This window comes from Cuculus canorus, chromosome 2, assembly GCF_017976375.1.
Source record: "Cuculus canorus isolate bCucCan1 chromosome 2, bCucCan1.pri, whole genome shotgun sequence".
Lineage (NCBI taxonomy): Eukaryota > Metazoa > Chordata > Aves > Cuculiformes > Cuculidae > Cuculus > Cuculus canorus.
Window position 1 is genome coordinate 19,404,549 of NC_071402.1, and position 72,089 is coordinate 19,476,637.

The following is a 72,089-nucleotide window of genomic DNA, read 5'->3' on the forward strand; positions in this document are numbered from 1 at the left end:
TCTAATGAAGGTACCATGCCATGTAATAGTTATTATGTCAAATGACACATTAATTCCATAAATCACAGATATTTTTAACTTCCCAGTTCCCAATGTGCATTACAATAAATTCAAAATATTTGTAACCTCAGACAAGAAAGACACAAACCAGTTCCTTAATGGAACAGGACTAAGTTGCTACTGAAGTATAAACAATTCTGTTCTTTAATTTTTTAAGGTTAGTAATTCTCACCATTTTTATACTGCTAGGAGAATCCTGGCACCGTCTCATCCGAACAGCAAGATTTAACTAAAGAAATTCCAAACTTTTTTAAGATACAAGATTAAACAATTAAAATATAAATTAATCTTAATTTTACAGTAAAGGCAAAAGCCTATGCTTTGACTCATGTAGCTGTGCAGTGAACTTTGATATAAGACAGAATCTTTAGTCTCTAGCTGCTGCAGCTATCATTTTCTAGAATGAGGATAAAAACATTTCAGAATATCTTCTGTTTCTCTCTCTTCTGGCTTATGTATCTGTCAACTTTTACAGAAAGAAGCTTTTGTCTTACTCATATCTGTTCAGTGCACCAGGGAATAGCATCAATAATGCTCTCTCAGTAGTAATAATGCTCTTTTAAATTTTCTACCAGCTCTAAAATAAGGAGTACACTTAGCTGAAAACAGGATCTCTTTACTTTAGCAAAGGCATAATATGCCTCCATTAGCAAAGTAATAGTTATTAAAATGACTACCAAAAGATCTATCCTTAAATCCACAGAATTGAAATGGCAGGATATCAAGGTACTAACGAAACAAAGATCTAGACCGAGTTAACAATTTAGACCCTGAAGTAGAATCCAGCTCCAGAAGGAGATGGTGAATCTTCCTGGGTGGGTGCTGGAAAAAACTACTCGTCTAAGAATGGGACAAAACAAGGGAGAACACTCGAGTGTTAATTTCCTTCCAGTAACAGAAAATGTTAGGCATGGGAGTTCTTCCTCCTCAAAGATTTCTTTCTTACCATGTGAAACTGGCTTTTTTCAAGATCAATTTTCCTGTACTTTTCCCTGTCAGTTGCTGCCTAAAGCCAGAGCTGAAAAGAGCTCACTGAATTTGCTTCATGTGCCTTAGAGGGCCTTTGAATCAAGATCCATGGCAACACACAGCATGGAAACCCTCATTTTATGTCGGAGTTGTTTTCATTTACTTTTTAATGTTCTTAATTAATTTTTTCTAATGATATCAAATTCAGCCCACAATTAATCTCATATATTTCATGCCATTTCCCTACTAACCACACAGAAATGTGAAGGCAAGTGCTTTGTCTCTGGCCTCATAGCCCAGACCTTTGTGCTTCAGTCAGTTTCTACAGGGCAGTTTATTTCATCAACTGGCATCAGGGACAGCTTTTGGACCAAGTTTTGACAGTGTATTCAATACTAACACTATAGATTTCAAACAAACAATTAAATTACCTCCAGGCAGAAATACACCACACCCACCAGTTCTGTGATCCCTTAAACTCCTTGGTCCTGGTGAGGGAGAAACAGTATCACAGTATCATAGTATCATAGTATAGTTAGGGTTGGAAGGGACCTTAAAGATCATCTAGTTCCAATCCCCCTGCCATGGGCAGGGACATCCCACTAAATCAGGCTGCCCAAGGCCCCATCCAACCTGGCCTTGAACACCTCCAGGGGTGGGCCATCCACAACTTCCCTGGGCAACCTGTTCCAGTGTCTCACCACTCTCATGGTGAAGAAATTCTTCCTAGTGTTTAGTCTAAATCTGCCCCTCTCCAGTCTATACTCATTCCCCCCTGGTTCTACCCCTACAAGCCTTTACAAATAGCCCCTCTCCAGCTTTCCTGTAGGCCCCTTTCAGATGCTGGAAGGTCACTATAAGATCCCCTCTGAGCCTTCTCTTCTCCAGGCTGAACAAGCCCAACTCCCTCAGCCTGTCCTCATAGTCATCCAGCCCTCCGGTCATCTTTGTAGCCCTCCTCTGGACCTGTTCCAACAGCTCCATATCCTTCTTACGTTGAGGATTCCAGGACTGGAATTCCAGATGAGGTCTCACAAGAGAGGAGTAGAAGGGCAGAATCACTTCCCTCAACCTGCTGGCCACGCATCTTTTGATGCAGCCCAGGATACGGTTGGTTTTCTGGGTTGCGAGCGCATGTTGCCGGCTCATGTTGAGCTTCTCATCAACCAGCACCTCCAAGGCCTTCTCTGCAGGGCTGCCCTTCAAGCACATCATCCCCCATTGTGTACTGAAAACAGGGATTGCCCCGACCCAGGTGCAGGACCTTACACTTGGCCTTGTTGAACCTCATGAGGTTCTCACACACCCACTTCTCCAGTCTGTCCAGGTCCCTCTGGATGACATCCTGTCCTTCTGGTGCGGCAAATATACCACTCAGCTTGGAGTCATCCACAAACTTGCTGAGGGTGCACTCACTCTCTCTGTCAATATCATTGATAAAAATATTAAATAGCACCGGTCCCAGTACGGACCCCTGAGGAACACCATTTCTCACGGATCTCCATCTGGATTTCGAGCCATTGACCACTACTCTCTGAATACGACCATTCAACCAGTTTCTTATCCACCTTACCATCCACCCATCAAATCCATATCTCTCCAGTTTAGAGAGAAGGATGTTGTGGGGGACTGTGTCAAAGGCTTTACAGAAGCCTAGATAGATCACATCCATTGGTTTACCCATGTCCACTGCTGCAGTTACCCCATCATAGAAAGCCACCAAGTTAGTCAGACAGGACTTGCCCCTGGTGAAGCCATGCTGGCTGCCATTAATCACCTCCCCATCCTCCATGTGTTTTAGCATAGCTTCTAGGATGATCTCATCCATGATCTTCCCAGGCACAGAGGTGAGACTGACAGGTCGGTTGTTCTCAGGGTCATCTTTTCTACCCTTTTTAAAAATGGGCACAACGTTACCCTTCTTCCAGTCACCAGGGACTTCTGACTGCCATGACTTTTCAAATATCACGGAGAGTGACTTGGCAACCACATCTGTCAGTTCCCCCAGGACTCTGGGATGCATCTCATCAGGTCCCATGGACTTACATATGTTCAGGTTCCTCTGATCCTCCTCTATTTTGAGAGGGGGTCTACCCCCCTGGTCACCATCTTGCTGTCCCATGACCCAGGAGAGGTCATGAGAGCAGGTATTGGTGAAGACTGAGGCAAAAAACATTGTTGAGTACCTCAGCCTTTTCCTCATCTGTTGATATATGATCACCATTTCCAGTCACCAGTGGGGATACGTTCTCTTTGATCTTCCTCTTTTGATTGATGTACCTGTAAAAGCCCTTCTTTTTGGTGACCCCAAGGATAGCAGAGGTAATGCCAGGTATTTATGTAAATATTACTGACCACTTTTTCAAGAATTGAGGACAAGTTCAAAAACTTGACTTGCTTAAAGAAGCTTTTGTTGGCTTTATGAGCAGGTGCCTATTTGCAACTGATTGCATTCCAGACACCTACAAGAGCTCAGACAACTGCACATGAGATGTTTCACTATGTCATGGTGCCATTTTAAATAGGCATGTAATGCCAATTAGCACAGTCTTTCAGAATACTGTTTTCTATGTTTAAGAGTGTTGGATATCATTACATTCCTTTCCCTTAGTTATTCACATAAGAGAATGCATGTTATTTTACTAACAGCACGAACGGTTTTCCTCCGTTTGATTATTGCAATTACACTGCACTTGTACTTACTGGTATCTGCAGCAATTGCTACTAGAAACTACCTTTTTCATTATTCTCACAGATTATGTGTTTCTTGAACACTGAAAGACAAATGTAGCTGAATTAAAAGAGATCAGTCCAAACTTGATAATTGTGCAGACTGCAATCAACCATCTATAGTGGTTTCATGTGGATTACAGTAAATTCTATCGGGATTTTCCTTTAATATAGCGTAAAAAACTTCTATTCCAAAAAATCTGGAAAATGTACAGTAAAGCTTGAATGTAATAACTTGTATTATTGCATCACTGTACAATAACACTTACTGAAAAATATTCTGGAGTCTGTTTAAAGACATAGTTTTAGAATCACTGTTATACAGGTGTTAGTGGAGCTTATGCATGCTGGTGACCTCAACAAGCTGTAGGCTTAGCTATGTCATGATTTGGTGCAATGTCAGTAGTATAAAGCAACTTAAATATATTGCCACATAGTGTGTAAATTGCTATATTTAAATCCAAAAAATAATGGCTTCCTAAATTACATATCTCTTTCCAGTATCACTGTTTCTGGACGCCACACACTGCAGACAATGTCAGAATTATCATTAAGTCATTTTAGCCAATTTTCTTATTTTTCTTGAGGAATTCATTTGCCTTTTCCTGAAAGAATGTCCTCCATGATCATGAAGCATCAAGCCTCAGTATTCAAGACTTCTGACTATAGTTTACACAATTCTTGGCACTGAAAAGATTGTGCAAATACACATAGGAACAAAATACACATTGAGGAAAAATACACCTTTTTTTTATGGTTATAGGTTTGCTTGAAATACCCTTGACAATGCATGGATTCCAGTATCACTGTTTGCCACTTAGGAGATTGCACATACAAAATGTATTAGTCAAAAATACGTGCTCTTGAACAAGATGGATATTAAGAGCACATGAAATCATGTTTAGATTTAATGTTCAGGAATTGATATTAATTTGCTACGGGAATACATTGACAATTATTTTTATGGAGTGCACTTAAACATCTGTGACCATCCAGAATAAATAGAAGTAGCCACTGTAATTAAAATAATTTAACTGTTGTGTAAGTGAAATTCACACTGAGACATGTGAAAAGCATCAAGCAGAATTTTCCTTCCTAAAATAAAATCGATCTTCTTGACAGATGCCTGTGTTTCATAACAGCATTCATGATATAGCTATGGAAACTAACTGAAGAAGGCATTAAAGAAAGTGTTCAGTGGATATAATAGCTCAGATATTCTATTTTGATAGGTAATTTCCTCTTATATTTGATAATATTCTTGATAAGGAGGAGAGAGCACATAAAGGAAGAAAGCAACATGCCCACATGTCTAAACACAAATTAATTTAATTATCATAAAAAGAGAGTTTAAGTTTTCATTTGGAAAAAGCTTTTTAGCACAGAGGATAGAAGCAGTGGGGTGTATTGCTTAAGGACAACATGAAGTTCTTATAGCTGGATTTTAAGCATAAGACATTTATTTGGAATGCTCTAGGAATAGGTAATTTTCATTTTGCAGATGGAAACTATGATTCCAGGTCATATTGAAGCCCCATTTTTCATTAATTTATATGATGCAAAACACTTACAGTGATTGCAAGCCTCAGCTTTCTTGAACAGCAAGAGAAAAATTAGAGTAATGTATTCTAAGGCAAAGTATGCAGAGCTGTCAATATACAGAGGCACGGTACTTGCTGTAAGTCTTCTAGGTCAAAAAGCCTCCAGATGATGAAATCTAGAGTGTAACTAATCTGCAGAACAGATTAAAGATGTATTACACATAGTGCTTGCAGCATTGCTAAAGCTGTCTGACACTGCACATTTGAAGACCATTCTTTTCAAAAGCTTTTAAACTAAATCAATATTTACCACTTAAGCCTTCCCATCTCACTTAGCTGTGGAAAGTAAGGCACCTAATTTATGACTGTCCTTTAGACTCCCTCTAAAGACAACAGAGTGAAGTAAATGCTTCTGGAATATTACCTTGGTTTAAGATGATTGTTTAAGCTAGGTTGTTACCAGCAATTTCCACTCACTGCCAGGGCAGTCAACAGGAACAGGTAAAACTAGGTACCTCCAACAGCTGCAATCACATGAGCAGAACCCCTCCCAGAGATTGTGATTTATTTGTACTCTTTCATATGAAAACATATATAGAATATTTATAAGATATGTCTGAGACTATCTGAGCTGATGACTACTTTTAAGGCAGATGAGGAATTCTTCCCAGAGTTTAAATTGGAGGAAAGTATCTGGATTTGGATGCTTAAGAAGCCTACTGTGAGTCTCTGAGGTTTCATCAGTATTGTCCTTTGCTAAGAACTGTTCTAAAAGACATTTACCTAACACTGCTCTTTCTTGCCCCTTAAGAGGAACCATATGCATAGTGCTTCCTGATTAACTGTATCCTCACATTCAATTGGGCTAAAGAATTTTTCTTTTCAGGTGATTTCAGTTGTTACACAGAAACTTGTTAAATTAAGTAAGAAAATTTCTTTGAACTGCACTCAAAACTACTGACAGCTGAGACAGATTAAATGCTAAACTGAAGCTGAAATATCCAATCAATCAGAAAGTAGTTTTTTGTAAAGCTGGGAGAAAGCTGGAGAGGTGAGTACGTTCTGTAAGTATGACATTATTTGTGTGCTTTTATAACACCCTTCCACCAATGATCTTGGAGAAACCTCTGGCAAATTTCAGAAAGCTTTTACAATACAGAAGAAGTGATGAAGTAAAAGAAAAATAACTCTTTCCTTTCTTCTTAATGCAGATTTCTTAGAACGTGGTACTTGCTATTTTCTAACCCAGAAACCTCAGAGATATGGATAATGAATTATTTGGTAGAAATCAAATTCAGTTTTAACTGAAACTGAGGAAAAAACTTCAGGAAAGAGCAATCTTCTTGGAATATGTGTCACAGACCACAGCCAGCAAAAATAAAATTAATGTCAATGTCATTGGCGAAAGAACAAAATTTGAATTTCCTAAAAAGAAGTTAATAAAAAAAAAACCAAGATGTCATCAACCCACATCCTGTTTAAGTTTGGATATATATATCTCCAAAATCCAACTATTAGCTAGTCTGCCTGCTTTCCAGGACAACCTGTTCTTTGAATATCTACCTTACTAAACACATTTCTCAGTATCTTGGAATCCTTTGAGTTTATCTATCATGCACCATCCAGCATTCATAAAGAGACCTGGTAAGACAAGAACATTCATCACAATCCAGGCTCTGGGCAAAAAGCACAGAAGCTTCATTTACTTTTCTGGAAATACACAAAAGTTTAGATTTGTCAGGACTGCGCTAATTTCATTTGACATGGTGGTGATACTTCCCTTACATATAATAATTTTCTGGTTAGGAAATTTATTTAGAAGAAAACCATTTAGTTGGTTCTTATCAGAGGAGCACTCAAAAGGCACCAGTTAGCTGGCAACAGACTCAAGCTTACCATTAATTATTGTCCAGTCCTGATTTACTTACTTAGTTATTACTTTTCAGAGGGACAAAGATAAGCTGGGCAGTGCAGCCACCTGAACCTGAATAATGTAATTAGTTTCTAGACTATTGTGCATGAAACAGGAAGCCGTACCATCATTTTCAATTCTCAGGAGAAAATTAAGTGCACCAATTCCCAAATGGGTGGAGGCATTCAATATATAGTATCGGTTCCCTGTTTTCTCAGTGGATATAACGGAAACACATTCTAAGTAAAATGGGTCATTTCATGGAGTCATTCAAATTTTGTATACAGTTAATGGGCAAAAAGAAATAGAAAAAACAGCTAAATTAATCTAAGAGTTCCTTTCAAAGATCCTCTAACGTCAGTCCCTTTCCTCTCCCATTTTAGCACAATACTGCATGCCAACAGGACAATGCATGTCCAGTTTTGACACATTCACACATTCACACGTTTTCCACACATTCATCCAATATACCAAAAGCATCTGTATGATTTTTTTTTCCGTAGAGGACGGTGAAAATGTACTCCATACTATTCTATAGCATTGTTTATCTTGTTTTGCCAAAGCAACCATGTATTCCAATATTTTAATCATCCCAAATGTGTGAATTATCTTAATCAGCTGGAAACCATCTCAATTGCACCACATGCACATCAAAATGTAGTGCCTGTAGACTCACTGGAGGAGGAATAAGAGGAAACATGGGAAATTGAGGAGGAGATGGGATACAAGGAAAGGCTCATGTTTAATCAAGCTGTTGCAGTGTGCTTTTCTGGCCATACTCTGCATTTCTGACTGTCCTAACTTCTTATTGAATTTGGTTCTTGACTGTTTTCTCCATAACCTGGCTCCACTCTGCGATGGCGTTTTCCTGGACAACTCACTGCCAAAGTTCAACCTAGGCCAGCCAGATTCGACAGTCAGGGTCAGGGCTGCAGGGTGAACAAAGGGGGCCCAGGGCCTGGGCAGGGACTCCCGACAGATGTGATCAGGACAGACTGTTCTACAGTTTGAGGACCTGTGGATGTGGATGTGCCACCGGATGCAGAGAGTGGGGGATGAGGAAGGAAGGAAGGGCTCATCGGGGAACCCCTGCCCTCGTGAGCTGGAGAGAAGGAAAAGCACTTACTGCCATTGGTGGTAATGTCTGTGTGAGTACTGTTGGTGTTTATGCAGATGCGAGGAATGGCACTTCTTTCTATGCTGATCTCTCCAGCCAGATGTGTGCACTCTGTGCATGTGTGCATGCACCGGCATGGTACCGGAGAACTTTCCACCACATCTGGCCTCCTTTAACAACTCCTTTTGGTTATGGCTCCACTAATAGAGTTTTTGGCAATTCTATTGCTTATAACTCAAAGTCTCTGGTTCTATTAAGAACACTGGCAGTTCACTGTCAATAGTTATACCACTACAAGTGTAAATATCTTACACTGACGTATATCAAGGTTTCCACGTGTACACAAGAGAAAACTGCACCTTACATAAGTTTCATTCCATTAGGTCACTAATTTCAACCTCATTAATGTGGCTACACCAATGGGAAAACTTCTTGGCTGTGAAGAATCAGTTCCTTAAATTACTGAAAGATTGAATTTGTTTGTCTTTATCATATTAGCTCTGGCCATGTTTCACATTCTCAATGGTATGTAGTTTTGCTGAAGAGAGCTGCAGCAAAGGATGCATGATCTGAATACGTACTTCCATCAGATTATTGTGTAGTAGTCTGGAAACCCATTTGAAATGTTAATTGTCTTGTCTTTTTAATGTGTTGTGCATGTCATGCATTAAATATCTGGCACAGCTTAACTAACAGATGTGTTTTTCAGGTTGCTCATTCTTTCATTTTTTAACCAAGATTAGTTAGAATTATTAATCTTTTTTAATGCATATTTATTTTTAGCAAAAGAAGAAAAAGTATTTCATAAAACTGAATGTACTTGAATTCTATATTTCTCAACAGTTGTGAAAAGGGTCAGCTTCATAGTGCCCATACAAAAGAATATTGTTAGAATTTTCAGTACATTCACACAGAAACTGCAATTTCTATTAGGTCTGCACAAGAAATAATACATACATATGAATCAGGAAGAGATCTATCCAAATACAGCTTTTCCTTCTACTATTTGAAGATTTCTCACAGGTTTCACCATATACATCTCTGCACATTGTACCACATAATAGAATACAGGTTCTGTTTTGTAGGAAGATTATTTATTGAAGCAGATACTCATAATGTTGTACCTTAGTCCACACTGGAAAATTACAGAAGGTGTTTTGTCAGCTTGATATCCGAACACAAGGCTCCTTTCTAAGAGGAGCAGAGGCAATAACAATGCTTCCTGCAGCAACATGGAGAGCACTGGGGAATAGCAGAGAGAAGGCAAGGCTTGTTACTCGTGTGCTACAACCCCGTTTTTCACTCTCAGCTGTCCTCTAGCAGCCGGTTGGTCTCTTCATAGCCATGTGGTCCCGTGCCCTGGCCAGCACTAAAACAAGATACAGTGGCTGAACGCATTGCCAGGGCAGTCCGACCAGCCCTCAAGGGACCGGAATGAAAAAAAATCTGTATCTCCTCGTTTAAGAAAAGGAATTATGTTTACCTATCTTACTGAAATATGTTATGCTGATTTCATTAACGTTTACAGGGTGCTTTGGTATCCTCCAAAAGCAGGTTGAATGGAGCTGTAAAGTATAATCATGATCATCACCGTCATAGTTATTTGCATAAGATGAAGACCGAGAATTAAATGTGTGTAAGTCCTGTTCTTTATGGATAAAATGTTGAACTATATATAGTGTCACCTTCATTTTCCTTTTCTAAAACTGCACATATTAGGCAGCAGGCTGAATTTTTATAGCACATGTGCACAGTGCCACCCACTGTTCTACAGAAATTTCTCTCTGCTCTGCACTGTCTCTCTTATGCTGTATTTGTCTGGTATCTCCATTTCCTCTTCTTTATTTGCTGTACCACAGCTATATGTCACAAAATGGCAATTTATCTCCTGTGAGTGTTCACCCCACTTGAGCTATCTGTCTAGTGCTTGTTCACACACCTAAGCCAGTAATAAATGTTGAGGCCATTGTATCCGTGCACTGATTCATGAACCGCTGTAGACTTTTTGTGGAACAGACTTTTCAAATGGCAGTAGCTGCCTGTGCTCTAAATATATAAAGTCTCTTTAACTATCTCTTTTTTCTTACTGAAATCCCAAATCCTCCCTTCATCTCTGCAGAGGAAGTTGTGGGATGATGAAAAATGTTTCAGGTATGTGGGAAATAATCAGCTCCACTAGGTGTGATCAAAATTTACTGCAGATAACAGGAGCTTCTAACCTTGAATCTGACCCTTTCAGAGGGAGAAATTGCTACACAACTATACATCTATTCTTTTCTTCCAAAACACCTTGTATGCCAAACAATAGCTGTTCAGTGTTCAGCGTGCAGACACCCTACCTTGTTATCTCATTTTCTGTTCGTTTTAATGTATGACACCATAATACATCTCTCTTCCGTGGAGTGGAAGGCTGAATTGCAGTAATCTACAAATTAATTACTAGGTTGAGGTGAACCATTGTTTGGTATCTCTTTCATCTTCTTTGGACAGTATCAGAAAAATCTACCTGTCTTCATGTGCCAAACAAACAGAGATTCATTCATCATCTTGATTCTCTCCTGATCCTTGCTCCTGAGCAAGTTTGGCAAAAATCAACAACAAAAAACATGTTTATAGTAAAACAAAACATTGCCCGATTCCCTCTTAAGTAGTTAGCCAAGGGTTATCTAGACATACACTTTGGTTTTCTCATTATTTGGTTCTCTTGCTATAATTTATGTCTGCACAGAGAAATTACTCAATTACTTAAGGGTAAACCTGCTAAAGTGGAGACAAGGCATGAGTAGAAACAAGGAAGGAAATAAATGATTGAATAACTAATTTCCATTTTCAAACGTGTCCTTAGCGCCTAAGGTTGTGGAAGGCTAGAAAGAAAGCAGTAAGTCTAATAAGACTATATAACATGCTATGATTTTATAGAAACTACTGCTGTATGCTGTAAAGAGAAAGCATATATGTGGAGTCACTTTAAAATATAATCTCAGGTACTCTGTGTACTCTTGTGTGACAATTTTATCCAAAGCCCTTTATAGCTGCTAAAGAGAATTAAAATACTTCTAATGAAACTTGAGAAGTACAAAACCAATGATGACTAAGGCTAAGATAGATACACTTAAACTTTATTAGTCTGAGACTTTTTAGCACTGTCAGCAGCATAGGCATGCCAGTAATAAGAAGGAGGAATTCTGAAGATTTAAATAAAATAATAAAAAATAACTGGGTAAAAGAGTCTCTCTACAGAGTCCTCAGAACAGAGGAATACAGACATAAGAAGACAGGACAACACTTGCCTTAGTTTAAGAGTATGGACAGTGAAATCAGCTAATTTGTCCTTGGAGATATCCACAATTAAGGGAAAAAATCTCAGGGAAACTGCACACATAAGGCTGTCTGAAGTTACCTCAATGTGTATAATTAATCCCATGTATTGTTAATCCCTTAAGCAACGGTAGAGCTGTTTGATCGCTTGTGTATTAAACAAAAACATGTTATTGTCCATACATATTGTTTTAATAACAGTAAACTTGGTTGTGACCACCAACATTTTATTTGGTAAGGAAGGAAAACATCTTTCTTATAGTTGTAATTTCAAATGCATCTAAGTATATGTCTGAAAATGCAGATAAGGGCTTAACTGCATTTTCAGAAATACTCCTCATTAAAAACCCACTGATTTCAAAGATCTCATTAGTAGCATATATTACTTTTGTAGAGATGTTGCCATTCCAGGACATAAATTAAATGGGACAGACAACTGTTGTACTAGTAACAGAGCAGTAGTCTACAAAAGATTACTTAAGAGTCAAAGCAGATAAAAGCATTTGCCACATCAGCATAAAATACCTATTACAGGTGATAGTATGACTACAGTATCATTGCCTCAGCAAGACAGCACCAGGCACCAAGCCTTGACAAGCTAAGGAAGGTCTAACAAGTTGCAAAACTAGGAGACAGAATACATAGGATTGTTCAAATACATAATTATGAGACATCACAAACAATTCTGAGACTACATTTTTTAGGCATTGTAACTGGAGCAGCTAGGCTGAGAAGACAGCCAAATAGAAGCAATACGGTTCCCTGCAAGTTTTAAGGAGATCAGTTTACTGTCATGTGTAACCATGTGCTTAAAACCATCTCAGTAGCAGGTGTAGATAGTAGTAAATGTGATGACAGTTTTTAAAAAGGCTTCTGGGAACTCCAGAGAAGTAAATCTGAAATTGCACCAGGCAAATTCTTATAAAGTATAATAAACAATAGAATTAAAAAATGGATATATGGATAAAAACATTTTGAGGAAGACTCAACATAGGTTTTTAAATAGAAGTCATACCTTGCAAATCAATTGGAGAAAGATCTATTTGGTATAATCTGATAGGATTCCCAGAAAACATTCAACAGTGTATTTCATTGGAGCCAGTTACAGATGATGAACTGTCAGGAAGTAGGAGGGAAGTCCTCACATGAATAAATATCAGCTTTAAAGCTTTAAAAGAAACGTAAGACAAAAGAAAGAATAAGTTACTTTTTTTCTCAGTGGAAAGATGATGATAACAACAGGATCTCCCAGATATCTGTGTGAAAATTTGTACTATTCAGCATGCTCAATAATGACCTGGAAAATGAAACAAACAGTTAAGTGATATGGTTTTCTAATGCCATTAAGTTATTCAGGGATCTAACAATAACAGTCCAGTGCATGGGGCTGAGGAAACAAAAGACGGACGTTATGATAGTAAGTAATAACACGGGATAATCAGTCTAGGTAAAATAAACTAATGCACATAGATAAAGACAATCTCACCTTTATATTTTCATTGTAGGATCACTAATTACCTATCGCTACTCAAGAAAAATACCCTGTGGTTTAGTAGTACTTATGAAAACCTGAACTTGGTAGAAGGATAAAACCACACAAAATGTTAAAAACTGTAAAAACAGAAACAGAAAATAAAAAAGAACATTATAAATCCAAGGTGCATCCATAACATGAATAACTTGTTATTTTGGTCCTTCCCCACACTTCATTTCATAATGGATAGAGCAAAATCAGAGAAGACTGAAAAGGACAATGAAGGGTGGAAAATGAGGTATTCCTGTAGGTGCCATTAATCCAAAATCTAGCTTCTTAAAATTTCCATTCCAAGAGTATTGATTCATAGAGATGTTCAATGTCTACAAACACCTAAGTTTTAACCTGCAACAGCACCCTGACTACAAACAGACCTGCTCTTGGTCTGTCTAGAACTGCCTAAAGGTACTATGCTAAGCATGCCAAGGTATAAAGGTTCCTTATCCCCACTGTGAGCCACAGTGATGCTTTTGAAGACTTTACACACATACCAAATACTATGGTCACTCAGAAAGCAGATGCACCAGCCAGGTCCTGAATTAAATGAGAAGGAAACGATATGGTATACCTTCCATCCATTCTGCCAGTGGAATGCACCTTTGACAGGCCATGAAGGGATATGAACGTTCATCAGTCACCTCTCAGAGGAATGTTTCAGTCCTTCCCAAAGAAGTTACTCTATTCTCCCAAATTAACTAAATATAAGAAAGAATAATGTTCACACAGCTTCAAATACCAACCTGAGGTACCAGCTCAGCGCCACAGCTCCTAAGCTTTCCCATGTGCCTGTCTTTTGGAAGTGGGAGTAAGCCTCTAAATTACCTGGAAATTTCAATACAAAGAGCAAAATGTAACAGCAGATGGCACTGTCATGTCAAAGCTCATACAGTTATCTTATGTTCATCTTCAATCAGATATTATTCACAGATAAAGGAGCAGAAAAGTGAGTGACATGCAAATTTGCACAAAATAATTAAACATTGCTAAATAATCTTCTTCATCTCTGATTAACCATTTGAGTCTTGCAATGTTCTAATATTGCATTTGAAGTATTACATTGCTGATACATTTGCACCCATTTCTTTTGCTTGGTTCAGCCATCACAGCAGTTATACATTCCCAGTAGAAATAACCTGGAGCATATATAATTATTTCTTCTAAAACTGCTCATCATCACATAGATAATAAGACAACAAAACTGCAATTTCCTTTAATTTCACATACAATACTATCTATGAAAACTGTAATGACAAAGGAAAAGCAGCTTTTATTATTTCTTAAAAGACGATTGAAAAGATTTACCAAATGGCTGGAAATAATCAGTCCCTTAATGAATGAGGAGCAGAAGCAGTCTGGACATTGGAAACACCAATAGTTACACCCATAACAGCTCATATGTAGAAGTGTCAGCTATAACCATCTCTAGAAAAGTCCCAAAACGTATGCTCTTTGTTGATATCTATGAGACACTTTTTAGTGCTTCTGCCATTTACATTTGTAATACAAGCTGATATAAGTTTTTTTCAAGCCCCTTATTCACACACAGAGGCCAAATTTCTGAAGCACAAACACTTTACAAGTCACTGGGCCATACGAAGGATAAGTAACTACAGCTCATGATTATGACGCCTAAGTCAAATATCAGAAGAGTAACTGTCTGCTTAACTGCCAGTTCCTTTCTGCCATGCAAAATCTTTAAATTTCCATTGATCCCAAGGTGGGCTTCAAATGCAGACTTTCTGCTTTCTCAAGGTTAGTGACTTAGACCATAACCTTGAAGGCAAAAACTGTCTATCAGAGATGAGAGCTCTCCCTCTACAGAGACCTCACAGTCACAAGGAAGGTTTTCATATAAAAAATGTATTTCCAAATCAAAAGCACAAGGTCCCTGGATGAGAATGGAGGATGCGTTGGTCTATCTTTTATTGGACTGAACTAAAATAGGATTTTGAGTCAAACATTCATAAAGCATGAAACAGAGGCTATTACATTAGCATGGGTTTGTAAATCTGACTGTGATTGTGACTCCCTACTTGTGCCATCACCATGGAGAAGGGCACCACTCCAGTCTGCCCTTCACCCCGAGGCACCATGGAGCAGGGCACCAAACACCACATCCTCCACCATGAGGCACCCTGGAGAAAATCACCACCCCAACAATTCCTCTGCCCTGAGGCACCATGCAAACACCACAGCAGGTGCCATCAGGCTGCTGAGAAGTGCCAGGCAAATTAAGTGAAAAGGCACCACTGTGACTCTACATACTGTGATAGTTTGTAAAATCTTAAAGAGTCCTAGAAAATTTTCGAAGTAGAAAGCCCAAGGCAAGCCCACCTCTTTCTCCTCTCTGAGACGATGCATTGACTGCCACCGGGTATGGTGACGGGGGAGCAGCTGAAGAAGCCTGATACAAACTTTTGCTACACCTTACTCCTGACTTTGTCTCCAGTGAGGCCAGATATGGAGTAAACTACTAACGTAAGATATTCAAGTTCCAGATCTTTTAAACAGCATATCTTTGAATAGTAAATGGATTTGGATTATAAACAAAAGATCATCACATTCTTAGCAAACATAAAAGCCAAGACTTTCATTTTACTTTGTATTATGATAAAAAATGAGATTACTGTCTAACATCACAGTAGTTCTAGCGACAAGACTTTACAGAAAGCAGGAAAATAATATGAGCTTTTAAATAGAATTTTAGAACTTGAAGTAGGGATTCATAATAAATGGATTATTATCTATAAAGCAAGTTAGAGGGAATCTCATCCCAGATGAAAATTTCATATACAAACATTGTCTTTGGCCTGCACTAGTAAATATAAATTAATAAAAATAAAATTCAATATTTTTCACTATTGAAACACCTTAACAGTCTTACTGAAGTATTTAAATCCGGTAAAGTAAAACTATATTTGTGTTCATAACTGAAAAGCCAAGTTTGTGACTTATATTGGCCCTTTGTATAATACCTTACAGATATATTGCAGGGATCATATTGCAAAATATAAGGTCATATCCAACTCCAATCTAGGTTAGGAACCCTGCACAGCAGCACATGTCAGTGACCAGAAGAACAATATAGAGGAGCACAGCTTTGCACTGGGGAAGGTAGGGACTCTCATTTAGATGAAACAGGTGACAATCACCCACCATGAATCCATGATTTAGTGGGATTTAGTGGGGCACTTTGGTGCCCTTTTCAAGTGGTTCAATTAGATTAATTTCCCTAGGCTCTCTCTGGAGCTAGCGTGTTATCCGTATCCTTGTCTACTGTAAGAGATCTAGAGAGATGCTCTTCAAGCCAGCTGTGAGGATGCAAAGTTGTGATGCAGAATTTCTTAGCAATTGCCTCCATTTCTGGGCTGTTCAGCATCCCATATGAATATGCTGGCTGGGGAAAAGCCAGGCAAAACTCTTTTTATTTTTAAGATATGGAATGTACATGCCATTAGTGGTACACATGTTGATACACAAATGATTCACAAAGAGAATATATCCTTGCTGGATCTCCTGGTGAAGGCCAAATCTAAAAACACTGCTGCAATCTGTAGCTCACAGCTGCGGACCCTTGTTCTTAATTTTCTTTTAGTGAAGGTCTACTCTCGTTCTAGCACCTTCAAAATTTGTTTTGTACCAAATCTCCTCTTAGAAGTAGGAAGTAAAAGACTACATAGGAAATCCAGGAAAACAAGGTTTGTAACCTAAGTGCTTAAGTCTGCAAGGCTTGGTCCCTTAAAAGTCACTTCACATGGTTTCAAGAGTTTGATGTTTAGGATATGTTCTAAGCTATTCTGCTGTCATATAAGATTAAATCAGAGTGAAAGAAAATCAATTGCTCGATTTAAATTAAAACTAAATTAAATTCGAGCCCATGCTGGATTAAATTCTTCAAAGGGCCTATAAACTGTTTGAGTGGAACAGCAGAAACAATCATTTGCTATCAGCAAGACCTTTCCTTCAAGTATTAGCAAGCCATATTCCTAGATGCATAAAAGCAATGCCTCAAGCCAAAGAAGCTTATTCTAATTCATTCCAACTTGTTCTGATTTATTCCAACTAAGAATCTGGGCTAGTACCTTTCTACTTGCTCATATTACTTTGTCTCCCAATTATTTTTCAATGCCCTGATTACAGCAGTTAGGTGATGCATTTAACATATTTTTCTCTTGATAACTTTGGAAAACACAGAAATATTCTTTCTCTCTTCCGTGCTCCAAAGCTTGTACTGCTGTGATGCTTTTGTACTCTGAATCATACCACAATGCTAAAACTGTTAAGCAGTGTAACAGATATTGCAACATATGAGAACATTGGGCCTCTTTCTGAATTCACATCCATCAGTGTATTTTATAAACTGCTTCAGTGATATCGAGTCACTGAGGTCTTTAGGAGGAGAAACAGAAGATATATATAGAATAAAATGAGCATTTGCTGATAACTCTTCTGGTATTCGGTATTTAAGAATTCATTAATCATTCACTAGGTGGGGCTGATACTTCACAACCAAGAAAAAAGCTGAAAACAGCCAGAAATGGATTGCTTCAGTAAAAGTAACATTTTCATTGATGGGAAAATTTTGGGGTAACATGAAATTAATAACTAGCCTTAGATGACATTTTTAGAGATTTCACTTTCTATATTTGAAATTTTACTCATTTAATTTTAAAGTATTTGAATTCTTTTAATACAGATATTTTAGGCTTAATTCACTTCTTTACATACAGGTGTCTACTGCTATTTTATATTCCTAAGGGTATCTGAGATATCCGCTTAGGACCAGCCAGTAGAATGCAAAACCTACAAAAGATCCACGCTTCCCCAAGGAAGCAAGAGGAAGCCAAGAAACAGAAGCATATTTGTATATGTGAGGTGGTATGAGACACACACAAGTAAGTAACTTTATGGCAGGAAGCAACTGAGATGAATAAGACGTGTCTGCAGGAAAACAACAAGGGAAAAATAATTTTAGAATGATCCTTCTGCAACCCGTCCAGACCACAAACTCTCATCTCGACAATCTGAAAGCTGACTTGGAAAACAAAAAAGGCTAGAGACAAAATTAGTTATAATTGGGGGGGGGGGGTTTGTTTCTTCCTGAAACAACTGAGGTTATTTTCATGTTAAAGTTATGCATTTTTTTCTTGATGAGAAGTTTTACAGCATTCTTAGATGTAAGTCTTTTTCCCATTGAGTCAGAAGTTGAGAGTTATCAAGGGCAACAGCATGATTCAGTCAAGTGGAAATCAAAACAGAGTGAAAAGGAAAAAAAATATGGAGACAAAGCATAGGAAAGAGAAGAGAACAACACGGCCATGAGTCTTTCAGGCTTTCTACCATTCCATTTACGCAAAACCTCAGTACAGCACAAAAAGAGTTACTGAAGAACTGATTAGGGTATTAAAATAGATTAACCTCTCTTTTGGATTCTATAATAATTCTCTTTCAGATATCAGCATAATTTTAGTCTTTTATAGTTAGTTGTGGTTATTTATGGTTTTATTGACTTTTAAGGTTATTACTTCTATAACATACATTATTGCTAATGGTTCGTATTACAGTAGTGTCTAGAAGAGAATTGAACTGTATTTGCTACCAGGCAAGCAGAGATTATGTTTTCACTTTCAATGCCCTAAATACAAGCCTTATTTCAAGGCACAGAAGAGAAGGACCAAGGGAAGGAGAGTGAACTTCCTCTCTATAGCACTGGCAGGTGTATGTGCTCACACAACCAATTTCTGGGCCCGGTTCAAAGTCTTTTGAAATCGAAAGAAAATCTTTCATAGACTTAAATGGGCACTTAACCAACTTTTACGTATACAATTGCCTGTCAGTGACCACGAAAAGTTTAGAACTGTATTTTAAACTAATTATAAATATGCAAGATCTAGCTAACAAGTTTCAGATCAAGATAAAGCTCTGTGATATAAATACATTTCCTTCCAACTCCACCCCCTAAAGATCCTCTAATGCTCCACATGCTTTAAAACCCTAACAATCAAGATCAAGTGATGAATTAGTCAGTCTTGTAAAATTCTGTGGAACCCAAAATCTGAGCTTTAAGCCATTTATAACTATAATCTGTGAACTGATTATTAGAACTACCCAGGGATACTTTCTGAAGTCTTATATATAACTTTCTGAAATCTCTCTTATCTGCAAATATTACGTTTGTTTGACGCTATACCAAGTTTCCAGCAACCTGAAGAAAGAAAAGAAATCAATCAGCACATCCATCATGACCCCTAGGAAATTCTGTCTCCCAACAATGAAAGTTTTACAAAAAATGGAGACATTAAACAGATTTTTTCCAACAGGATCATACACATAAACATACGCCTACTGACATCTATAAAAACGTCGCCTGCTGGAGTTTTAGTAAGTGAATACCAAAGATATTGACACTGAAGCAACTGTAACTGGAATACTGTATATCAGGGGAATCAATCCTAACATCTATAGTTTTATAGATTCCTACATTTGTTTATATGCCATTATTTCCTCTTGCTACATGCATTCCACCAAATCAAGAAAAAGTTACCAATGCTGTGTAGGAGTCATCTGTGAAATGATTTATTCCTCACAGTAAAGCTCACAAGAAAGGAGGGGGGGTAGCTATCAAACAGAAATTATCATGATCGCTTATTACCGTTCAGATGTAATAACATGTGACAAAATTCTTCATAATCCACTCTTCTCTTACAAAAAGAAAAAAGTCATGAAATATCACTAGTTCCTATGCTTACTGTCAGGTAGGCTACTCACAGTATGTGAAACCAGTGAACTTCTCCAGTAAGTGTTCAAATTTATTATGGCTAGTAAAGGAGGCACTATTTATGCAAATGTAACAGACTGACATTAAACAACAAGAACTGTTTCTGTCATAGAATCATAGAATAGTTAGGGTTGGAAGGGACCTTAAAGATCATCTAGTTCCAATCCCCCTGCCATGGGCAGGGACATCCCACTAAATCAGGCTGCCCAAGGCCCCATCCAACCTGGCCTTGAAGAACCTCCAGGGATGGGCCATCCACAACTTCCCTGGGCAACCTGTTCCAGTGTCTCACCACTCTCATAGTGAAGAAATTCTTCCTAGTGTTTAGTCTAAATCTGCCCCTCTCCAGTCTATACTCATTCCCCCCTCGTTCTACCCCCACAAGCCTTTACAAATAGCCCCTCTCCAGCTTTCCTGTAGCCCCCCTTCAGGTACTTAAATGTTGCTATAAGATCCCCTCTGAGCCTTCTCTTCTCCAGGCTGAACAAGCCCAACTCCTTCAGCCTGTCCTCATAGTCATCCAGCCCTCCGGTCATCTTTGTAGCCCTCCTCTGGACCCGTTCCAACAGCTCCATATCCTTCTTACGTTGAGGATTCCAGGACTGGACACAGTATTCCAGATGAGGTCTCACAAGAGAGGAGTAGAACGGCAGAATCACTTCCCTCAACCTGCTGGCCATGCATCTTTTGATGCAGCCCAGGATACGGTTGGCCTTCTGGGCTGCGAGCGCACATTGCTGGCTCATTTTGAGCTTCTCATCAACCAGCACCTTCAAGGCCTTCTCTGCAGGGCTGCCCTTCAAGCACATCATCCCCCATTGTGTACTGAAAACAGGGATTGCCCCGACCCAGGTGCAGGACCTTACACTTGGCCTTGTTGAACCTCATGAGGTTCTCACACGCCCACTTCTCCAGTCTGTCCAGGTCCCTCTGGATGACATCCCATCCTTCTGGTGCGGCAACTATACCACTCAGCTTGGTGTCATCTGCAAACTTGCTGAGGGTGCACTCAGTCTCGCTGTCATATCCTTGTAAAAGATGTTAAACAGCACCTGTCCCAGTACAGACCCCTGAGGGACACCACTTCTCACAGATCTCCATCCGGACTTTGAGCCATTGACCACTACTCTCTGAATACGACCATCCAACCAGTTTCTTATCCACCTTACCGTCCACCCATCAAGTCCATATCTCTCTAATTTAGAGAGAAGGATGTTGTGGGGGACTATGTCAAAGGCTTTACTGAAGTCTAGATAGATCACATCCATCGGTTTAACCCTGTCCACTGCTGCAGTTACCCCATCATAGAAAGCCACCAAGTTAGTCAGACAGGACTTGCTCCTGGTGAAGCCATGCTGGCTGCCATTAATCACCTCCCTGCCCTACATGTGCTTTAGCATAGCTTCTAGGAGGATCTCTTCCAAGATCTTCCCAGGCACAGAGGTGAGACTGACAGGTTGGTAGTTCTCAGGGTCGTGTTTTTTACCCTTTTTAAAAATGAGCACAATGATACCCTTCTTCCAGTCACCAGGGACTTCTCCTGACTGACATGACTTTTCAAATATCACGGAGAGTGGCTTGGCAACCACATATGCCAATTCCCCCAGGACTCTGGAATGCATCTCATCAGGTCCCATGGACTTACATATGTTCATGTTCCTCAGGTGTTCACAAACCTGATCCTCCTCTACTGTGGGAGGGGGGTCTACCCTCCTGGTCACCATCTTGCTGTCCCATGACCCAGGAGAGGTGATGAGAGCAGGTATTGGTGAAGACTGAGACAGAAAAGTTTTTGAGTAGCTCAGCCTTTTCCTCATCTGTTGATATATGATCACCATTTCCAGTCACCAGTGGGGGTACGTTCTCTTTTATCTTCCTCTTTTGATTGATGTACCTGTAAAAGCCCTTCTTGTTGGTCTTCACTTCCCTTGCCAGGTTCAGCTCCAGCTGTGCCTTGGCCTTCCTGACTTCATCCCTACACAACCGGGCAGCGTCTCTATACACGTCCCAGGTTATCTGTCCCTGCTTGCACTGCCTGTGCAGGTCCTGCTTCTTTTTTAGTTTAACCAGCAGGTCTCTACTCAGCCATGCTGGTCTCTTCCTTTTCCTGCCTGATTTTCTACATACGGAGACTGAGTGCTCTTGCACCCTGTGGAAAGCCTCCTTAAATATTTTCCAGCTCTGTTCTGCTCCCTTATCTCAGAAGACCATGTCTCAGGGGGTCCTACCCAGTAATTCCTTGAAGAGCTAGAGGTCTGCTTTCCTGAAATATAGTGTCCTGACTATACTCCTCACCTGTCCCATATCCCTCTGGACCTTGAACTCCACCGGTGCATGATCACTGCAGCCCAGGCTGCCACCGATCCTAACATCACTGATTAGTTCACTTGTATTAGTGACCATAATGTCCAGTATTGCTTCTCCTTGGCATATACTATGCCAAGAACAGGGGTTTTGCATTACTAACTGAAGTAAACTACTCAATACATAAAAAGTAAACTGCAGGATTGTGAGGTAAAGAAATCCCACTCAAAGCCAGCAGAGAACAGCAGTAGAGCTGAAGCTGCCTGAACATGTTTCTCTTTTGCACTGAAGGAGATAGTCTAAAGTTATTTCCATGACGATGATGTTTTTTTTCTGTTTGAAGACATGCCTGTTCTGATTCTCCTGTGTGTTACAGGATGCTTAGCTATTATGTGTGTTCAGTGCTGTAGATGGAGTTGTTAAGTACACAGATACATGGACTGGATCTTTTTCTTTTGCTGCAGGTATACATTACTACAGTAAACAACATTTGTGAACAACTCATTGTTTGAAAGTTGCCATGCGTATCTGCAATGTTGTTACTTTGCTGATGTTGCACAAATTCTTAACAATGATTAGATTAACCTAAAGTAATTATTTACCATACTAACTTTTGCTCAGATATTGCTGCTGATTTATATGTGTAATACTTTTAATAGGCTGCAATTGATAATCTCACTTTTAAAGAAGATATTCTTCTGGGCTGCTATATTTTTTATCCTTTTATAAGTGGAAAAATAAACATAAATTTGAAGCTTACAAAAAAGAACCATTTTGTTTTCCAGTATGCCACCAGAAGATCGTGATGTGTTGCATAACACAAGGAACATTCACACATTCATGAGCCAATTTCTTTGAGAAGTATGAGCTTTATTGCCAGAGAGATGTTTAAAGTTTAAAAGAGCATTGTCTTCCATCTCTGCTAAGATTTGCTATTGAGAAAATAAGTAATAACAGAAATGCCTCAAAGAGTCTTCACTTTTGAGGATCATCAAAGATTCTTCACTTAAAAGTGAAGGGCGGACCATGCAGTTCATGTAAAAATTGAAAGTTCTGTTTGTTTTCTTTGATACACTTCACTATGGTATTGTAATATATTTAGTAATATTTTTACTATCTGTTATTTATTTAATATACTCAAAAATTAGATGCAGAATATTTGAGATTGGAAGGCATCAACTGCTCCAACCTCCCCTCTCAAGCAGGCCCATCGCCCAGGAACACGTCAAGATAGTTTTTTAACTATCTCTAAAGGGGAGACTTCACAACCTCCCTAGGCAACCTATTCCAGTGCCCAGTCAGCCTCACAGTAAAAAAGTGTTTCCTGATGTTCAGGCAGAACATCCTGTGTTTCAGTTTGTGCCTGTTTCCTCTGGTTCTGTCACTGGGCACCACTGAGATGGCTACTGTTCAATACCTTTATTAATGACATAATGGGATTTAGTGCACTCTCAGCAAGTTTGCAGATAACACCAAGCTGAGTTGTGCAGTTGATATGCTAGAGGGAATGGATGACAGCTGGGGGACCTTGGCAGGCTAGAGAACTGGACCCATGTGAACCTCATGAGGTTCAAGGCCAAGTGCAAGGTCATCCACCTGGATTGAGACAGTCCCCAGTATCAGCAGAGACAGGGGAATAAATGGATTAAGAACAGCCCTGCAGAAAAGGACTCAGGGATATTGGTGATGAAAAATTAGGTAAGAGCTGGAAATGTGCACTTGCAGCCCAGAAGGCAAACCGTATCCTGGGCTACATCAAAAGAAGCGTGGCCATCAGGTTGAAGTGGGTGATTCTCCCCCTCTACTCTTGTGAGACCCCACATGGAGTACTGCAAGTAGCTATGGGGCCCCCAGCACAAGACAGGTGAAAGCCATGAAAACAACCAGAGTGCTGGAACACCTCTCTTATGAAGAAAGACTAAGAGAGTTGCTAGTGTTTTGGCTGCAGGGGATACCTTACTGCAGCCTTATACTACTTAGATGGGGCTTGCAAGGAAGAAAGACAGAACTTTTACCAAGGCTTGTAGTGACAACACAAGGAGTAATAGTTTTAAAGTAATAGAGGAGAGATTTAGTTTAGATATAAGGAATAAATTCTTGACTATAGCGGTTGCCCAGAGAAGTTGTAGATGCCCCATCACTGGAACTGTTCAAGGTAAGGTTGGACAGGGTTTTGAACAACCTGATCTAGTGCAAGATGTCCCTGCCCACAGGAGAAGGGTTAGACTAGAAGATCTTCAATGTTCCTTCCAACCAAAATCATTCTATGATTCTATGGTTCTATGATTCTATGAAAAGAGCCCGGGTCCATCCTGTTTACATCCTTAGAAGAGACAGTGTCCCTGACTATATGATTTTTCCATCTTGAACTCTTCCCTTCCCTGCTATTCAACTGCCTACAACTATCTAAAGAGAAGCGGTACAACAAAGCTCATAAAGTGAAAGACATGCCTAATTCTTCACAAGATATTTCTGAATGTCTCTGAATTCACCTCCATACAGATGTCTCTCCACAAAATGTAGCTTACAGAATTGTTTTTTCTCAATATAAGAAAACAATGAAAAGTCATCAAAAAGTCAATGCTTTGTAAAAAAATGGTAATAGCTATACAAGATCTTTTATGTTCTGAAAGGAAACTTCACTATTACTTCTTTCATATACTTGGTTTTACTAATCAAGTACGATGTTGCACCAGCACATCATGTTATCATATACAGTCTTAAGTGTTCCTTCCTGTGGTGGGTTGACTCAACTGGCAGCTAAGCCCTACTCCAGATGCTCAATCATTCCCCAGTGGTGGGATGGGAAAGAAAACAGGAAGGGAACAAGCAAGAAAAGCTTATAGGTTGAGATAAAGATAATTTCATAAAGGAAAGGAAACAAAAAAAAAACAAGTGATGCAAAGGCAATCACTCAACACCTTTCACAGGCAGATGCCCAGCCAGTCTCCAAGCAATGACTACATTTGAAAGACTTCCCCCTATCCCTCAGTTTTACCACAGAGGACAAGATCATGGAGTATCTCAGTTTGGGTCAGCTGTCTCAGCTGTGTCCCTTCCCAGCCTCTTGCTCACCCCCTAGCCTACTCTTTGAGGGTCAGAGTGGGGAAACAGAGAAGGTCTTGACACTATGTAAGCACTGCCCAGCATTTGCTAAAACATGGTACCAACACCATTTTGGTCACAAATTTGAACCACAGCATCATATGGGCTGCTTTGAAGAAAATTAACTCCATCCCAGCCAGACCCACTGCACCTTCCTTAATATATAAACAAATGGTACATCTTGAGAAAATATGTTGAGATATTCTTGACACTAATTATGCCAAGTTACATGCAGGAACAGAGCAACTCTCCACGGAGAAGAGCGGTGAGCACTGATATTGGTTTGAAGTTCCTGTGGAACCCCGAACATGGTCCAGCCAGGTTCTTGCACTGTTCACTAGAGACCAGCAACCCTGAGTGCACTAAAGCAAATACTTGCAACTCAGTTTAGATACAGCAAAAGAAATAGCTTGAATAATAAGGTGTGAATGGTCATGAAATAGAGCAAAAGTTTGTGTGGTAAATTAGCAGAAATAGTGAAATACAAACAGGAAAATGTATTCATTGGAACAGACCACAGGAAATAATTAATACAAAATGGATTGAAAAGCTGCAAAGTTTGCCTGAATTTCTAGCAGAAAGGAACTGACCTTTTCCAAATTAAAAGATTTCATCTAAAGGATAAGTAATTTAAATTTACTTAAGGAGAAGATCAAACACTTCACCGGTTGGCTGATTGAGCAGTGAGCTTAGCTGATAAATAAAAAAAGTAATCCTGGGTAGGAGCAGTAGCAGAAACAGTACAAGATTGTTGCATGCCTTTATGTCCAAAAGTTTAGTCTCTTTTCATGAGGACTGAAAAGGTTTTTCTGTAGAGAAGTTGATCCTGCCTCTGATAATGTGGATTTAAATCTGAGATTGATTGATTCAAATCTCATCCTATGCTGAATGACTTCACTCTCTTTCTTTTGAACAAGGCATTATTTTGGATACTAAGCCATTAGAGCTTTCCTTCAGAGTAACAAAACATATCCCTATTTAAAGGGAAGTATTCTTCCTCTTAATATTTGTACGTAATCTTCCTTGGCATTGGTGGTTTGTGCCTGTTTAGTGATATGAGAATGGAGTAATAGCTCCTAGAAAATGCACTAGGTAGGCCAACAGCCAGGTCTGATTGCATATCTTTCACTCATCGTTGAGACCTTTGCAGCATTTGGCATAATGCAGCTAAAATTAAAATTTGAAAATTCTTATTAATCCCCTTCACCAATCTATTACAATTAAAGTAGTATCGAGCCTAGCATTACACATTGTTTACTAAATTCAGTTTTATGTATTAAAGCCCATTTCCAAGAAAATTCCAACAGAAAATACCAGCAATTTGCTTTCCTATGTAGTTGGTGATGTAATGTTAGCCCTTAATTGGAAAATAAAACTGCTCATATGTGTAGGTTGCTCTACAGATCTACCTCCCCAGTTACTCTTTTTTTACTTCCTACCACATTGTAAAAGGCAAGAAAATAAATAGGGTCTGAAAGTGGGTAGTGTTCAAAGATACTGAAAACAGTTTTCTTAACATAGCCCTGATTCCATACTCTCCTAAACGGTTTTCACACAATGTGGACCAAACTGTGTATCTTCTTCTGATCTGTCTGTTCTATGCAGCTAGCTCAAAGAAAGTGAGATCTGGCTGGTTTCGGCTGGACCATTTCCACAAGAAAAGCTGAAGATCCCTGGAGGGAATAAAGCTGTTCTAATAAGCTCTTATTTCACTTGCCAAAAGAAACAGCAAAGAGTTGCCTATAGAATTTCTAGGTTACGTCTTTTCTCACCTGTGATTGCAAGAGTGAGGTTACAGCAGCTCTCAGACTATAGAAAAGAAGGGCTGGCTTCAAATAATTCAATTGTAAGGGAAGCACAACTACTCCTGAAAAGCACTGCTTCACGCTAAGATTCAGCAGAGGATCTAGCAAGTACCACTGTCATTTTAAGGAAAGTGACTCTTATCTATGTCAAGGAAATCAAGTTTATTATATGGACTATGTATAGTGTTGAATGCAATGGAGCTCAGGGCTCAATGGCTTGCACCTTGTCCAAAATTTACAACAGACAAATACTGGAACTGCGAACATCCATTAATTTTAACCTTTGAGATGATGTATTACTCCCAAAGTTTGGATGCATATAAAAATCTTAAAGATATATTATCGAAACTGACTTCTTCCATAGAAACTACTGTATGGCAGGTATTAGCAAAATCATGAATGGTGCTGGCAACACCATTCATGATTTTGCTAATAACTCCACACATGAGAAGGACCCCATTATTCAGCAGTAATAGTCCCAGAATAGAGGAAGGTTTAAGCAGTACTGTATAGCATCTTTCATTCTGTGCACAGTTAAATTGTGGAGAACCCTGCATGAATTGTTATTGACACAGAAACAGAAATGAGTTAAAAAATGAATTTACCTCATTATGAAAGACCATTAAACATATTAGCAAAATCTGGCTCATCAAGTCCCTGTGCTGCTGGAAACTACGAGGATGATCCTGGAGAAAGTTTTCCCTAAATATGTCCTACTCATCATACAATTTGCCTGGTCTTTTCCCCCTATTCTACCACATAAGGTCCCGGCCAGCCAATCTGATTGTACATTCCAAATGCAGACTAACGTATGAGATGAAAATACTTAAAAAATTTGGAAATATAATGTGTCAGAAATCATAGTAACTTACAATCAGCTAATTGTGAAGCACTACTCCTGTGAGAAGACAATCAAGGTTACTATAAAAGACAAATTTGGGGACCTGCAGATCTTGGATTTTTCCTGCAAACACAATATTCCAGCTGGAAAAAAAGTGACTATGCAATTGCCAGAAAATTGTAGCTTTCAACATGAGTACAGAAGATCAAGAAAATATATTATAAAAGAGGTTTTTGTAACAGCTGGCTTTCTGCTGAAGCAAATTTTTCAACTCCCACAACAGACATACGGGGTTGCAACTCATATTTCAGCATTCCAAAAAAAATTTTTTTGTACTGTCTCCTGAAATAATGAAATCTGGTTTTTTTCAGTCAGTGGTATCGTACCAGGGAAATATCAGCTGGAGCATTAGTAAAGACAGTAGTTCAGACAGATGTCACTACCATTCAGATGTTATAGATATTCCTGACACGACAAAGCTGTACTGTACAACCCCTTTGGTCTGAACCATTTCTCCGAACCACACATATGTAGTTCGATCCAACATTACAAACCCCGTAAGCCAAAACACTTCAGAAATCTCCATGGTTCACTTCAGCAGCAGCACTTCTTTGGCAGAGGGAGTAAAACCAAATGACTCTCTCTGTACTATTAGGTTTTGCCACTACTCCAGTGGCATAAGAATACGGTTGCCTAACCAGTTTTGGCAAGGGAATGATAAAATTGCAAAAGCCATTACTTTGGTTCCTCATGTACAAATGAGCAGGAACGACAAATAGCCAATCTTGAAGAGTTCCCCAGAAAATGAAAAATGCGCCAGCAGTCCCTGTTTCTTCTGTCTCTAGTGGCAGAAAAAAAATCCTCTACTTTTGAGCCTTTCTACTCATAACACATTTTTCTCATTACCTTGAAATGTTCCAGATTTATTTTACTGGTACATTTGAAAACAATTTTCTGAATAGTTTTCCAGAAGTTCCTGTATTTTATAAAAATCTAAATTTACAACTAGTAGAGAGGCAGAACTCAGAAGTAAGATTCTATATCATGCCCAGATCTCCTGTCTCATTGCACTATTACGAATTGACATTATGGAAGTTATGGACGTTATGGAAGTTTGCTGGTGACATTGCTTTCCTGCAGTGAGAAATGAGTGTAGAGAATGCATATTAAGTGGACAAAATTAACAGAGATGTTAACCTTAACATCTAGCTTTCCTCCAGCACCTTGAAGAAAACACTCTGTGAAGTTCAAACACTTGATAATCAGACAAAAAATAACTTTGAAGTAACGTAAATATACCTTTACACAGTCATTATTCCATAAAGGACACAAGTAAGCAGAAAACTGAACATGGCCTCTCAATCTTATACTTGTGCTGAAAATTATACATCACAGTATTTTCAGAACAAATTATATACAGTTTTAATGATGCTATGAATTAGATATTCACTTTGACTAGACAAAACCAAAACTTTTAGTCAAGTTGTTAGAAACAACCATGGATCTGGACTAACAGAGAAAGTACCTGTCCTTTGAATCGTGGTGATAGGAGGAAAGTGTTTCCAGATCTCCTTTCCAACACAGAAAATTTGCCTTAAAAAGTCTTTTTGACTAAGAGAAAGAATGACTACTCAAAAAAGGAGTCTAAAAAGAGGTTGAGTTTGATGACTGAACAATTATAGGTCTGTTACACTCGTTAAGGCATTTTGCTGTTCTAAGGTACTTATTTCTTATTGATGGCTTTAATGAATTGGTCTTACTCATGGTCTTAATGAAATTTTTAATTATTACTTTTAATTAAGTGCTATCTTAACTGCTATCCATCAGAGAGACTGCACTCCTGAATGTCAATCCTGGATTAAAAATGGGATGTACTCAAAAGATAGCTGCATAATAGCAGTTGCTGGTAGTTTTGATGGAAAATAGTTCTCTTTGTGATTATTTACTTCTTATTTTTTCAATTTGATGTTTTTAAAAAACAACAAATAGAATGTCTATGCAAAAAAAAAGTAATTATTTTTCTTTATGACACACTTAAAATACAGAATGATAGAGATGGAAGTGGTCTCAGGAGGTCATGTAACACTTCCAGCCTGCCTCGGGAAAGGGAGCACCACATCTCCTCTATTCCTGACAGATCCTTGTCCATCAGTTCTTTGATGATAAGAGACAGAGACCAACATCCCAGATGACCTCTTCCACTGCTTCATCAAAGCCTTCCTAATGGCTATCCAAAATGTCCCTCCTGTCATTCAACCCCATTACTTCTACACCCCTCCAAAGGGGTGAAGAGAGCAAAGCACACTCTTCATCTTTGCGAGCAGCCTTCTACATGTCTGAAGGCTGTTACAGTGCCCATTCCCCTCCACCATAGCTATGCCATCCTGCCTTTTCTTCTTGAGCCATGACTTCCAAATCCCACCCCAGCTGTCTCTCCGATCGGTGAACACTTTTGCCAAGCATTACCGTGAGCAGATTTCTATGCCAGCAAGCACTGAGCAGAGAGATTGCTGCAGGTATTCAGTACTGCAATATGGTAAATGTTCAGCTAATGTTCATGTAGCATAGAGATTATTACCGGTATCCAAAAGATGAATCATTATGAGACCTCTGTAAAATAAATATGAGAAGGGTACATAACAGGAGGTAGTTGTGCGCAACAAGTGATGGGGGATCAAAAGACATAAGTACAACAAACAATGCTGGTGCATGACACATGAAGTCATGTTCTGCACGTTACAGAGCTCCCCTCCTGCCAGGTTCCTCAGTTGCCCACCCTGCGAGGAGCTAGAGGTGTCACAAAACACAAATCTGCAAAAGCAAGTATTTTAAATTTGTTGGAAATAACTGTTTCATAGGAGAAGAGAAAAAGTTGTAAGGAGGGGGAACCCAACTCTCACACTGTTTTACTGAAGAGCTACAAAGTCAGCACGGGAAGATGCCAAAGATAATCTAGAGTATTTTAGAAGATGGGCTGACTGCATCTAAGTTAAAATAAGACTCTTTCACGTACATCGAGTGGCCTTTACAAACACCGTTTTTCTTGAGTGACTTCAGACTCGTGGTCGTGGGAGTAGCATAAGCGGCTACACATTATCTATTTAGGAACAGGTGGGGGGGGTACGTACATTAACGGGGGGGCGGAGGGGGGGCGGCTTCAAGATCGTCCTGTGAACTCTGTTGGGAGAAGTTTGCGGGTCTGGTTTCTCTGGTTTCTCCCCGGAGGCAGCGCCCGCCCCGCTCCATCGAGGTGCGATCGCGGGGGCGGCGCAGCCCCTCCTGCCCGCCCCGAGGGCTCCGGGAGCCGCTGCGGCCCCGCTGGGCGCGGAGCGGGCGGTGCCGGGCGCTCCCCGGGGCTGGAGGCGGCTCCAGGTGCGGGCAGGGCCGGGGGTGCGGCCCCCGCCCGGCCCCCTCTGGCGGAGGCGTCGCTCGGGCGGTAGCCGAAGCCAAGTGACACGATTGTGGTCTGTCCCGGCCGCCCCCCCCCCTCCGGCGGGGCAGTCTTCTCTGCGGCTTTGTTGTGTTTTCGATCGGGAGCGTGTGGGCTGCTGCTGGCAGCTACAGGATGAAGTCGCCTCCCTGCTGCATGTCTCTTTCTTCCCAAGCGTCCCTGGAGGAACCAGAGAGCAGCACGTCCCTGGGCTCCCTGGACTCCAGTGTTTTCTCGAGTGAGGAAGAGCAGGGACCCCTGCTCCAGAAGGGCATTCCCTCCTTGGACCGCTTTACTATCAATGTAGGAGGCAGCCGCTTCGTGATGTCCCAGCAAACTTTGTCGTGCTACCCTGACACCCGTCTCGGCAAACTGGCCGTGGTGGTCTCTGCTGCCCGGGATGTGGCCTCTGGCCTCCTTGAGCTTTGTGATGATGCCGACCTCGTGGAGAATGAATATTTCTTCGATCGGAGCTCACAGGCATTTCACTATATCCTGAATTACTACCAGACCGGGAGGCTGCACGTGATGGAGCAGCTTTGTGCGCTCTCCTTCCTTCAAGAGATCCAGTACTGGGGACTGGATGAGCTCAGCATCGATTCCTGCTGCAGAGATCGGTGAGTTGTTTGAAGGCATGGTGTGCAAGATTATGGGCTGGCTGAGATGGGCAGTGGCTTGCGTGCAGGAACGCTCAGGTGAGAGATCCAGCAGTGGAGTAGGTGAGGTAGCAGAGCACTGGGAGAAGTGTGCTCAAGGTTGGCTGAGTTCAGCCCTGAATCCTGCTCGAGGTGTGGATGGGTGTAAGGAAATGGGAAATGTGGTGGGTCAGGTTATTACTGATCTTTGCTGAAGATCAGGTTGGCAGTGGGGGTAAGACAGTGAGACCTTAACAGGAGCAGGGTCTGGGTTGTCTTGTACCAGCTGTGGACTGGCCCTGGAAGCTCAAAATGTTTACAAGGAACAATGCCGGAGATGAAACAGGTTGTGAAAGGAGACTTACTTGTCTTTTCAGTCATCCAGTTTGGGATTATCCTAGTTAGAGCGATTGGGTGTAGAGTCAGGCATGCTGCTGGGAGAGTTTGGAGCCTCCCCACCCCACGCTTTCTATTTTGGAGGATTTCCAGATCCAAGCTGAAGAGGCAGAAGGGGGGTGGTCGCCTGTCAAGCTAAGTGTAGGTGGCATGGCTCCAGGAGGAGCCGGTGGAAAGCATGGCACATGGATGTAGCAGCTTACAGGGAGGGGGCAGCAGCAGGAACATGGCTCACTGGAGACAAATAGTAACTGGCAGCTTAGGAATGAGGTGGGTTTTGGCTGAACCACCCCAGGGCATTTCTGTTAATATTATTTGCAGTTAATTCGATTATTTTTCCACCATTTTAGTGTTACTGGTTTGTTAGTTGCTATTGAAGAAATGAATTCTCAAAAGAGCATAACTGCTATTTATCTAAAGGGATAATGTTGCAATTATTAGAAAGAAACAATACAAGCAACCCCATGCCAAACCCGTACCTAAGTTATCCTACCCTAATATGGTCTAGTTGTACAGATGAGATAGTTGGATACTAGTTTGCATCCCTGTCTTCCTTCTCTGATAGGCATAACTGAAAACTCCTACTTTTTCGGTGGTACAGAAAGCTACGGACCTCTTCGGCACATGCAGGAGTAACCGTACTTCAGAGGCAAAATTGTGTAGTGCCTTTGTATAAAGCTTGAGATTTGCAGCAGTCAAGAAATGCAGACAGGAAAGAAAAGGGTTTTTTGTGTACTTTAGGAATATTTTTGTTCCTTGAAATTGTTCTATAAATACATTCTTGCTGTAACAAAACACTCAGCTATGCATTTACAATCTGTAAGTTTTACTCAGCACAGATTCTTATGCACTTTGTGTAAGAACCATATGTTTAAAGAAAGATAAATTTTCATCTTGGTGCATATTGGTCAGAACTTGATCCATTAACTGCCTGGCTTCTATTACGCCTACCCTTTTAGTATTGCAGGTACACACCAATGTAATAAAAATATAATATGATTAGTAAAATTGAAGACACTATAGAAACAGAGGATCTCGTTGTGCCAGGATTGGTTACAAGAATGCATTCTAGTCATACAGCAGATCCTATTGTAGTCAGTATGATCCATATAAATAATATGCTATCAGAATAAAATGACTCCGCATGTACAAACTGTCAGTGATGTGAAATGGGGGAATAGAAGTATCAGATCAGTGGAAACATTCTACAGGTCTCAATTAATAAAATCTTGAACCATATGCTTAACATCAGGGGTTTCTGAGCTCACATAAGGTATGTTTTAACATGTATTTGTATGTGTGGTAGAGTATAAGGAAAACATATGCATGTTGGTATTAAAAATCTCTTTGTTGGGGGTTCCTGGGCAGGTACTTCAGGAGGAAGGAGCTGAGTGAAGCCTTAGACATCAAGAAAGATGCAGAAGAACTGGATGCCCAAGATGAAGAAGAGGACTTTTCTGGTAGCCTCTGTCCCAATGTCAGACAGAAACTTTGGGAAGTTTTGGAAAAGCCTGGCTCCTCTGCAGCAGCCAGGACTTTTGGCACTTTGTCTATGGCTTTTGTTGTGGTGTCCATTGCCAACATGGCTTTGATTTCAGTAGAGCTAAGCTGGCTGGCACCACCACTACTGGATGCCCTAGAGTACCTGTGCATTGCGTGGTTCACTGTGGAGTTCGTTCTGAGGTTCCTGTGTGCTCGGGATCGGTGTCGCTTCCTAAGGAATGTGGCAAACATCATAGACCTCCTTGCTATTTTGCCTTTCTACATTACCCTGCTGGTGGAGAGTCTGTGTGGCGGGGAGAGCTCCCAAGAACTGGAAAATGTGGGACGCATTGTCCAAGTACTTAGACTGCTCAGAGCCCTGCGGATGTTGAAGCTGGGAAGACATTCAACAGGTACTTTCAGCCATGGCAGTGGTACTTCTCAGTGTTGCTGCCTGCAACACTTGTCCCTGGGCACAGTCCATTTTGTGTGCATTTCTGCCTAACATTTTACCCAATCTGTTAGCAGTAATGGCTTGTGAAAATCTTACTTTTGGACATTGATAATCGAGTGGCAAGGACCTTCTCTGACAAATTTTAGCTCCTCATAAAGCCAGTGTGCGTAGAGCATTTACAAAAATAGGCCGCTGAATTGCATGCTGTAAATCATGAACCAGTCATTTACTGTGTCATAAATTTTCAAACGTATATTTGAGTTGATTTTATTAGGGGTGAAGCAGGGGAAGAAGCAGATTATTGACCCATGCCTTTTGAATTATCAAAGGCTCGCTAATAACAGCTTACAATTACCTGTCACAACTTTTTTGTTAAAAACTATATGCAAAGAAATATATCATGATTTTCTCTACATCACAGATCCTGAGAACAACCATGGTAGAGAATGTTTCAAGAAAACTGTTGAAACTGAATCTTACCAGATGGTGAGCTGAGGGTCTCTCTGGCCCTATTGAACACTGTAGTATCTGTGTGATATGGGGAGCACAGCTGGGTGCTGCTTATTGAGTTGGACCTAGGTGCAGCACGGAACAACAGTGTCAGGCTCAGTCAGCATTCACCCATTGGTGTGGGGCTCTTCATGTCCAAGCACTCTTGACAAATCAGCAGATGATGAACAGCAAGCAGGGGTAGAGTGGAAGGTGAAATGCATTTCTAAGAACATTTTTCTTCACTCTTTCTGAGTGCTGAAAGGAAGGCACGAAAGGTAACGTTTTCCAGTGGGAATTTATGAGAGGAAGCTAGAAATGATTGGAAGGTGTTCTGTTTCCCTTTGCATTTCCCTCATTTTTATTGCCACTTCATGACATGTGCATGCCTGGTTATATGAAAGAATAAAAGCTGTACTCCCGCAACACCCTCACTATGCCATGATGTTGCCCAGTGCCTGGCATTTTGAAAATTAATTATTTTCCCTCTTAAATCAGTGCTGACTATGGCGTTGAATTTGGCGGGAAAAATGTTCAGCCAACACTCAGAGCTTTGAAAAATTGCATCATAAAAGTAAATTATTGTCTCTGTCATGCAATATTAGCCTGTTCTGAAGACAATGATAATCATTCTTACATGGCACTCAACTTACCCTTCCAGGATTTTCTGCCATAAAGCAGGAAAGGATTTATGCCTCTCCATTTCCACCTCTTTGTGAACTGGCCCCAATTCAGCTGGCATTACAGTATGCTTACAGCAGTAGAATGTACCTCTCTATTTTCATTCCCACTGAAGGGTGGCGAACCTGCCTACTAATGGCACGGTACTTTAATGCTCCTGAGTATAGCCACAGTGGCTTGGGACGTATCTTAATCTTGCTCGCCTACCCTAGATTATGCCTGTACTGATGCATAACTGTCCCTTAGAAAGCAGTCGAAAGGAAGCTTGTAACAATTCAGTCAATGAGTTTGTTTTGCTTCATTACAGTTTTTGCAGGGCTTGGTGGGATTTTTTTTTGCAAGAAAGGCTGCTACCCACTTTTGATGGTAGCTGTAATGTGAATGCCTTCCTCTCTAATTGTATTTTGAAAATAAGAAATAGACTAGAACTCATCAAGGCACTTTTGTGCTGAATAACAAAATAGTGATTCAAAAGCATGTTGATTCTAGTTATAAAGCTTCCAGTTTATTGTGTTTTACTGTTACAGAATGAATGCACAGAACTCAGGTCTGTGGTTCTTTCTATCACAGATGTTTGTTTCATGTTTGTAAAATAACTGTTAACTTCAGCTATATTAACTTTCAGGGATGGTCTAAACTTTTGTGTCTATTTATTCTCAAATTCATTTAAATACTACCACAGTTTATATCACAATATTTAGTGTCATTAATGTTGAGATTAGCAATTCCGTGTTAGGTAAAAGTTAACTAATTATATAAAAATCTAGTCTCCTCATTGGAAGTGAACTGTCATCTTCCTACTGGAACCAAGGCGCCAGTCTCAACATACAAGAAATGACATACATTATCTGTTTAAATAATCCAGAGCAGCATTGCCCTCACTGTGCTTGCTTCTTTGGTACTTCAGAGTTGCTGCCCATTTAGACCCAAGGCTAATCTGTATGATTTAAATGTAGAAAGTCACTGTTTTGATCTTCTGTCAAAGGAGATGTTGCTGCTGTGATGAAACGTAGCCTTAATAAATAAAAATAGAAATGTACACTAACAGATCTGAAGCTTTGTTTCAGACCACTGGAGGTACGTAGCAGAAGAAAGTTTTATTCATGGGGTTCCAAACACATCCTTAACTCCTAATATAAAATGAACCCCATAAATACCCCATAGATGCCATCTTTCTTGCATATACCTAGACAGTCCTGATAAATTTCAGTGTTCAGAGGTGGCTCTTCACAACTATTATGCTTTCTTGCCTTGGATCTAGTAGCTTAGAGCTACCTGCCAGTGAAGCTTCTTTCGGACTCCTGGACTCTCAGACCACACAAAGCTATATGCACTTCTCACCTGTTTTGTGTGGCAAGAAAAGATGTGAGATCAGAAGAAAAGAGATGAGAAAATTTGTGGCTGCAGGCTTTTTTCATCAAGTAGGGGTGAATACAATCTCAGGAGAACGTCTGGTGCTGGGCAGACCTGTAGCAAAGCTGGGATCAGCACAGCAGCCTGGCTCTGCTGTCAGGTGCAGACATGGGTTAGGAAAAAACATACCCATTCTTATCTTCAATTTAAAGAAATGGCAACTACCTTTTTTCATGGGGAAGGGACAGAAAAAGAAATGAAAGAATCATTTCTGCCCCTTTGAAAGCTGAAGTTGGCTAATAAGAGGGATGTGATGCTTGGAAACATCTGGAGTAGACTGGCATGAGTGTGTCATTATGTGAAGTGCTATACATCAAAGATCCACTGACAAATCAGTAGTACCTCTATCCAGAATATATGTAGTTAAAGGGTGAGACTACTCTTCTGAGAGATCAAAATTATGGATTTGAGCGGCTTCAGTAATAGGTGAGAAATGGACTTGCATTTCTTACATTCTCAGATGCTCCTCAGCTGTTGGCTTCCTTTTGGGGCTCTGTTTTGTGTGAACACTTCCCTTACAGGAAGCACTTACAGATTGACTCCTTGAGGAGATGTAGGATATGAGCATCTTTCTTGTGATGGAAAAGGGCGCGTGTTTGAGAGTAGGGTATAGCGTATGTCAGGATGGGATGTGTCTGAAGACATGAAAAAGTAAAACTTCAGTTCAGTGCCAAAAATTTAGAATGATTTAAACGTAGTGTGTAAACTGAAACTCCAGAACATCACCTTGTATTTTGAAGTCCCTTTCAGTAATAGAAAGTTGGAATTCGACCTGCGTGGCAGAAATGCCTGCCCTTCCTCCTGCTGGCCCCAGGGCTGGGACTGCTTGCCTGCCCCGTGCCACCTCTTACAGCACCGCAGCACCAGTAAACAAGCTGTTACAGCTCCTAACAAGGAGGTGTCATGGGAAGTTGTAAGACTTGCTGAAGTGTCTGTGCTAGAGCAGCCCTACTTTGTTTGTGTGCTAGGGCTCAGAAACATTTAAAAAACTTCCCATAAATATAGCAGAATATATTATTCTTTTGAATACATCAGCTGATTCCCACTTAGACTGAGCTGTGAACTCCAGTAAGTTGCCTAATTCATAGAATCATCTAAAAATGTCTTCTTACTTCATCTGACAGCATGAAGAGTGAAGAAGCTTTGTTTCACTGATAATTCATTCAAACAATTATGTATCCTCACTGAATTAATGTGAATATTTTTTGTTTCATTTCAAGGTCCAGACACTTTGTTGTAGTTTCTGGGGGTTTTGTTTGGGTTTGTTGTTTTGGGTTTGTTTTTGTTTTGCTTTGACTTTAAAGGATTCTTTTGTTATTTCTTTCCTTTATGATAACCAAGATAAGTCTTTAGTACCCGTTTCATTTTGATAATTAAAGAAGCTCTGTTCTGAGCTCTGTTCTTCCAGATACTGAATAATTTCTGTTACAGCCTTCTGCACCTTCTGCAGTGTTTCAGTACATTAGTTTTAGATGAGGGTAATAGAACTAAGAATGCTAAAAAAAATCAGATTTCCTAACAGACAGGATAATTAACCGTGGACAAAATATTTCACTGATGGTGTCATCAATGTGATACAAAGAGTTAGCAGTCACTATCCTGTTCCTCCTTATTTTGATCTGGTTTATGCAAGAGTTGCGCTGGGTTTTAGCTGTAGTATTCTCAGGATTCATCATAAGGGGCAGACACTGGCTTTTACAGTACTCATTTATACTTTCAAAAGAAGTGCGACAGAGGTAATTTTAAATTGGAGTACCTTCTTCTTAGGTCACCTGAAAGGACTTATTCTTCTACCTTGTTCAGTAGAATGTTTTATAGGGCAATTGATGATAGCAACTTCCGTGGAAGTTCAGAGTTTGATCTGAATATTTGCAATTGTCTCACACAGATTTTACACTGCTTATCTTAGTTCATTTTCAAAATGTGGAGGCAGTCATGTTAACAGAGAAAAGATTACACTGATGTATCATATTCCCCTTGTGTTGCAGATTTAAACTATACCATTGCAATAAACATTCTAACCAACAGATCATTACAGTAATACAAAACCCGGATATGGGCAAGTCCTTAACTGGAGTTGGTAGAAGAAAACATTGAAAAAGAAACACTCCATACAAACTTTAATTTGTACTTTCAGTGTTTACTGTACATAAACTAAAACTTTAAACCCCATTAGATCTGAAGGGAAAAAGAAAGAGCCAAAAGCGACAAGAAATTTTAACATATTGTGGTTTGAGACAGGAAAGAAAAGGAAATTGAACTACTTGTTACTCTAATGAGCAGATGAAGTCTGCAAGCAGAGGCAGAGCTCCAATAAGCTATTTTGCAAACACCGGTTTAGTTAGAAGTGTACCCCATGAAGGGTAATTCATAAGCATTTTGGTTTTCTCATTTATTAAAGAAAACATAGCACATCTGTAAAGAACAGTATTAAAAAACAATCCACAATCCAAAATCACTTGTGATTCAAAAGATAATTTTCCTGTGTCTCTCAGCTGAGTTGGTACTCTGTTATCTTCCTTCTTTGTTTATGCGTGCAACATTTATCTATTGCACTATTATTGGATGTACTTTACTGCTAGCTTTGTCAGACATTCCAGCCTTCAGGCAGCAGCTTTAAAAGCGGTGTGGGGGGTTATGGAGAGCGGTCAACTGAACATGTGCTTCCTGGGCAGCTCACAGGCAATAGAACTGATGCAGTACATCAGTGAATTAACAGAATTCCATGTTTGTATTGGAAAGTTTTGCTATCTCCAGATTTGGCACAAATGCAGCTGTTGCTGGAATACTGTATTTATTTTGATGTCTACAAATATAGATAGGTTTTAGGGGGAAAGAGTGGTAGAAGAGAGGCTGTGAGAACTACTGAAAACAATCCTTAGCAAAGAAAAAGTTACTGAGTAACTGAATTGGGCTCTGAGAACCCACCTGAGAACACAAATTTGGTAACTGAGGCTTACTTGGTCCAAGAGAAAAAGAGAATAATGGCTGGAAAATATGAACTTAATACATTCACACTGAAAGCAGGGAGCAGATGTTTTTATTGTATTCTTACATGGTTATTTAGATAACTTATTAAAAACTCTGCTGGATCTTCTGTTATAGCTGATTACTAAATCAGTATTGGTTAGTTGTAAATTATATGTGTAAGTAATTCAAAAAATAATGAGAATTTTAATGCTCTATATTAAGGAAATGGAAATGATAGAATCCCTAGGCTGGAAAAGACCTTTGAGATCATCAAGTCTACCCGTACCTATCTACTACTAAATCATATCCTTAAGCAACTCATTTACCTGTCTTTTAAATACCTCCAGGGATGGTGACTCTATCACCTCTCTGGGCTGCCTGTTAAAATGCCTGATAACCCTTTCATGAAGAAGTTTTTCCTAATGTCAATCTGAACCTGCCTTGGTGCAGCTTGAGGTTCAGTGGTTAAGTCTAGCATTTTAATCTATTTCTTTAAATCACATTTTATCAGTAGTGTTGAAAGCAGCATCTCTTTTTCTTAAGGCAAGTTTACTAGCAGTCAAAAAAAACCATAACTTTCAAATAAAAGATATTTTGCAAAGTTATGATGGCAGCTATGTGAATTAGCGTACTGACAGCATTTCTTGTCTTTCAGGCTTGCGGTCTCTTGGGATGACTATCGCACAGTGCTACGAGGAGGTTGGCCTTCTGCTGCTTTTCCTCTCTGTAGGAATCTCTATATTTTCTACTGTGGAGTACTTTGTTGAGCAAGGCGTGCCAGGCACAACTTTTACAAGCGTACCTGGTGCTTGGTGGTGGGCAACAACTTCCATGACAACTGTTGGTTATGGTGACATTAGACCAGACACTACCATTGGTAAGGTAGTGGCCTTTATGTGTATACTATCAGGAATACTGGTTTTGGCTTTGCCAATTGCTATAATAAATGACCGTTTTTCTGCCTGTTACTTTACACTGAAGATAAAAGAAGCTGCTCTTCGTCAGCGTGAAGCATTAAAGAAACTCATGAAGAACTCATCCAGCGACTCAAATATCAATGTTAATTTGCGAGACATATATGCACGCAGTGTCATGGACATGTTACGGTTAAAAAGTAGAGAGAGAGCAAGCACAAGGAGCAGTGGAGCAGATGATTTTTGGTTTTGACTTTTAAGTTACTTAGTCTTGTATAGCAAATAGACTACTTGAAAAATGTAGTATTAATCATCTCTTTTTTAATTAGTATATTTGTTTTCCCAGATGGAGTTTTACTTACTTGGACAGAGATAACCACTGTATGCGAAAGGCAGAATTCGTAATATGGAGTCTCTCAAGGGGTTCTCAAACTTACTTTTGGAACTGGGTGGTAGTGGATGAGAGCATAAATAATGAGGTCCATCAAAGTAAAACAGTGATGCAAACATTTGTATATGAATCTTATGGTCTTGCTAATGTATAATAATAAAGTTTTAGTCAAAATTGCCATGATGTTTTGAATTTTAAGGAACCATAATATTTGTGTTTGCACTGCAAGAAAATAGTTAAAGACATTAAGAAAATGTGAAAAGGGAAGTCAAAGGGCGTGAAATGTTAAATAAATTTATGATGACATTCCCATAACAATCTTAATTTGACCCCCTTCCTTATTACTATCTTTTACTTCATTTGGATGAAAAAGAGGCTCCTAGAGCCAGTGGGGAGAATTTCCTCATCTGAAGAGAAGCAAAGGGCTACCAGCTGCATGATGGGTATCAGGAGACAGGTGAAAGTATTAAGCAGATGCAAGATCTGCAGTAAAGTATAAAATAGTCATGAAATGGGTGCCAGAATTCAGAGTGCGCTCTAAATATTGTTCTATAAGTTGCAGGAGCTAATACAACCTTTGCATAATAGAAGTAATTTACAAACTTAGTTTGAACCATGCCTTCTCCTTGTGTTTTGATTCCCATAGCTTATTTGTGTACCTAAGCAGTATTTGCACTCAAGTAAATTCACCAGTGGGTATCAGAAGAAACAAAAGTGGTAAAAGATAACAAGGCACTCATTTCTCTATCTCCCATTAAAACCCACAGGTATTCCAAGTGGGTTTGATTTTTTTAAAAAGTTAATAATTTTTACTGACCCTTTTTTAGAAAAATCCATCGTCAAAATCTTTTGTTCCAAAGGAAAAATGAGCACTTGTTAGACAGGATGCTTAGTCTAACACATTAATACAAGCAGAAAACTAAAATAATCTAAGTTTCCAGCTACACGTCTGCATTGGTCCAATGTCATTTTTGGCAAACAAAGGGGGTTTTTAATGTAATTTCACTGTCCTAGTCTATGACATTCCCACTGTATGCATATAACTCAATTAGTAGCTTAAATTAAAAAATATCTGTTTTCATGTTTCTTTTGCACAATTTAAGTGCAAACATCATACACAATGGACATTAATTCAACACTGACTGAAAAGAAACATCTGTTAACTCTGGATTATTAAATTTTACAAGGTATTTATGTATAGAGAAAGCTTAAACTGCCTTTGAGGATATGTGAATGGGTGAAATAGCTTGCTTTTAATAAACATTGAATAATAGTTGTTTTGAAACAGCCCTGTGTTTTCCTGTCATTCCCTATACATGATGGTCTAAATATAATACAGCAATCAAAAATTTAAAAGGCCCCAATCTCATTGCAAACTGAGTAGCATTTCAGCATGAAATGACTTCTGATTTGTGAGCATTTGGTTTTGGGACCAAGGCAGCACATACAACTGTCAACAGCATCAGAAGTAAGCCAAGGGAAAACACTGGAGACCAAAAATGTGTCTTGCTTTACCAGAAATTGCCTAGGTATGACAATTCGAAGTTCAGTCTCAGGGTCTGTGTTACATAGATATCACTGTGTAATCACAGTGTTTCCCTCTGCCCAAATACTCTATGAACACATCTCAAAATTCCTGGTGATGTCCAGGAGACAAAATTAATTCTTCAAGGGAAGGTTTGATGCAACCCACTCTAGGTTATTATTTCATAGCTCCTCGGAGCAGGAAGTCTCTCAGGCTGCACAAATTGTACAGGCTGTTTCTCATTCAAAAGTCATTCTAATTATAGAGAATAAGGAAGAAGCTTTCATTGTGGAAAGGCTGTTTTGTAATGTCTTTTGTGCTTTTTTGTGCAGTGTCTGATCTCTGTCTGAGAAAGGAAATGCAGTTAGATAGCTGATTGATTCTCTTTAGGGAAAGGCTGCTTTTATTGTATCCTGTGCTTTTTATGAAGGACTCAAAACAATGAGAGAAATGTTCTAGAATATATCAGTTGATTCACTTCTTTCACCAGCTCTGGAGATAAAGTTTCCTATGAATGCCCATGGGGAAACATGGCTGAGACTTTATCCAGTAGCTGCTTTGGCTTCTATTTTCAGACCTCTTGATTTCAAATTCAAAGTTTCCCATGGGGTATTTGTCAATCATATTGTTTATGCAGCAAGGTGATCTATCACATTATGTGCTGAGAGTAGCAATGCAGATGAAGGCCAGTTCTGCTTTCAGCTAGTACAGACAGAAGAACCAGAATATTAATACTGAACAACAAACAGTTCAGGGCATTACAACACTAAAACATGAAGCTACACCATGTACTTACTATCACAAGTTTGGAAAATAGCTCAGTCATCACTAAGCACCAATTTAAGGATGTTATTGTGCTATCTTTAGAATATCACACTGAAGACAAGAAACATGTTGTCCTCACATCTGTTCTGCCTTTTCCATTCCACAGCGTGCTTAGCAGAAAGAATCATGTGTCATCAATAACATCAGCTAAAAATGCAGCGTTTTAGCTTAAACACCCAGTATTTAGAAAAAATGGCATAGAAGGGTGTATCTGCAGCACTTAGAGCAATGTATTAACCTTGATTCACTAGTATAGGAAGCAATAATAGTGAAAATGCAGTGGCAGAAACTACAGTGCAGACTGACAGTCTGAAAAATCTTGTATATTTGTAGATGCTTACAGGCAGCTTTTAGTTGGGGATAGTGTGGCCCAGCCCCATCAGAACTTTTTAAACATCACTAAAATTGTTCTTTGTCACTCTTAACTTTGACAAAAGCCAACAGCCTCCCAGGATGCATCAAGTAGAATACTACCAGCAGGTCACGGAAGGTGGTCCTGCTCCTCTGCTTAGCATTGGTGAGACACGTGGATGATTTCTCCCATGCTGGGCTCCCCAGTGCAAGAAAGACCGGGATACTGCTGGAGATAGTTCAGCAAATTATTGGAGTGAAGGTTGCAGAGATCAGCACATTGGCAAATCTCTGTATCCAGAAGAGGTCAGTCTGCTCTTAGCTGCTGAGGGATGTATCACCTCTGGGGTAAGTTATAGAAAGGTATTTAGAAATTTGTATTTGGTAATATTTTACAAGTGTACATATTGTGATTTACCTGTTGTATAACTGATATTGATCCTGAATGCATAGTTCACTGTTCACTGTTTGTATAGTGTTAGCCACTTCAGTACTCAGTCTTGATTTTATATCAACAGTGTAAGTCGAACAGTTTCTTCCCCAAGAGAGGAGTTTTTCTGGCCACCTCTGAGCTTGTGGGTTTGCTGTGTAATAAATCTGGTTGAGCACAAAAAGGAAAGGTGGAAGTTTGAGATCTTTTACAAGATAATGTCCATTTGTTTTTGTTTTCTGGTATAACAAAGTATTCTCATCTTGTTAAAATTATCTTCAGTCTTATCTTCTCAACCTCCATTGAGGTATACAGGCATACACACAGCTCTTCCAGAACGTATTCTGTTGAGATGCCCACCATCTAAACTGAACAGCTGTTGCTGACAACTCCAGTACTCACTTGTCTGTGTTCTTATCATATAGCCTCACTGCAGAAAGAGTAGAGCAGTGCAGGCTATAGTCATACCTCTGATTACAGACAAGGAATCTCCAGGGCTCTGGGCTCTTGAAAACATCATGCACTAAAGAGAAGGGCTGGAGTCAATAATCTCGCTAGGACTGAGATGCATTTTTCAATTATACTGTCTTGTCAATTAGGTTTTTGAAAGTTTTAATAAGTCCTGTAATTATTACAGCTTTGCCTTTTATTTAAACACAAATACTAGAAAACATATACATCTTCAGATGAAAGCAAAGCTGACATGTACTCACAATTTAAGAGTTTGATGAGGCATTTCAATGTAATGTAATGTAAATAGAGAGCTTGACCTGATGAGCTGGGAGTAATTGGAGTCATTCCTTAAAAAAATGGATTTTCATGAAAGACCAGGCTGAAGAATTCAGTTATAATTTATTTGTTGTTGGAATTTTTTATACATATGAAATAGAATATTTTCTGACAAAATCTTGACCCTGATGTATAGGACTAGTTCTTCTTCCAGAGGATAGCACTGTCAGCAGGGTGGACAGCACAGCCCATTTTGTGTGTGCCTCTCACAGACATGCGTAAAAAGCATGAGCATATATACCCCTTTTCACAGAAAAACAGGAGGGAAATTTGGTGCAGGTGCATATTGCAGACTGCCTGTTACAGGATTTCAGTGTGCAACACAATGAAATCTAGACTAACAACAAAGTCTATTTAAAGCTATTTGGGGTACTGTTATCTATTTTACTTATTCTAAGTTTCTGCTCTGTAGACATCAGTGACCCCTCTAGCTAGATGAGGGATAGGAATGGATCTCACCTAATATCACAACAGTGAGCCCAACACCAGCCCATATAAACGTCAGTTGCTCCCACTGTATCTCAGGCCCTCAGAAGTTGCCTGTGAGATGGATTTGTAACATCCCTAAGAGTGAGGAACCCACAACAGTCTGAAATTAGGTTGGGCCTTTTAAAAAGTCCACAGTTGTGTTCATCTAATTGAAATAAAGTACAAATATCTATTATGATGTGAAAAAAACATGCCTTTGTAACAGCTTCTGAAAATAAAATCATCTTTCTTATCAAGCAAAGCAAGACTCCTACAGAAGTAAGATTTTCTCTAATTATATCTAATTTTGTACAGCTTTTAATAAAACTAAAAGTGCTTTTAAGTCATGTAGTATTACTTCACAGTCCTGTAAGCTGATACACATTTTTTCTCTGTGCAGAGATAAATGCTGGGAAATGGCTGAAGTGCACATGACCTTTCACTACCTAATACATGAACCAGTTTCTTAGGAGAACTTGGAAGAGAATTCATAATGGACTTTTGCAATTGCCATAAAAAAAACCCGAACAGTGAATTCACTGGTCGTAAACACATTTTTTCAACACAATTGCAAAAGGCCCTGTATTACAGATTTCTGAATTGTACCTCTCAACCTGAGGTATGAAATATTATATGCAATTCAACCATATTGAATTATAGAAAAATATTCCAAGATGAACATGTCTACTTAAGAACTGCTGTCCAGTGATGCAACATTCATAAACTCTTGACTTTTTTGTCCTAAACTAGAAACATTGTTATGGCTTTTAGAACATATCAGAAACTGCCAGTTATAGACACCATGGGATGCCTCCATAGCTTTTGCACTGTGTGTTACATGCTACATTGATAAAAGCTATTACTACTGAAGCTCTAACCAGACAGATTAAGTAATTATTAATGCCAAGTATATAAGAATAAAAATAATGAAGGTAGAAGATGAAAATTAATTTTAATTTAAATTAATTTTAATTTAAATTAATTTTAATTTAAAATAAGTTGACATTCTTCAGCTGAGATCGACCAGTGACGTTTTGTGACTGACATAAGCAACAAAGAACACATAGCTCAGTGTTATTTTCAGCTCATTAATTGACATACATCATAGGTCCACACCACAAGTTAGGTCACATACTAATAATTCATACCTCATTCTGCCCATTCAGCCCTGTAAATCAGACACATCTCTGCCCTGAACCACACATAAACATGTGGCTTCATATTTGCATTGTTCTTTGTTAGATCAAGGCATACAACCCACTTTTTGTAAGAAGTGAACTTAAAAGGAATAAGACATGATTTAATCTATTTGCAGTTCCTGCTATTTGTTATTTCTGCTGACAGTCCTCATGTAACCCTCCCATCTTCTCCTCCTGGCAGGAATTACTGAATAACAGATGGAAGAATTGCCAATCACAGCCTTTCAGTGTGAAAATGTAGACAAACCTACCCACAAACCTGTATTCTGTTTTCCTCTACTGGAAAACCAAGTCACAAGAAACAAGTGTGATGTTTCTGTCACAGCATTGATTAGGAACCAACTGAACCACAATTTTTCCAAAGTACTGGAAGGTATCTGCTTACAGTTGGTTAAGACTGACCTGTCATCTATTTATATCATGAGGAAACCAGATTTCCGTAACAAATAAAGGAATACATTCTGAGAAAGTATCTGTCTTCCAAGTTTAGAGAGTTATTATAATTGGTCCTGCAAACGCCCAGGGGGCAAGATCCCACTGTACAAGTGTTGTACTAAATGAAAACACATCCCTTTCCTAAAGACCCTTCCATCTATATGTGTAGGACAAACCAAATCCTATATTCAATTTGATATTGTAAAGGAACAAAGCTTGTCCAAAAATCTTTCATGTGGATTCGTTGTAGGAACATTGCAACTTGCTCCCCATGGCAAATCTACTGATGTAGTGGAATTACACCGGAAAGAATGTGGCCCATTTTCAAGCCAAAACTGTTTATAAGGGGCTTTGTTGTGTGAAAACTGGGTATGTGGTAGGGCCACAAAAAGGACCAAAACAAGCATCCAAATAATGGCCTCTGTTATGCAGACTGCCTCCTTCCATATGGAGATTAATCCAGTTTGCTTGTGCCAAGCATTGCAATGGAAATACTGGCAGTCTGAGCTAACAAAATGTCACTGGCCATCATTATAATACCAAGGCTGCATTATGCTGCAAATGCTCCCTTTAGCTGTCCAGCAGGAGACCCATTAGAACAGATGTAAAAAAAAACAAAAAAAAAGAAAATGAAAAGGGAAAGGGAAAGGGAAAGCTTTTACCCTCACCTATCACCAGGATTTCAGACTGGTACAGAGCTGGTGTGTTTCACTATCAATTATTTAATGTTCTTACAGTTCAACACTAGAGTAAGCAAAATATTCAGTGCAAAAATGATGGGTGTTATTTATGCAGTACCTTTCTGTATCATGACTGTCACTTTCTGATGGCAGTTCAGTACTTCAGTGATCATAGCTTACATTCCCTATCACATACATCATAAAAAACTGCAGACCTATCTCCAACTGGTGGATCCAGACAGTTTTGTTTATTCATGGTATGCTTCTGTTCACATTATCTTTTCAGTTTCTTAAGATCGAGTGTGCTATTCTCACCTGAACTTTTTCATAAGCCTCAGACCAGAGCTACATTTGCCAGAGAGACATGGTCCTTTAGATGATTGAGGCTAGAATGACGTGGTCTGTGGTGCAGGCCGTAGTAATTCTGGTAATGACAGGAAAACACAGTACAGGTGCAATAACAGGACATAAAGTTGCACAAGTGCCTGTTTCAGAAGCAGAAGATGCTATATGGGATGCAGTAAGCCACAGCTTTTCCAATGGCAGCCCACAACCCAAGTCCACTCAGTGAGGCGAAACCAAATGGTCATTAAATTAGCCCAGTTAAATGCAGACCCTCAGGGTACACAGGCGAAGGAGCTGCTCTGCACAACCTCGGCTCCATTTCCACTTTACCTGTACCTCATATTTTTCCTTGCTAGCCCCCAAAACTGTGGGAGAGGCCCCAGCAGGCCACCTGCACCCACGAGAATGTAATCAATGCCACTGAACTTGCACAGGGAAAAAATATTCTAGAATTTGAATGTGTTGAGTGATAAAGCATTATTTGCACATGCTGTTCTAGCCAGTGCAATATACGTTTTTTCCAGACAGTTTCATTTCCTCACCTCACTTTCCTGTTCAATTAGCAAGGTAAAATATAATCTGTTAATTAAAGAGAAGTTTTATCAAAGGCAATTAGGAATCTAAGTAAAGCAGGGGAGGTGAAAATACATGCCAGTTTGCTAACTGTAAAATAATGCAAAGAAAAAAAATCTTAAAAGATTGATTTACAGTTTAAACTTTGGCAAAGAAATGCAGAAGAGTCTTAAATGTGTAGAAGAGATAGAGCAAGTCCAGACTATGAGATCCAGCTTCAAATACTAAATATTTCCAACCACCTAGCATATGGCGACTCCCATGCAAATTACTAACTGTTTTGAAATACATCTCATCCTGTAATCTGGGCAAGGATTCTAGTTTACCAGATTAAATTTGTAAACCCAAACACCTGAAATTTTTGATAGATCTGGACAAGATCTGTCCCTGAGTGAGAGAAAAAGCACTGTGGCTGGATGTATACTGTCATTTTGGAAACTGAATAGTTATTAATCTTTCACACTTTAAAAAAAAATTGTTTTTCATTTTTGGAATAAAAAGATCTGAAGCATTTGTTTTAAATTCAAAACAGCTGAACACTCACACACTTGCAGAAACAGGTTAATGCTCTGCCAGGTTCACCTCCCCCATTCTCACCCCAGAGTACACAGAACAGGCTCTTTTCCAGGGAATGGTTCCTGAAAAATCATGGAGACATTCTAGAAGGAATATTTTAAGTTTCTTGCCACACGCTCAGCACAAATTTCACATTAGGGCAAAGGCTACATGTTATATTTGCTTCAGATGTTACCATCTACAGCACAGTCCCAGCATCACGATAAGGTGATGATAATAAAAAAAACCCCGAATAATAGTATTAGTGAACCAATGGTTGTTTCTGACCTGAGCATAACACAATGCAAATCAGACAAAAAGAACAGGGAAACCATAAGGCTGGCAAATATTTTTCTCCATTGGTTGCACTCCTCATCTACAGCGACCAAGCTAGGGACAAAGGTAGCATGTGAAGTGTCTCCCATGCTTATTCAAGCTATGTAAAAATTGACGGGCATATTCTTGTCCTTCAAAGGAGAAGTCTAGCAACAGTCAACACCCATGTGCAAAGTGGTTTTGGAGTAGCACTTGACTTCTGCAAGTGGCCTAAATCAATGAGTTGCACTTCCTAGCAGGAAGGTTTATATCCTTCCTACTAGCTCCAGGGAGATTTCAGAGCTGTCACACCCAAGACAGTGAGTCATTGTTGGGTTGCTGGGGAGGGCATCATCACTGGTGGACCTCGGTTCCTGACTCAACAAAGTGTGTTGATCCTTACTTTATGGGGATTCTGGAGCCACACCAAACACTGGCTCAGGAAGAGGTGCTGTAGACCTGTAACTTGTACATGGCTCTCTCACAGGGCATCTCAGGGCTGCTCAGGGGGCCCAGCAGTGGAGAGGCAACTCTCCAGTTCCCACCCGCGCAACTGCAGGGCAGGAGTAGCCATGTCACTGACCATCTAATTCAGCTAGCTTTTTGTTCCCTCCCCTTTCCTTCCCTCCCCTCCCCTCCCCTCGCCTCCCCTCACCTTCCCTTTCCCCTTTGCCCTTTTCTCCCCTTACTCCTGCCTCCTTTTCCCCTTTCCCTTTTCCCTTTCCCCTTTTCCCTTTTCCCTTTCCCCTTTCCCCTTTCCCCTTCCCTCTTCCCCCTCGCTCCCTTTCCCCTTCCTCCTTTCCCCTTCCCCTTTCCCCCTTTCTGTAGCTTGGAATCACTTTCTCTCCTCTAGAGAGAAAGACAATACTGGAGACTTTCTCAAGGTCTATTCCTTTTTTTGTTAGGCTGTGTGCTCAGAAAACTATAGAGGATTTTGTAAACAAGCAATTAAAGGCTGCTTGTAAACCAATTCTGCTGCCAGAAGGATTCAGTCTCAATTGCAGTATTCATATGATGCTATCACTACAGCAACCAAGCCTGTAAGCAATACTAGTGGTCATCGTTAACACATCAGTACTTGGTATAGAGATTAGAAACAAAACCCTTGTCAGACTCTTTATTTCCTGCCATTGCAGGCTCAGTAATGGAAACACTGCTTCAAAAACTTTGCTGTGAAGTATAAGTACACTAGTCTTTGTCTGACATAAGTTCTGAGACGAAAGTTGAGCTAAAATGCTCCACCAGGTCAGCAGGGCTGCTTCTCATTTACGTTTCATTGTTATGATTTGACATGTTACTCATGCATTATCAATGCATATCTGCCAGCAAGGTGTCAACACATTTGTTAATGCATGTGGGTCCTGGTCCTTCTGAAGGAAGATGAAACTATCATTTAATTCAGGTACTTACAAAGTGGTATCAATCTTTTGCGTTCCTCATGAAAGGTATCCAGGGAATTTTGTAAACCCCATGTTTTATAATGCCATACAGAAATATTTAACTCATCTGCACCCTGAAGGCTAGATAAATACAAAGAGGTGACGTTTATAGAGCAACATAAGTAAATCCAAAATAATATGCCCAGCCTGTGCACAGTAACTTAGAACAAAGAGTTATTTTGGTGCTCTCTCCTGCAGGACACCAATATGCCTGAGTCAACTACATAGTACTGATGAAAAAGGTGCAAAAAGTTGAGGGTTTAATCTGCCTGCTTAAAACTCACAGCTGAACTTCCAGTGTGGATGAGCTATATTACAACCAGAAGTGAGAGTCATCTAACCTAACCTCAGACAAGCATAGTGTAGAAAATCTTACCCTTAAACATGTCAGTTTAATGATGCTTTGCAGTCATTTCATATAAAAAAGGTTGTCTAAAATAGAATCATCTATTATTCCCCACTGGCTGAAGAGACCTTTGGAGTGACTAGCTCTGGTTTAGAAACATCTTAGAAATCAAAATCATGGAGAGATGAATCATTCCTCTTGAGCCCTCTTAGGTGCCAGCAAGTTTATTGTCTAAGCATTCAACACAGAAATATCAGGAAAGTTCTTCCCTCTGGATCCAGATAGCCCTGCTTTGAATCAATCCAGTTGGGCTACAGCTGGAGAGCTATTCATGACTTCATGATTTATGGAAGAGGAAATAGTAATCAAGATTATTTTCTCCTTCTTTTGCTCAGTTTTGCCTAAACTTTGGTGAAATGAATCTGTCTATAATTATTTTTTATGTATTACAGGACATCTTTTTTAACTCCAGTTCCATGTAGCTCATGTCCTCCAAATGGAGCTATTCATGGGATAAAACACTTTAAAAATGTGAAAGGCTTAAAGAATGAAAACAATTCAACAATGCAAACTGTGAAACCACCATGTCACCTCTGGGCTGTTTAAGGACTAATGTTTAAATATGTATGATCTTGTTTTTTCAGTCTTGCTTGTCTTCTATGACTGTATCACACATCAGTTAAGCTGAAAGAGTTTGTGAAACTTGATATTTTCGTAAGTTTTAGCTCTATTTCATCCATCTATTCAGAAAGTGAGTGATACATTTGCCATGTTTTATCTTCCTCTCATAGTAGGGGAACAATACCATGTGCTTCAAGTGATTGGCTACAAAACCTGAATCATAATTACTGAATCACTGAAGTTAACATTTCACAAATAGCCTTGAGTCTGAAACTTATTTATGCAAAGCTATTCTGCAACTTCTTGTGAATAACAAATAGTTAAGAAAGAAAAAATCAGGTTTTTAATTGCAAATCAAATGCAGGGCTGCTTTAAAACTGAACCTTAATTCTACTAACCAGTTTGAGAAACCACATGAATATACGGTGGGCTCCCTTCCAGCAGTGAAAAAGATATTCTTACATTTATCTTATTTTTTTAATGTTTTACATGTTAAGCATGTTAATTTAAACACCTGTAAAAGACAGATCATACATACCTGATGTTCATTTTACTTGTACGAATATTTAATGTAGCAGGTTTAAACAGCATCTGTTACAGCTATATCTTAGTAAAGGCCATCACCTCAATAACAAAGAGAGAGATTAATTTTAAATTATCCTTCATGTTTTGAGTTTTTGTTCCACAAACATTATTGCTCTTTCTGATCTGAACCGTAAGTAAATGTGACATTCACACAATGACTTTAAAGTTGTCATTCTTAAATGGACAAAGGATATAGATAGGAAAAGGAAGGATATATAGAAATACATGAAATAGTTAATTTGTATTTTTTAGACACTGCTAACATAACTCCATTCCAGATGGCAGTGAGAATGCAAATCTGTTCTGTTCTGTGAGGATACGGGTGTTATAATAGGCTTTAATGGATCAGATTTATTTTTTAGTGTTTTTTTTTCACAGAACACTTTAACCATTTCAGTCAACTGCTCTTCAGTTTTCTATGTTCAGTATGAAGCATTCATATAAGATATTGTGTGTCATTACTCTCAGAAAATGCCATACCATGGAGAATTTTCTCTACAAATGATTGCCACGGGCATTTCCTCTTAGAAATCAATAAGTTGATTAGTCTGCTCCATGGGGGGGGTCTTCTCTAAAGCAAGTCAAATTAGGAACCTCTCAATTACCATAGCCTTTTCCCTCATTTGACTCCTTTACTGGTGCTCTGCCTAAAAAGGGTTTTATTGCTAGATCAGCACTCCAGGGTCTTCACACTTATCAAAACAAGAAAGCTTGTGGGTTATTTCTTCTTCACTCTGGGATGCTTCTCAGTCTCCCTGGCTGGTAGGATCTTTGAAGGTGTACCAAAGTCCTAGGAAAATTGTGAGACTAGTAGCTTCAGCTAGATGAGTGTCCTTCATTGGTTTTCAGTCAGTTCTTCCATGTTTCAATGCAGAACAAAACTAAATTGAAGTTTTAAGTTCAAGAGGGATACTGATTTTGACTCACAGGTTCCAGCATTCTCCTCTGGATATCTGTCCAGAACTTCACAGTCCCTTACTGATCCCTCAGCACCCGGCATTGTGCTGCTTTCTGAGGCCCCAACAGTCAGCAGTTTCTTCCCAAACCTTCCTATGAATGTCACATCCTAATCAATGTCACTCTTTTAGGAAAGCCCCTTTCAACACAGAATATGGTTTTGTTTGCCTTAGGAGCTTAATGAAACATCATGCAGTGGAATACATTTGATACAGTCTCTGGACTACCTACTTCACTGTAAGAGCCAAGAATCTCACAAATACCGTACGCATGTGTTGAAAGAGACAAAGAATAAATGGAAATTGTCTCTGCTCCTTCTAGCTACCTCCACCTCACCACTCAAAAACAGTTTTGGAAGTTTAAAAATCTTGTCTACATTCTCTTTCCTGCTTTTCTTTGTTTTATTGAGGATCTGTATTTGTGTTGTAAACCAGTTGTCCAAAATGTGCTTTAAAACTGCCTTTGAAAGGGACTTCTCTGATACAGTAAAGGAGAATTGCAGTCTCCATCAGTGTTTGTTCTGCTTTTGAATGGCACATTAGTGACATAAATCCTTACTCCACTGTAAGGTAACCTGAAGAGTCTTCAAGAAAACTAGTTGGCTATTTCATATCAGCCTACTGGTGTTTGACATTGAAGACTAAATACATTGAATTAACAGCGTATCTATTCAAGTTAAAAAAGCAAAAATAAAAATAGTTTGCTGTAAGATAATATCTTACTCTGATACATGGTGAATAATGATACTAAGAGATTAATAAATGGGTCTGTAAGCACTGGAACTTACAGTCACGTTTTGTGTAAAAACAGAAAATCTGGAAGTAGAAGTCCAAGTTCCTATGCTCTGGACCTGCTCAGTAATCACTAAGAGCTATAGCTTCCCAATAATTGTGATATAATGATATTTGAGTTTATTTTGGAATTTGCATTTTCTTAATATTTTTTTCAGATTTGCGATATTGCTTAAGCATGTCTGGATTTTTTGTTCACAAATTCAGCTGCTCATAGTGACCAGAATACCAAAAGATTAAAGGATAATGTTCTTACCGTTCTGAAGCTTGGACAAGGAGATGAACTGTCCAAATAGTGGTTCTCTTCTTAAATAAATTGAAAGAAGGAAAGCACAACCCTCAACTCCTCCCTTAGGACTGTATAACTGTATAATTTTCATTATAAAACTTCAAGTGACTTTAATAAGTCTGCTGTTATTAAAAAAAAAGAATCCACTGAAAGTGGGTAGCTGATACTGAAAATGTACCTATCCTAGATAATTTATGCCATACTAAATCTTTTGACTGACTTAAAGTAAATTAAACCAAGTAATGTTCAGGACATGTCTATGACATCACTGTTGTTTACACACTATTCTCATATGCATATATCTGTACCTAGAATTCTGGCCCTGAGTGAGACATTGATTTGAGTGCTACTTATTCACTTAAAAAGCCAAATTCAGGTAGTAAATCTGACTATCTACAGCTGATGAAATAATTGACACTGATTTCTAAATAGAACTATACAAAGCAGGTGGAAAGAAAAGTAGAGATTTGTCTCAAGTACTTGTTGAATTTTCTGAAATACTACTTCAAGGAGACCTGAAATATGTATTTAATATATAGAAAAATGCTATATGTGGCTAGTTTGGATGTAGTATAATATATGCTTCAAAACAAGATCAACATGTTTTTGATAAAGGGAATTGTATGGCAATGTATTGTAAGTAACCAACTAATTATTCTGCTTATCTGCAACTTGTCATTTTGTTACACTTCAGAAAACACATTTGCACTTTAGTATCTGTTCATCCATTTCATTGCTAGGATGCTCAGATGCCTTCTAAAATACCAGTCATTGTTTACAGAAATAAAAATGTTGTTTTCTTATGGCTGCCAAGTGGCTAATTAACTACACAATATACCCCAATTTTTTTTCAAGAGTTTGTTTGTTTATTTTTAGTGTAATTACTTCTTAAATACTAATTTGAAAAGAACAGATTCTCACTGTGAAGAGTCTTCTCAGAATACCTTCAAAAGCCTAAATGTAGTGTCCTTCCTCTGTGTTTATAACTGCAGAAATGTACCTAGGGGATGAATGTGCTTATATTGTGATCAAATAGGATCCTGGAAAATGGTAATTATGAAGAGGGAAATAATTCTTTCAGAACTAAATGTATCTGTAAAAAGAAACCAGAGATGTCATAGAAGACAGATTAGAAGACCTGCTGCTACATGAAGGGAGCTATTTGCCCCTCTAAGGACACCAACCAGCACTACATTGAGTAATACACCAGGGAATAGCAATCAGTACAGGTGCAACATCAGTTTTTGCTCAACAGGGTGTTAGAGATGGCATTGATTAACTCATACCACATAGCCACTACGAGAAGGTAGATTTCACTTACCCCCATAGAGCATAATGTTATTTTAAACATGCATGCAAAGTGAGTTGGACTTTCTTGGCAATGGTTTCAATTTGTTTTTAAAGTTGTATAAAATGGAGAAGAGGATTTATCTAATTAATGGAGCATGATTCTCAGCAAGATATTCTGAAAAATGAGAACAGTTTTATGGAGAAAGAAAAATCCTCTTTTACTTGCCTACTTTGCTGAGATCCTACCTTCTTTCTATAACTGAGGATGCATCTCTTATTCTCACCTCAAATCACAAAGAGGCAAGTGCAATCATTGGCAAACAGTGAAGATTAGAGAACAAGAATACACAGAGGCTAAAGAAAAATCTTGCTATTCTGCTTTTTGCAAACAGATAATGAGAAAAGGGAAAGCAGTGGGAAACAGCACTGAATTGCTAGCAGTTATTCAGCAGCAGTGAGGAGATAGATAGTCTCATAAATTAGAAATTATTAAATATTAATCAGAAAATGTGATTTAAAACATAATATATTAAGCTGTCCACCTCCTCTATGTAATATTGCACGTACTTAATACATGAAGGGCTCTAAAAGACTATGAACTAATTGTTGGACTTCAGGAGTCTCTATGGACTAAGTTATTCAGGTTTGGCAGCCTTATATTTCTGTCTGGGCAAAAGAAGTGTTTGCAGGGCTTATTGCCCTGGGAGTCAGTGAGCTGGCACTGCAGATGTAGAGAGGTGCCCTGTTATGGGATGGGACACTGGCATATGTATTATTGCAATTTGCTTTCCTCTGACTTCAGTGGCCTTTGGCTGTGCTATAGCAAGTAATTTTCACTCCAATACCAAAACCTATGATTTTGATCTGCAACACAATAAATAAGCTTAATTCAAACTGGGGTTTCTGAGTATTACTGTAATGCAAATAAATATTTCTCCAAACACTTACAAAAATCTCGTAAATAAAAGATATTAAGGTTGTATATTTAAGCACACAAAAGTTAAAAACAGGTATATTTATAGTTTCTTATGTACTTTTATTTCTATCACATTGTATTCCCACCTGATATAATGAATGAGTTCTTCAGGAGAAAAGTAACTATGTAAATATGCTAAATTTTATTATATATCTCACGCCTGTTCAAACAAAAAAAAAAATCCAGAAAAAAAGAAAAGGATAGAGTTTATATTTAAAAGTAATATTATTTCCCTTTCACAAATCAGCAGTTTGACTCTTGGCCCTTAATCACCCTGAAACAGCACTGGTTTTGGTGTCATCTGGAGGCTTTACTGCTTTTCGACAACTCCACCGGGAAAGATCTGTTATAATGGAAAAAGAGGCAAACCAGTTAGATCCAGAGCCAAGTATGACCCAGTTTTGATGCTGCTACATAATGAGAACTGGCGTGGACTAGGCTGAACTGCTGGCAGTACTTTAGCATGAGGCAGAGGTACTGACCTTATTACTCTCTACAACTACCTGAAAGGAGGTTGTGGAGAGGAGGGAGCTGGCCTCTTCTCCCAAGTGACAGGGGACAGGACTAGAGGGAATGGCCTGAAGCTCCGTCAGGGGAGGTTCAGGTTGGATATCAGAAAAAAATTCTTCACAGTAAGAGTCATTGGGTACTGGAACAGGCTGCCCAGGGAGGTGGTCGAGTCGCCTTCCCTGGAGGTGTTTAAGGAACGGGTGGATGAAGTGCTTAGGGACATGGTTTAGGGAGTGTTAGGAATGGTTGGACTCGATGATCCAATGGGTCCTTTCCAACCTTGTGATTCTGTGATTCTGTGATTCTGACCTGTGGCTGGTCATGCACACATCGCTGGGGGACAACGGGGACAGGGTCATCCTGAGAACAGAGTGGATGTTCATACCAGCCCTGATCTCTTCCTCCTCAGGGCCCAGTACAGCTGCATCATCACCTGCCTGTAGAAAGAAGCTATCAGGAACAGCAGAAGTTCCTGCCTGTGAAACACAGGAAAGTGTATTGTCTGTAAGAAGCTGTTGTTCTCTCCCGCTTTCCTTCATGTCCCGTTACTGTGATTCCAGACATAGGTTTGGAGAGCCAAGGAGCAATGAAGCCTAAGAGCAGGAGACCAAATACCTGTGAGATTGCATTGTGTCCAGCATAAGGTAGAGAGGTCTGCTGAGCTTAGGATCCAGCTCTTCCCGCTCTCTGGTAGTCCTAGGGTGTGTCTGTTTGGTTATTTTGCTGATCTGCTAAATCTTTCCAAGGAATCCTGAGAGAGAAGAGACTGAGTGGCATATCCCAACAAAAACTGAATTAAATCTTCAGGGACCAGGAAAAAACACTTTCTGGAGTCTATGAGTTCCTGCTGCTGGGTATCAACAGTGTGAATCTTCTCCAAATCAACAACTATCTTCTCCAAACAGAGCTATGAGGAAATCCTTTACAGATGGCAGCAGCTGGTATTTACAGGGAGAGTGAGTGCTGACTGCCTTCTGACTAAACTGTCCTTACAGTCATGGACTGTTACCATTTCTTGCACAAGCAAGAAGGAAATTTATTGAAGTCTGTGGGAACAAAATTTCATACAATTCCACAAATAAGAATACAAAAATGTTTATGACTGTTGCTCCTCATTCTTCAGAGACTTAGCACTGTCCAGAGCAGTTCAGGACTGAGTTGCACTGGGTGGTATACCCTGGGTAGATCCACCACATCCTCAGAACTGTCTCTACAGGTCCCTGCACTGGGGGCCTTCATAGAGTTGTGGCTAAATGCCAGTTGTTGCCACACAGTGGCCACTCAGAAGAGAACAGAAAGCCATTTCACACCAGACTCAGTGCAAAGTCTTCCCACAGTCACCTAGGCCACCAAAAAGTAAGGCCAACAAGAAGTCCCACCCTATGTACCCAGCCCTTGCTTAACTGATGATTGACGGAGCCTGAAAACAATGGGACTAAGAAGTGGGTGAGAGACCACTTGCAGAAGTGGATCTGTAAGCATGTTGTCACCAACAAAAGGGTCAGGCCATTCTGAAACATCCAGACTGCACTGAACTGTACGATTGCTGTGCACTGATACACCAACTCCTTCAACACCTGACATGGGAGAAACGCAGCGTGGGTTGCATCAGGTCATGATCCATGTTGTCCTTGTGTTGTTCACCCACACAGCAACACAAGTCCAGAAAGAGGAAAGAGTATCAGCATAGCAATGAACAAATGAAGGCATCAAGGCTCATAAAACATGAGGTGTTCTTTATCCAGATAAAGAATATTTCTATTTGGTGTTTTCAATTCAATTTCTATGTTCATTCTAGATTGATCAAATCTATATCAATGTTCTTACATATTGACTGCGGATACTATTGTGACCTGATTGAAAATTATGCAGCCAGACTGAGTAGTTCTTTTGGAGAAATAGAGGGTAAATCGGTCCAGCCATGCACAGGATGAGGCCAAACTGCTTCATATAAATCTCATTACTCATCTAGATGATCTGTCACTGACAGATACCATGTCAGCTTGTTCTAGTGGGCTGAATCAAGAGAAGTTTCAACAAGTTAGTCAAAGGGAAACCCATTAAAGCCACTAAATATGTAGATAATTCCTTGGACTGCAAAGCAGAAGTTGGAGAATAATGGAGTGAAAATGTAACATACAATTACCTTTTTATGTAACATATTCTTCTCAAGTCATCCACTTGGGTTTTTTTCAGAGACAAGGTCTTAGTTCTATCCTAGAATGGTCACTAATATTCTCACAGCGTAGGAGGTTGTTATGTAAAACTTGGTCTTCTGACAACAGTGATCTTGTCATTTAGCTAGCAGTGACAGAGCAGAAACCCTTAGAAGGGTACACTGTCTCTATAAATCACAGGTCTCAAGAAGTGTGAGTGCTGTAGCTATGCTGCCTATCACCCAAGTGGCTCTCAACTCATTTCAGTGGAAGGCAGTTTCTGGCTGGAGCTATAGTTGTGCAGGTGGTCCTTCTTTATTAAAACCTTTTGGTGGGATTTCTTTTAGAATCAGTAGAGCAACCCTTATGACATACAGCTCACTGGTAAAACACCCTACTCCTTTGATGAACTGAGAAGGCTAGACATTTACCACGGTGTAGCTGGTGAAGAGACATGTCGGCCCATGCACTCAACTCCATAGGTTATGAGGACACTGCCATGCCTGGCCTTTTGATTTAACTATTTCAAGGGGGCATAGTGAGGAGCAGTGGCTCCCTGTGCAGCTTTTTCAGGGCTTCCAGCTCTCCTAGACCATATGTAAGAGCTCATCACCATTTCACAGAATCGAAACAGTCAGTATAGTTCTTCAAGGGACTTCAGTGGGCACTTTTAATTAAGAATGCAGATATGGTCTTGTGGAATATCTCTACTCAATTCAGAAATATTCAGAAAAAATCACTCCTTTAAGTGCTTAATGGGTCTAATCTTCATCCTGCTAAAACAAGTTGCTGTAGGTTTCTTCCTTCAAATACATTCTCTTTAACATTCTGTTAAATAATTGAAATTCTGCATTAGGAAGAGTTCATTTAAACATAGTATTACAGCTAACAGCTTTGAAAATTCCCAAATTAGAAGGACTGACTCAAAGAAAATGCTTTTGTAAACATCAGTGGCTTTCATTACACGTGAATTATTAGAAGCTGCTAAATATTGCCACAATGTCATTTGACCCTATAATCCAAAGCAACAGCTTGCCGAAGAAATATCTCGTTCTGAAAGCCAAAGGTGTTCTACTATTATGAGGAGCATAACCTAACCAGAAACTGTTTTTTTTCTTAATGTCAATACAGGTTTCTGATGTTGACTGTTTTTAACAGACCTGCAGAAATTACAACTTTAAATTAAGCACAATTGATAGGAGTGTTAATGAGAGCTACAAGGAAATGAAGAAAAGTTATTTCAGCATGTACCATACAAAGAAAAAATATTAAAATACAATACACTTTTCTGGCTATAAAATACATCAAGTTTAATAGCATTTCACAGAGAAACTGCTTACAATTACTCAGCCAAATGAGTGAGCTAGCCGTGTCTCAGAAGTAACTAACTTATGTACAAAAGCTTTCATCAGTGCTGAATTTGTTGATAACCTCCTTTTGTCCAATATATATTCAACTTGATATCTCCAGAGTGATAAAAATCTTATATCCATGTATATTCTCAGCTCTATGGGTTCTGATGCTCAGATCTCATTATAGAAGATTAAATTTCAAAGATTAAATTCTCCTGTATGCATTCAAGACTATTTCCGTCAACGTGTTGCCATTGGGGGGGTAACGGTAATTGCCTTTGGCTTAGTTGCTTACTTGGAGGAGGTCTGAATTTTTGGAAAGGATGTATGTCAGCAAACTGGTTCAGTCTTTTGTTACATTAGCTTGCCAGTTCTGAGGTACAAAGGAAAGATCACTAAAAGGTAGAAGTTTTCTCATTAATGTGTTTTTCTCACGGAGCATGGGTCTCTGAAATCACACTACAAAACCACAGTTAAATTAAAACTTTTCTCTACCCTGAATGAGACTTCAAAACATTAGCAAAATATTCTCTCAGGTTTTATTCATACTTTGTAGACTTTAAAGGAAAAGCTTCTTCCCGACATAAAAATCTGTTGGTTTTTTAGCTCCTTTTCTCTCAACAGTCTTACCCAGGTAAGTATTGGTCATGGATCACATACAAGAAGTAAGATTGCCACCCAAGCTAGAGCACAGAAAGTCATGAAATTCCCTGACACAATTGTGTGGGTGGGGTGGGGTTGGAGGAGAACTGAGCACTTCTTCATTGAGCTTGATGAGAATTAGAAACCAAAAATAGGAGTGTCTCAAAATTAGGGAATCTGGCCTATGAGGGGGAAGATCGTGGAAACAGTGATGTTTACAGTGAAGTGGGACAAGGGATATACAGGGGGAGTGTAAAGAAGATCAAAGCATTGGAAATAATGAGCCACTCCACTGGAAAGAACAAAAGAAGTATGGGATGTCACAATTGGAGAGAGGAAAATAGATAATTAAATAAGGAAAAGGGAAAAAAAATAAAGAGAAAGGAAGATGAAATAGAATGAAAGATAATACAATGATGTCTCACATCTGTAAGAACGACAGTGTTGACTAGAGAAAAATGGGATGGCACACTTGGAAAAACAGCTCAGAAAAATGAACATTTAGACAAAGCCTAGTCTTTTTCCAGGGGGAAATTCTTTTTACTGATTTCTCTTTGCCATCTGTCAAGCAGCTACCACACAGTCACTTCAAAGAAGTCCATCTGGGAAGACTAACGTCAATGATTTACTAATGGGAGGAGCTCATTTAAGTCAAGATACTAAACTATCACCTGGAAACTGGGATGAGATGAAGGGAGAAACTGCTCAGGAACTTTAGGATTAGAACCGGATAAAACCACCAAGGAAACTCAGCACTACTGTGTGGCTGCTGGTTCTGTCATGAGGTTTCTGATGCTGGGTCTAACTATGAGATCTCAGATCTGGATTTAAGAGCAGATAGTTATTTGATTTTTAAAATGTTTTTGATTTTAAAAAGCATGTAGGCACTTCCAGTACCTTTCACTTCACTTAGCAGACCTTGTTATTTCTCCTCCATAGGCAATCAGAGCAACAAGTCTGAAATACCAAGAGGCAAGAGCATTTTAGCAAATAGAAAAAAGCCAAGCAGTGCAGAAACAATAGTCCTGACAGTTTTAGTGCCATAGGTACAAACAGTAATAAAGTTTTAGGAACACAGTAGTTGCATACAGGCTTATTTTCAGAAATTACTTTGAATTATAGTTACCTTAATGAATGCACTAAACCAAAGGCATGGCATTATATAAGAAATGCCAGATGGGAACCATAATGAAATTTGTAGATGAAATCATTTGAGAGAGAAAACAATAATCCCAAAGGTAAATGCACTGAAATAATGACTTCTGTTCATGGAAAAGAGGTATGAACTCTCATAATCTAAATTACAAGAAGGGGTTTTATGACTTTTTATGTGAACTTACCACTGATATGTACCTTAATTGTTCTGGGTTTCTGTTTTGGTTTGGGTTTTGGTTTTCTGTTCTGTATAGAACAGAAAATAGGTTCTATTGAGTTCTTACAGTATGCATTTCTTTGTAGCATCTTGCTATATATTCTGTGGGGTTTTTTCTCTCAGGTTAAAATAATTAGGTATAAAAGAAAATAAAATAGATTCAGTGAATATTAAGCAAATGTTCAAAATTATTTTGAAAAGGATATTTTTCATTTACTGACAATTGTAATTTTATACTTCTATTATATCGACAATTTAAATTAAGTGAGTCAGAGGAAAAGTAACCAATCATGAGCTGATTGTCACTAATTAAAGATCAAGAACAATTTTTAAAAATCCATAAATAGATCAAAAGGACTTAAGGAAATCATAATTGGGAGTTGAACTGTACGCACGAGAATATGATATGCTGTATTTTCTATTATGATTTGTGTGCATCTGTTTACGGTAATATGTCAGAGACAAACACTTTAAATGGGTACAATGTTAAGCTTCATCAATGCATGCAACCCATTGTCTCATAAATCATACCTTACTATGCATTTTTTTGCTATGCAAAGAAGAGAAAAGACACAGAAAAAAATGGCAGCTCTGGAGCCTTTAGCCTAGCAGTCCCTCTACCTTAAGCAGTGCTATTTTACAAATTTTTGCATGATTAGGACTTCAGATCAGAATCTGACTTAACAGGGATGATTTTCAGTTCCGTTTTTAACTGCAGCCTCTAATTCACCTCACTGAGAGGAGAGCAGGTTTTACTCATAGGACAGTTCCAATGCATAAAAAGCAAGGCAAATTATGAAGCAAGAAGGAGTCAGCTGCAGCCACCAGACAAGTTCCAGTTTCAGTGTCCTAAAATGTCTCGGAATGTTTCCAGCACACTGAATACACTCGAGCCTTCCAGCACTAGTTAGTGTTACCCAAGCACAAAAGCACAGACTAGAGAACTGCAAATAAATGCAGGTTTGAAAGTCTCAGGAGCTCTAATCAGAACAATAATATTGCTGTCCATGAAAACTGTGTTCAAACAGACCAGGTTCGGTCACAGATCCTGTTTGCTTCATCCAGGTAAACACCCTCTGTGGAGGTGGCTGGTCCCAGCCTGAATACCCCATGCACTACATGAGAGTAGCCTGCAAGCTTGGCCAGGGGAACAGGCAGGAGCAGGACATAGATCATACCAAAGAAAGTCCTTTCCAGCAGGGCTTCTCCTTTCTGAAGAGCAAACACCACCTCTGCACAGGGTCCTCCTGCTCTATGGTCCCTTCCACACCTTAATTACCAATGCCAGGTGCAAGGAGCTAGTGGATCCTGGGGATCCTGTAATCATGGGCTGCAGATCTGGTGAGAAGGCAGCTGGCTATTTGGTGGGGCATCAGAGAATAGGAGATCTGAGACGTCTGACAGTATCCGCAGGAAGGGAAGGTAGGAGTGCAAATCACAATCTTCCACTTAGAATGGGACACAAGGAGGATATCATGAAAAGCACTGAGGGCATTAAAGCAGCACACCAAGCAGCGTGTGCTATGGCAGGTCTCCCTCCTTGAAGGAGAGACCTGAATCATAGATTTCTTGGAAGAACACCAGAGGAATGAAGAGGCAAAACCACCACCTCCTCTATCCAGGAATTACCTTGGTCAGTGTCAGCTGATACATTGCCCATATTCCAAAATCTTTTTGAATTGCAATTCAGTGACTGCATCAGAAGAGCAGAGAAAACGCTATCAAGTGAGAAAGCTTAGTTTACAAAGCCCCAGCAGCCCAGCTGCCCTGCCAGTGACTCTGGTCCCCTCTCTATGCTCTGAGTGAACCTCTGAAACTCTTTCATTTTCAAGGCAGGGGAATCAAACACAGTCACTGCATTTCCTTCTGTTTCACTTGCTCGTCAATCTGTTATACTCCAAGTCTTGTTATGGGCAGAAGGGAATACATCACATAGCTCACTGGCTGGTACGGCTTGATATTCACTGTCAGCCACGTGCTAACACGTATACCCATGCGCTACGCACGCTCCGGTCTCTCTAGCTGCTGCACCATGGAGATGAGGATGGATGCCTCTGGCCCATGGTCTGACTCCGGTGTGTAGCGCTCAGATGCCAAACGCACACATGCATGGATAACAGAGGGCTCACATCCAGAAAAGAAGTTAGAAATGGAGCTTAATGAGGTGACAGGACAGACCACACTAACTGGGCACAGGCCATAATCACCCAAATGTACTGAACAGTTCACGAGCAATGAGCCCCTTTTATTCCCTTATCCCTCTATTTTACCATGTTTGTTCTTCTCCAAACCATTTAAATCCCTCCCTTTCCCCACTTTTGGTTTCTCCCTTAAACATCCCACAGTAAGTCTCACACAACCTCTGTATGGTCCCCCAGCATCCCATAATGAGCCCCAGTCTGTCCTGTGCCCTAGAGAGCTGCCCTCAGGGACTCGCGCTGCTGGGTCTTACGCAGCTCATGGTGTCGATGCTTTCCTGGGACAGCCCTATGGGGCCAGGGCAGGGGCTTGTAACTCTGGCTGGGACATTGGGGCTCCCCCACTGCCCTCTCCCTCTGCATTTCCCTGTGTGCATGGGGATGAGCCTTTAGCACACACCTTAACGAACACCAGCGTCATCAGTGGGAAAGATTTTGACAGCTACTGAATAAAAACAGGTCGGTGCCTTGAGGTCATTTATTATTCTGTTCTTGCACAGTGGAAAGCAAAAGAGTGAAGGGGAAGGAGAAGGGGAAGAGGGAGGGGGAGAGGGAGACTGACAGCACTTTCTCTACTATAGAAAATAATGGTTAAAAGTAGAAAAAGGAGGACGGAGTGGAAAGACCTGTCATTAGTCCAGATGCTTCTCCACAATCTGAAATCCCTTGGCAGTACTCATGAGACAGCCAAGCACAGCTAACTGCTGGCACTGCACCAGTGCCCCTGGGTGAATTTGTCTCATATGGCACCAGGCCTATCAACAGAAGAAAGACTCCAATTCAACCACTGATGATGAACATCTGCAAGGCTGTTCATAAAAACCTTAGCCCTGCTCTCCTGTGCCCAGTTCCCAGTCAAAGTGTCACCCCAGCCCATGCTCCTTTAAATGGCAGGGAGCATGGACCCAAGGACCACCTTGATGAGATGGAAAAATGGAGCTACACCCAACCATAGCTCCATTAATATGTCCCCCTTCAACTCTTTTCCAGGAGATATCAGAAGGGACTGCCCAGGGATTGTGTCTCAATGCTAAAAGAGCACAGAGTGGGCCTCTGAATCACAGAAAAGGGACAAAGAAACTTAGCAGCAAGGCTAGACCTGCTCTCAGGAACAGAAGGAGGTGCGATTTGGCTGCAGACTAGCTTCTGAGCCTCTAGGCTTGTTGCTCTACAGCCTTCCTGGTTGTGAAAGGTCACCCAATGGAAGTCATGCTGCCAGCTGTACTAAAAAGATGCTTCAAATATATGTTGGACAGGGAACAAATGGAAAGAATAGCAGCCAGATGATTCAATGCTGGCTGAACATCTTTTCTCAGCTGCCAATAGCAGAGGGTCTGAGTCAATGGGCTGCAACAGCCTGTCTTGTAAATAATCCCCCATCTTTTTTCTCTGCTGCAGAACTCAAAGCAAAAAAAAAAAAAAAAAAAAGAAAAAAATACATATGAGAGTCAATAGTCCTATAGTACTCTGCCCCTTGTAACAAACAGGACATTCTTACTGCCTTCAGTATTGTTTCTGATGGTATGTTTTTATGTTGCAGCAGTGTACCAGGGTGTCAGTGTCTGCTTTAGTTATTCTGAAGAGCAATTTCAGGTATCATGTGATGGATTGCATTTAGAAGCTTTTTAATTGAATCATTCACATCTCAGTGTTCCCTCCTGAAAAAAAAGAAAAATCGGGTTGCTTTTGAAATTAAGGTCTGACTAGTAAGGTTCCTCTAGCAATTCAGAGACTGCAAGATACAGCCTAGTCTTTTGAATAACTCAAAACACAGATTTCTTCTTCTTCATAGAACTGGGTCTGAAATTTTGTATCTAAGTAATGGAGCTGCACTGACCCTAGGGTGCTGTTAAGCACAGATAGCTATAAGGTCCCCTCAGAGCCTTCTCTTCTCCAGGCTGAACAAGCCCAACTCTCTCAGCCTGTCCTTGAATGGGATGTGCTCCAGCCCTTTGATCATCTTTGTAGCCCTCCTCTGGAACTGTTCTAACAGCTCCATATCCTTGTTATGTTGGGCATTCCAGAACTGGACACAGTATTCCAGATGAGGCCTCACAAGAGAGGAATAGAGGGGCAGAATCACCTCCCTCGACCTGCTGGCCACGCTTCTTTTGATGCAGCCCAGGATACAGTTGTCTTTCTGGGCTGCGAGCGCACATTGCTGGCTCGTGTCGAGCTTCTCATCAACCAGCACCCCCAACTCCTTCTCTGCAGGGCTGTTCTCAATCACATCATCCCCCATCCTGTACTGAAACCACGGATTGTGCCAACCCAGGCGTAGACCTTGCACTTGGCCTTGTTGAACCCCATGAGATTCACAGAGGCCCACTTCCCCAGCTTGTCCAGGTCCCTCCTGATGACATCCTGTCCTTCTGGTGTGACAAATGCACCACTCCTCTTGACTACATCTGCAGATTTGGTGAGGGTGAACTTGATCTCACCGTCTGTATCATCAATAAAAACATATCTCTACAAGACTGACAGATATGACAGGATGAGTCACATAAGACTCAACAATTTTTGGAATAAATGCTGTAGAACACCAGAGAAGATACTTTGGGGCACCATAACAGTAGGAAATTCACATTTAGATAATCAAATCACAAGTTATTACTGTCAATATAATATAAAGAGTATATTTGTACAGCCACATGTTAGGTGTTTAGGTCAAGGTGGTCTGAATAGTGGTTTGGGTTTTACTGAATACTCTTGTTCATAGTACTTAAATTGTGAACTTTGAGCTTAATTCTAGCAAATCCATGACCGCTCTTCCTCTTGAGTTAGCCCTCAGAGACACGTTTGCTTTACAATTGTGTTTTACAGTACAATGTTTTGGCTCTCTGAGATTGCAGCCCAGACTAACTTTCGCTGAAAAGAGAAGCATTGTTGTTCTCAGAATTAATTTTTAGATATTTCCACACTGAGGAGCCAGATAAACACATAATTCTTCTAGAAGGTCAATGCTATGAGGAATAACAACTGATTTTGCCTGCCTCAGATTTCAGAGATGTTGCCTTGGGATAGTGCAGTGTTTAAAACTTGCTAAAACCTTCTGAAGCCCCCCTCCTTTAAGGCACTGCAAGTCAGAACAAAAAAATTGCTGTCCTAAAGAAGCAATAGGTCAATTCACTTCCATGCATATCTTCCATTTCAAGAATACTTGGGTGTTGTATTTCAACAATTGAAACGCTTCCCAGAAACTCAGTTTTTACAATAATTATGACATTGTGGATGTTATGTTAATTTTCTTCTTCCTCAGAAGACTGTAATTACCTTTGGTTTTTATTTAAAGATATATTATCAACCATATCCCAGGACATATTTCTGATTTACTTTTTATCAATTAAATTTTCTCTTTACAATTTATCCAAAAATGTATGCGAGCATTTCATAATTGTTTTTAATCTCATTTTAAACTCTGCCAGTTCAAATTGTCTCCAAACACTTAATTAAATTTCATCCTCTGGAGACAGTTATTCCATCTAGATTTTGTAATAGTTTATCATGTAGTTTTTAATAGATTTGATAACAATTATTAAGATGCATGGGGCTGTTCAATTTCCATGAGAAATATGACTCACATACTTTTATCTTCCATAGTTCTCAAAATAAGTTGTTTCTAGCTGTCACAAAAATAGGTTAAAAAAATAGGTTAACTAGGTTTAACATACAAGGTGGTAGAGTACATTTATGTGGTGAGTACTAAAACCAGACTTAATCTCAATTTCTATTCAAAATTGACCAAGAACCTTGCCTAGAAGAGGCAAGCAGCAACAAACTGCATTTTTCTGACAGTCTGTGCTTACATAAGTTTCACGCAGCTCTTCTTAGGAGTGGGAAGATCAGGACTGCCTGGAAGTGAGCATCCATTACCCCTTTTCTTTTTTCAAAGGGGAGATCCTCACTTCTTGTCCACTCACTGGGCTAAGTGTGTCCTCTGTTTTGTTACCAACAATCTTTTGTGGTATTTGTTTTGAGGTATCTGCTCCTCTCTGTGCCAAATTTGAATGGCAAAAAAAAAGCATTTCCATCCAGTTTTCATACTGAAACTTTATAAAATAGAATTAACAGGTTTTATTGCACAGTTGCTCATAAGTAGATTTGACAAACGTTATTAAACTTACTAATTTGCAACACAGACTTCTCATTCAATTGCACAGCAAGAAAACTGTGATAAAATATTAGTTTGCTGTCCACATGGAATTTTCAAGAGTAAGCCTGAGTCACTTCTGTAATCTGAGCTGATTTTAGACAGCTAAAATCATGACAACATCCATGTGCAATGACATTCATAAGACTGTCAGTAAGCACAAACATTATTAATTGAGAATATGACAACTTGGGATCATTATTGGTAAAGTGTTAAAAGAAGTTCTAATCATTTACTAAGCCTCCCACAGTGAACAGCTCATTCTCAGGAGTTAGTGCTAAGTCCGTTTAAATCAATAGGAGGCTATGACAGTGATGGAAGTGCAGGCAGAGCTACACCATTTCATGAGTTATGAGAATAAGTGATTCCAATCTCCTTGTCCTGCATCTCCAAATTCAGACTTGCTGGGAGGAGGGGAAGCAGTGCTGCTTTCCCTGCAGTTCCCACTCCTTTTCTCGCTTCCCCAGGCACAGAGTGAAGGAAACAAGCAGGACCAGGCTGCAGCGGGGCACAGGAAATAGACAAGGACTGAAGCCTGGGCAGTTCCTCATGACTGTGATACCTGGGCAGTCCTGCTGTCCTTAAGCCTGTCCTTTTGCAGGGCAAAATCTCAGCCCTGTGGAAGGCAATGTGGTAATCCCTCACTGAGGTACCTACTTGTGGGATGGGGCACCCTCCAGACTTCTCCTCGGTAACTCTAACATGGAAGAGATGATCAGGTTTGGTATAGGGCTCAGACAGCCCTTGACAGGCTGTTTGTGAAATGCAAGCCATTTGGTGTTCATAAATAACAATGAGAACTCTGTTTCTTCCAACATACGAGTTTGAAAGCTGAACTGAATGGAACTGTGATTAGATGAAATTTTGAGTTGGAATAGGACTGGACGCTAGATAATCTAATCTAGGCTCCCTTCCTCAGAAACAGTTGGACCAGATGATCTTAGAAGCTGCCTTCTAACCTGGACTGTTCTATGATTCTATGAAGCTTCAACTTAGCCTTCTTTGTAAGGATAACATACAATCTTTGAACTCAGGAAACTAATTACAAATATTTAATTGCAGATAGCCTTGTCTCCTTGTATGGCAACACTTGTGGTATTAAAGAAAAATCAAGTCTATGCTAGAAACAGAAGTCAGAATAATGGACCAAGGAAAAATATATTTGAGATCATCTGTGATGTCATGAAAAATATAAAATACCTTCCTACAGCAATAGTTTTTTGTAACAAAGAAAGAAAAGGGCAAGTTGTCATGTTTTTTTAATTTTAGTATAAACTTTTAGGCCTATCTAAATAACATCTGGATTTCAGCTCTGCTTGAGTTACTTCATGATTTCTCAGAAAGTGATTCTCCACAAAAATCATAGTTTATGAAAAAAAAAAAAAGCAAAAAAGCTAAAACCTGACACATAAAGCATAAAGGACTAGTTATGGAATACAAAGATTCCCTGGTAGCCGAGTGGTATATATTCATCATATCAAATTGCTCTTATTTTCATTGCATCTTGTGTCTGGAAGTGGATGTCCTTAGCCTGGAATCACACTGCCAAAGGCAGAAAATATCCTTCTGAACCTCTCCTTCACAATCAGATTTCTCTGCCTTCTTCTTCTTTGCTTTCAGCTACTGTAAAAGAGAATAAAAACTATCAATTTGAAAGATTATTTTTTTTAAGTTTGAAAACATATTTCTGTAAACTCCCCAGTTTTGTTTGGGACAACATGAAGCAAATATCAATAGATTAGGTAAAATTTTATGGAAAAGAATCTCTCATTTCACTAAATGAAGAAAATTTAGGGATGATTTCCAGAAACATTTAATTCCAGCTATGTAATTTTTCAACTGTATTAGCCCTAGGCAATAATTACAATAACTACTTAAATTGCCACTTTACTTAGAAATATTAACCATTTTCCTTTCTATCAGTCATCCTTTTTTCACTTTTGCTTTTAGCTACTCAGCTCCAAGCAGTGTACATTAATAGTGTTTGTACTGGAGGTAAATGCAACAGGTAACACTTGTACAGTCTTTTTTTTTTTCACTCAAAGTGCTTTATCAAAAAGCAAAATTTGATGCACATCTCTAGTACCATTCTGAGGACCAGAAGACAGGTTCTGCTAATTGTGATTTACTCTCATGTGTAAATAGGAAGATTTTGACAGGTGAAAGCATGTTTTAACAACCTACACTTGAACACTGTAAGATCCTCTATCAGTAGGTACATGTAGGTGCCGTGCTTACCTTGGCGTTGCACATTGATTTACTTGTCCTCCTGCTTGCTTGTTTGCTTGCTTTCCTTTGGAGAGTAAGTGCTACAAAAAAGAGCTACTCCATTCTGTACTTTAAATAAGTGAAATTAAATATAAATGTGTTAGCTATTTATTAATATTCATCTTTAAAAATCCTTTCCAATTACTATGGGTTTTTACAATCCCTTGTCCAGAAAAAAACCAAAACAAAACAAAAAAAACCCCACAAAACAAAAAAAAACAAAAAAAAAAACAAAAAAAAAACAAAAAACAAACACCTGATTTTTTGTAAGAAAGGTAAGACCACATCAATAGCACTCACCACCGAAAACCAGAAGCTATACAACTACAAGGATACTAGAAGACAGGTTCTTCCATTTTTTTCTTGAGAAAGATCATTTATCTCATTG

At 39.5% G+C, this 72,089-nt stretch overlaps 1 protein-coding gene across 1 annotated transcript; it reads left to right on the forward strand.

Moving 5' to 3' along the window:
• Window positions 1-31,292: 31,292 nt before the first annotated feature.
• Window positions 31,293-42,542, forward strand: KCNV1 (potassium voltage-gated channel modifier subfamily V member 1). The gene is made up of 3 exons (XM_009562035.2): window positions 31,293-32,061; window positions 33,844-34,370; window positions 40,620-42,542. Exons 1-3 carry the CDS (start codon window positions 31,580-31,582, stop codon window positions 41,129-41,131), a joined length of 1,521 nt encoding a protein of 506 aa, XP_009560330.2. The 5' UTR covers window positions 31,293-31,579; the 3' UTR covers window positions 41,132-42,542.
• The last annotated feature ends 29,547 nt before the right edge of the window (window positions 42,543-72,089 follow it).

Bases quoted from the DNA above. Each gene is read 5' to 3' on its own strand.
- KCNV1 (XM_009562035.2), top strand. From the start codon at position 31,580: ATGAAGTCGCCTCCCTGCTGCATGTCTCTTTCTTCCCAAGCGTCCCTG. The intron at 32,062-33,843 runs GTGAGTTGTTTG...GTTCCTGGGCAG, and splicing joins GATTCCTGCTGCAGAGATCG to GTACTTCAGGAGGAAGGAGC. The intron at 34,371-40,619 runs GTACTTTCAGCC...CTTGTCTTTCAG, and splicing joins GCTGGGAAGACATTCAACAG to GCTTGCGGTCTCTTGGGATG.